We start from the raw sequence: 71,339 nt of genomic DNA, 5'->3' as shown, positions 1-71,339 counted from the left end.
TCCACTGCAACTCAAAGGGCAGCAGTGACCCCCCCCTCACCAGACATCCCCTCCCCCAACTGAAAGGAGTGGAAATGGACTCCCTGGCACAAGAAAGCCACCCTGATGCGGTGGCGCAGCGGGCAAGGCAGCAGATGGGCAGCACGCCAATACAGCACAATGTGTCACTGGGGGAAAGCATTCATCCTTTAATCTGACGCCGATGATCAGGTCTCCTAAGGGCGCTGCGGTGTCGAATGGAGAGGGGCACATTCCGGAACTTTCTGGTGTTGTTGGCGCGTCGCTGTGGCAACCTCAGGTGATTCCAGGCCTGGGGGGAGGGGGGGTGCCCCCCTCGAGTTACGCCATTAAATATTCAGCCCTGTACTCTTGCATAATTTACCCCCGTCAACACACACAGGGAAATGACTGAGCTAAAATAAGACAGACGGAAGACGAGGAGAGGTAGGGGTGTGTGTGTGTGTGTGTGCGTGTGTGTGGGTGGGTGTGTGTGTGCGCTTCATGACATGAGATCATATTGAGATGCTGTAGGCACCTGGCATGTTTTTGTAAGTGTGTTTATGTGTGTGTAAAAGGGCCCAATTCAGTGTGATGACAAGTTCGGAATGAGAGTGATCATGTTGCATCTCCTTGCCTTCCATCAGACTACTGTTTGTGTGAATCAGACAGAGGTGAAAATACAGTTAGTCTGTTTAGAGTCTTTGTGTGTGTGTGTGTGTGTGTGTGTGTGTGTGTGTGTGTGTGTGTGTGTATGACTTGTGTAAGAGAACCTTGGTGGATAGCAGCTGAAGCCAGCTCACGTTCCTCAAGTTCTTTGTGTAATGTGTATGTGTGCAGTGTGCGTGCAAGCGATCCATCCTCAGCATGAGAAGACCAGTGAAGTGCATTTATGCTAAACACTAACATGCTCCTCATCAGCTCCTCTGCGTGACTGGCCTCCAGGACCTCCGTCCTGAGAGCTAACAGAACAAGCATCATACTTTGATCATACTGATGAGCAGACAGGCTTTGGCCCGAGCTAGGAGCTAAGAGAGCATGCTCACTTTTGGAGATCTCTTCACGCCCTGATGGCAAGAGGCGATGGAAGCATGAACTAGTCTCACACTGAGAAAAAAAAACAGGCCATCAAATGTTGGAAAGTCTAAAAAAGGAAAAAAAAAAAAAAAAAAAAAGAGAGCACAGACCTCCGCCAAGCAAAAACATAACCGCCTCCTGAATCCAGACGGTGATACGGATCACTCCCAAAATGTAATGGTTTCTTCCTTGGGTCAATTCAGACCTTTCCTGATCGAAATTCATTCATAACTTTGGAAGTTATCTTGCTAACAAACAGACAGACAAACAAACCCTGATAATAAGGGGATAAACATAACCTCCTTGGCGAAGGTAATAAACCTCTCAGGACCGCACAAGGCAAAAGTGAAAACCCAGAGAGAAGAGCAGAGATCTGACTATGCTAGATGGCTCTAGCCTAGAGAGACTCACATCCACCGGGTTCCCTGCATACGGCACAGCTGAGTGTGAATTAAAGAGAGTGGTCATGTTTTATGATATTCTTGAGAATTCAATGGCAGACAATTCTCTTGTGCCCATGTGGGTGAATGTTGGTGTCTCTGTGCACTTTGTGTGTGTGTGTGTGTGTGTGTGTGTGTGTGTGTGTGTGTGTGTGTGTGTGTGGGACATCAAGGCGCTAGTGAGAAGAAGTGATATGACTTCCAAACATCTCCACCTCCCCCGACACAGCAGTTCTCTTACCCCGACCAGCCATCTAGCTAGGAGACAGAACTAAAACCAGCCAGTCAGATAATCACCAGCCAGTAACTCTTCACATTTGTCTAGGCATGGAGTGAGACACCTACAAGGAGGAGGATTCATCAGCTGGTCAACATCTTCAAGCAATTCCAGTGAGCTCAGGTGGCCATTGGACATACTACAAAGAGGAGGACATTTTGTCCATCAATACAAAACATTTCAGAACTGTCCAATTCATTACTGCTGCTATTTTCAGCTTTTAAAAGTTCATCATAACATCCATCAACTTGGGCAATGGGAGTCCATCCACTCATAGCAGAATCCTTTGTGAAGAAACATGGGGTATGAATGTTTTTAAACCTATAACCAAAGACTCTAGGGCAGAGCTCTATTCTAGAATCTTTGCTACAACTCTATCGGGTTCCTTTTGGCCAGCTGCACAGGGACACACTCACAGATCTCGCCCCTGGCCCTTGTTGGCTTGAGGGCAGGTAGCCAGCTTTCCTTGACCTCAGTCTCCGCTGTGGGATACACACTGCTCAACGACCTTATCTTACCAGCCGTCTGGCGCGCAGGCCCTGTTTAAGGTGACGTGGTTATGCCCTGCTTGTGTGTGTGTGTGTGTGTGTGTGTGTGTGTGTGTGTGTGTGTGTGTGTTTATGTGTGCGAGAGAGAGAATAAAAGGACACAAATGTGTGTGTGTGTGTGTGTGTGTGTGTGTGTGTGTGTGTGTGTGTGTGTGTGTGTGGGATCTTGCATAACAAATATGAATAACCTCTGCTGGGCCATAAATGTATACATCTGCATCTTCCAACATCTTGTCCGCGTGGTTGTATACATGCTGCTCACCGCATAACCAGTATTGAGTGCGCGTAAGTGTGTGTGTGCGTGAATATGTGTGTGCATGGGTGTGTGTGAATATGTGTGTGTTGGAGTGTGTGCATTCATAGGGCTCCTGTGCCCAAAAAACAGCAACAAAAGGAACCCCAGCGCTACAGTAGCTCTGATTCACGAGTTCTGCCTGGAACATGTGAGGGGCTGTGCGGGTACTAGAGTGCCTCTGCTGATGCCCCTGTGAGGGGCTGTGCGGGTACTAGAGTGCCTCTGCTGATGCCCCTGTGAGGGGCGGTGTGGGTAATAGAGTGCCTCTGCTGATGCCCCTGTGAGGGGTGATGTGGCTACTAGAGTGCCTCTGCTGATGCCCCTGTGAGGGGCGGTGTGGGTAATAGAGTGCCTCTGCTGATGCCCCTGTGGGGGCTGTGTGGGTACTAGAGTGCCTCTGCTGATGCCCCTGTGAGGGGCGGTGTGGGTACTAGAGTGCCTCTGCTGATGCCCCTGTGGGGGCTGTGTGGGTACTAGAGTGCCTCTGCTGATGCCCCTGTGAGGGGCGGTGTGGGTACTAGAGTGCCTCTGCTGATGCCCCTGTGAGGGGCGGTGTGGGTAATAGAGTGCCTCTGCTGATGCCCCTGTGGGGGCTGTGTGGGTACTAGAGTGCCTCTGCTGATGCCCCTGTGAGGGGCTGTGTGGGTACTAGAGTGCCTCTGCTGATACCCCTGTAAGGGGCTGTGCGGGTACTAGAGTGCCTCTGCTGATGCCCCTGTGAGGGGCGGTGTGGGTACTGGGTACCATATTCATGACGCCCACGCACTCGCTACCACACTTTCTTTTTCCTTCTTGCTCTCTCTCTCTCTATGTCTCTCTCTCTCTCTATGTCTCTCTCTCTGTGTGTCTCTCTCTGTGTCTCTCTCTCTGTGTCTCTCGCTCTGTGTCTCTCTCTCTGTGTCTCTCTCTCTCTGTGTCTCTCTCTGTCTCTCTCTCACCATCTCTCTCTCTCTCTCTCTCTCTCTCTCTGTCTCTGTCTCTCTCTCTCTCTCTCTCTCTGATTCTATGTCTCTCTTCCTGATGCAGACAGTCAGCTCCAAGCTTGGGCTTGGCAGTCCTTTCCAGAGCTGTTGAAGCTGCCTGTTACGTAATGGAGCGTGCGTGAGTGTGAGTGTGAGTGTGAGTGTGAGTGTGTGTGTGTGTGTGTGTGTGTGTGTGTGTGTGTGTGTGTGTGTGTGTGTTACTGCAAGCTGTAAGCACTCAGCACACCCCCTCCCCCTCTGCCCGGCAACACCAGAGCAGCAAGAGCAACACTCACACATTTCTCTGCATTACGACACAAGAGGAGGATACATACGGGTGTGCGCGCGCGCACACACACACACACACACACACACAGATATCGAGGTCTGCAAAACTTACTGTTGATATTTCCATATACTGTATGATAAGCAGATCAAGTTGGATGCCAGGCCTATTACACCCTTACACACACTAACCCTAGACAATAGCAATAGACTCTGTATCAGGCCGTCTCCACATATGACATGAGGCTGAACTCACACATATGGGCCACTCACATCAGATGGTGAGTCAATGCACACATGTCTGAGTCCTACCAGGACCACATGTACAGTACAGTAGACACGGGTGCATTGTTGTTTTGTTTTATCTTCAAATGCACACTTACACAAACTAGCACTAAACACTTCCCTGACATGAATGATTCTATGATCTTGACCTTGCATTACATTGTAAAGCAGTAACTGCAGTTTGATGCCAAAGTGAACGAGTGTAGTCTGGCCGGCTATACTGATCCTAGCAACTTATATAACACCATTGCATGGCTGGCACAAGGTTGATGTAAGAGCTCCATGTTTTCAAATTAAACTACCCTTTATTCATGCAGCCTCTAATTTGACAAGGTAACACAGCCCAGGGCCATAGCCCATGCTTGCATATAGTTCACGCTGAACGCCACAGTGAGCCATCTTAAAGCTATTAATGGGTAAACATTTCAAACGACTAAAGAACTGCAATGGGCTGGCTGCCTAGATTGAGGAATTAAAAACAATATGACTTATTTGTGAACGGATGCGCTCAGTCAAAGATGCATGATCCTGCTACTGCCAGAAGATCCCAGGTTTAAACCGTGCTGGAAGATTCAACCACAATTAAGATAATCCCTCTTAACTTTAGCCATGTGAGCACGTCATTCATGGTAATGACCTGGCTGAACCAACCAACTGTTCAAATGGCAACACTGTCACACGGATGTAAACAAAGTGATCAAAAGTAGCCACAAAAGCCAGTGTGTCCATATCGCTCTGATACTAAATACGCACATCGCTGGGATAACGGCACAGGCAGGCACAACATTTATCTTGGATATACCATGACCTTGATTGAATCTACTGTCTCACGGATAGCTAGTGTGCATAACTAAGACTAGAAGACAGGCTAACTTTGAGACTTATGAGCTGATGGAGGTATACCCTAGGCCTGTGATGAAGAAGCATGCAAATGCACACACGCCTACACTAACATATCTTCTCTTACTCATTCCATGCAATCCAACGATCTTTGATGTGCCATCTATGGATATATCCTCACGTTAGCAGCATGCTCAATAGCCAGATACCCAACCCACAAGACAGAGGCTACCCATGTGTATGAGACTAATTTCCGCGACTGCCTAATTGCGGGTTGGGGGAAGTTGGTCATCACATCTTGGTAAAGTCAGTGCTGCTTTGCCAACATAGGCCACCCATGCGTTCTCGAAGAAAACAAGTTTATAGGGTACTTTGCTCTCTCAGCCTGTGGCCTTACCTCCTCCAAAACGCCGACCGTGTTCCTGCAGCTCTGCAGCCGTGTGGTGAAACTGGATGTCGTAGGAGAGTTGTAATCCTCCGTCGTCTCGGCGAGAAACTCGGATACCGATATCTGATCCGGCATCCTGCAGTTAGGTGTTGTCCAAACAGAAAATATGGAAATTGTGCTCAAAGAATCGAAAGCATGAAAAGGGCTAAGTTATGGGTTGAATGGCGCGGTGGGCTATATAACGGTATGCCTAATCTTTAGACACGCAGCGAGGCAAGGCAGCAGTTGGCGAAAACAGTACGCTACACTCCGCCGTTTGTCGATTCTCTTGAAATACTTCACAAGTTCAACTCCTCGGGCTAAACGTTTCCCTTGAGGAAGGGATGACGGGCTCACCCTTCCCAAGCTTTTGGGTCCCTTAACTCTGACTTTGTTCAATCACGAGGTTTTAAATATTATCCAAACGGTTCCAATGCAAGCTGTAAAATGGAATAGCGGATGCCCTCATAACGTTTTCCAGGCGATGGCAAAGTCCGACACCTTGGTGTTATTTGGTGGAGAAAATATCTCTGCTATAGCCTATTTGCGATTATCTTTAGTATGTCACTGTTCTGATTTGAGCTCAGCTTTTGGCTCCCTCTATATCTCTTTAAAATACGCAGCGCTGTTTCTGACATTCGTTCACACTCTCCCTCTCTGTATCTCTATCACTCTGTGGAAACTCACCCACCCACAATGACGGAGACAAACAAGGAAGAACTCTGCGCATGCTTCGGATCTTGAGCATTTGCTAAAGCCAAAGAGCGGGCATTTGGTGGTGGTGGCAGCCTAACAGGGATTTGGGTATTCCACACTAGACCTAAATTAATGTATCCTTTCTATACCTATACTAGTCTACTGTAGGCCTATAAAATCAATGAATAATAACATTAAAGATAATTCGTCTAATAGCCTACCCTAGCTCTTGTTTTTATTATTATTATTATTATTATTATTAAGAGATAGCCTATAAGGAAAGGGCAAAAAAACCTAATAGACCATCATAATTATTGTTTCATAGGCTTAATGTCTATCACCATTTGTCTATCAAGTTATTTGTCCAGTTTGGTGTATTCGTCAACTGCTGAAACAGAAACGCTTTACGCAGTAGCCTATCAACTTACTGTGTAGACCTATTCTGCGATGTAACAAGTGCGTATCCTACAGGCAAAACTCTGAAATGCAGTCCCTGTTAATCCAAGACTACCATGTTTTCTAGATTTGTGAGGGTAGGCTATTGAAATATTCCATTAAAATCTAGTGTAGGCAGGGTAGGCTACTGTGCATAATTAGGCTATGTGTCGATATAGAACTGTAGGCTAATATCAAATGGTAAACAATGTGCCACGCTCATCTTTGTAACTGGACAACCAAGCTGCCTCTTACCGGTTCCATAAAGAATCTTTTGAGGAAAAACTTGACAGGCGGGAAGCCGAGGATCTCATGACAGACAGTCACTTTGTAACCTAAATGAAATAAATAAAATCACATGGTGTTATGTCAATTGAGCTGGCTCTGACGGAGAGACAGGATGGCACAAAGTGGTTGCGCCGCGCGTCACCTTCCTTTGAACAAAAAACACTTTAACTACGCAGGCAAACTTAGCACAATAATAACACAGGTCTGTCTCTTAGAAACTTGTGATGATTGTCGGCTATGCGTGAGGAAGGTTAAGGTCCCTAGTCCCCACTTCCAAATCATGTGTCTTCTAAACCTGAACATAGGCTGATCTAAATAGGCTACCTTTACAGTGACGCGTCAGATCACATGCTGTTACAAAAGATTACAAAATGTAGCTGAATGTGTTTGCCATTATTTTTGACTGACTCACCCCGACAGATGAAAGTCTTAGTCGAATGCTGTGTAGCCACAAATCCCAAAAAAACTGTAATCCAAGTGGTTTCCAGCGGTCCTCATGTTAACTTCATTTCGCCCGGATTTTCTAATCCAATGTGCAAGGTAAACTGACGATTTACAGCCTTTTGGAAAATGTGTTACATTCTCCAACTAGTCCCGTGAACAGATCCTCGACAAGGCTTTGAGGAGAGGGGAGACGGTAGTCTACCATGTGAGTAGAGAAAAAAAAAACTGGCCCGTTACAATGGGACAGGGTCTAAAAGCTGAGAGGACAGGAACTGAGGAAATCCAGAAGCCTTCAAACAGGAAATATGAGATTTGGGTAAACACTGCGAGCAAGTGGTGCTTCCTCGGGAGCCCCTGTGGCATGCGACCAACCCCAATCTTGAGAATGGAAGTGGAGGCGCTCCGAAAAGTTTGTATTTGCTTAAGGCTGTTGCTGCATGCCAACTTTTGGTTAATCTTCATGTCAAGATTAATTACATTTCTTCAAATGTTTTGAGGAAAATTCAAAGTACTCTATCAACATCTCATGTTTTCTGGGAAAAAGAATGTTAAAGAAAACCAGTCTGTAAATCAATGTAGCTTGTAGGCTACTGATTAAAACCCACCTTTTCCAAAATAGTTTATGGACTATGTATGCATATGCCTTGTACTACCAGTACACTAGCCTATAAAATGTATTCTTATTGCTATTATTAATTAGTTGCAGAATATTACATTCTGTATGACATGTAAGATCATCACTGAATGATGGTAGGTATGGGGGGTCCCAAAACGTTTACATATTCTGTACTTTTAGAATTTGTAGTGCTTTGTTCAGACACACACTCGACCCCCCCCCCCCCCCCCCCCCCCCTTTAAAAAAACGTAATTGCGTAATTCCTAGCCTCCCCTGTCCCCCTCCCCCTCAAGAATGCTTGGAATCTACCCCAACTGCAGGGTTCCCTGTTCATGACATCTCCAGTCAGGCTCATCTCTTTCTTTCGGCTGACATGCAGGAGAGCACAAGTTCCCATGCCACCCTCGGCTGTCGCTTGTTTCCAAAGGGTTTCCAATAACTTGTGTCTTGACATGTCTTTGAAAACCTGAAAGCAACGCTTTGCATATACAGTAGTTGTGAGTTACTGACTCAGAAATGTGTTGCCTTGCCTTGCCACAGAACTTTGACATAATGTACTTTTCTGTACATTATGTCATGAAAGCCAACCTCACTAAAACACCATAATACTAAGGTACTATCTTACCGTTTTATTGGCTGTCCTCAATTAGCAGTGACAAATTAGGAGTCATAAACCAGGCTCTCAGCCATCATACTGTATGTTCATTGACAGTCTGCTGCCAGACAGTGTCTTATTACGTTATTGATAATGTACAGTATATTCATGAAATACATTATCGTAATTCCTCAGGGACGTAGAGAAGTGAAAGAGAAATAAGCTATTGAGAGCTGGGCTTTTTCCATCCAATATCACTGACCAGCTCTTAAATATTGAAAAGCACTCATGAAAAGGGTCATGTTGCCAATCAGAGTGCTTTTGTATCGATTTCCTCCCCAGTGACTGAATGTCTCCAGTTGGCCTGGCAAATCATTGTGTATTTATAGCGAGGAGTTATGAATCACTGCTAAAAGCATTGGCCTTAACTGATCTTTCTTCCTGACTGGGTGGGGGCTACACACACACACAGACGTGTCCACTGTAAAAAGAGGATTGGATCTCAGGCTCAAAGTGCAATGCATAGCTATCAAATACCAATGAAAGATTGTTACAGTATTCTAACAGTGTTATTAACATATCGCCAATACAATAAACTTGGTAGCCTACTGCATGTATTTTTTTCGAGAAAAAGTAACACTATGTATGGCCCTTATTTGATGCCAATGGCCAGTGACAAAACCTGCAATGGCTGCAAGTGTTATAGAGTAGTAGGCTCTCTCACTCTTCACAGATGCAAGGGCAAACCATGATGAGACCATTTTAATTTGAGCAAATAGGTTAAGAAGACCAAAGATCTTACCAAGGAAATCAAGAATTCTCGCGAGAGCACCATTTGAATTTGCTCAGCGAGTCACTCTGGCAATCAGGAATGATGGTCATTACCCATGTCCTTGGAGCCGACCTGCACCAATCACATCGGTGTATCTGATATAGGCTGTTATTGATTTGGATTGGAATCCCAAATGCAGCACAAAAGTCAGGCATCTTTTGAACTGCTTATAGGATGCGATTAGAGTTTACTTGAACGTCAAATGACTGAACAAAGATGGCGGCGGCATTGGCCCATTCTGAGGCGTCATCTAGTTATGATATCTACATCCACTTATAACACAATAAACAGGAAAATTACCGTTGGTAGGTTCAACACCTTTTTATATGGTCAGTGTTCAACACAAGAATTTGACACAAGTGTCCATCTAGTGGTGACAGGGTGTCACAACAACATTCCTCCTGACTCATCTCACCTGCTCCAAGCTCAGAGGCCCACCTAGCTCAGGTGGGTGGCTGGGAGCGTACAGTATGTGCACATGAAGAGATGTCGCTTGAAAGAAATCATTATAAAAAAAACTAAAACAGACTGGAATTGCAAATTGTCAAGACATCCTTCTGGAGAAATGTCCTTTGGACTGATGGGACAAAACGTATTGGCAACAAGAAGCTTATCGGCAAGTCACATCAGCTCTATGTGTCAAAAAAAAAACACCATATCTATTTTTTAAAAAAAGATAGAGATAGAGAAAAAATGTTGAAAAATGATCTTTTGCAGTGTCTATACAGGGCACAATGAATTCTCAAGACTAGAAGGCTTCCTGGAGCAAAACATACATCCGAGTGTCAGGCAGCTCAGTATCAGTCGCAGGTACAGTAATGAGTCCTCCAACGCTCAATGGTGTTTTTTGCCCCCAACGGCACCTTCCAGGCAGCACAGCCTAAAAGGCACTACCTTTACCCTATTCCTTTCCTAACCCCTCAACCCTCATCCTACCCCTAAACCTAGGGGAGTAGTGCCTTGAAGGCAGCGCTGCCTAGAAGGCACCATTGAGGGCAAATAATACCAAAGACCTCCTCCAACAGGATAACGGCCCAAGACACACCCAAAAAACACATAGGAATTGCTAAGGAATAAACAGTGGACTATTCTGCCTTTCTTGAGTCCAGGCATATTACCATTGAATATCTCTAGGAGGAGCAAAAAAATGCAATCTGCAGAGGGCATCTTTCAAACTTGAGACGGCTGGAGCTGTTTGTTCAGGAAGAGTGGGCAAGATCACCTGTTGACAGATGCACAGTCACAGTCTCATTCAGAGTTAGAGTTTTTGTTGGGAAATATTACCTCTAAAGGTTGTGCAACACACTATTCAGTGAAGGGTACCACCATTTTTATCATTGTCCCATGCCATTTTAATTTGTTTTATTATTTAAAAAATTCTGTTGAATGGTGAGTCAAAATAGAGGTCTAATATGCATTAAGCATGTATGCCTTGTGGCACTGTCACGGGGAAATGACACGTCAATAAAGATTAACTAATTAAATTAATTAAATGTAAATAATAAAGATTCATTAATTAAATGTGTGAATGTAATAAACTGCAGGGTCCATCTATTTCTGGAAAAGTGTTCCATCAGATCCACAGCAGTTTTGATCCCACTGCTTGCATATGTCAGGACATACCCATCCTTTAGTCAGGCCATAACAAGACTCCATCTCTTCCAGGATTTGGGAAAAAAGCAGGACAACTTTACAGTAAAACAATTGCAAGGCGTCTGCTAAGCAACTATAACTATAACCATAACCATAACCATAACCATAACCATAGCCATAGCCATAGCCATAGCCATAGCCATAGCCATAGCCATAGCCATAACCATAACCATAACCATAACCATAACCATTACCATAACCATAACCATAACTATAACTATAACCATAACCATAACCATAACCATAACCATAACTATATCCATAGCCATAGCCATAGCCATAACCATAACTATAACCATAGCCATAGCCATAGCCATAGCCATAACCATAACCATAACTATAACTATAACCATAGCCATAGCCATACGCATAACCATAACCATAACCATAACCATAACCATAACCATAACCACATAATTGTGCTGACCATAATACCTCACACCAGTGGTTCTCAGACTCTTCACAATAATGAGTGCCATCTCAGAGAACAATTGCCTCTCCAAGTACCACCATCATGACTGACATTGAAATAGGGTAACGTAGGCCAATTTAACTACCTAGTTTACAGTGAAAGTACTGGTTTGCATCTTTTTTTTTTCAAGACTAAAAATAATTTCAATTCAATTTCAGTGATAGCAAGTTTAATGATTTATTATTATTATTATTATTATTATTATTATTAGTAGTAGTAGTAGTAGTAGTAGTAGTAGTAGGCCTACATTATTACATAGATTCAAACTGTAGTAGTTTGGGAACTGAATGAATCAATCACCCTTTCTCAAAATGAACAGATCCAGACCCAGTCAGGAAGCAGGGTCTCCTCTGACCTGCAGGAGGCATCCGATGCTCTCGGAGGGCACAGCGTAACCCTGGAGAATGGCACACACAGAGGGACATCAAAGAAGTAGCAAGCTCCCACACACACTGTCTTCATTTGCAGTTTGAACTTTATTTTGCAACGTTTCAGTCAGATGACCATCATCAGGCAATTCCATCTGGCTGAAATGAGCAAATAAAGTTCAAACTGCAAATGAAGACAGTGTGCAGGAGCTTGCCACTCCTTTGATGTTCTCCGACGCAGATGTGCGAAAGTACTCAGCGTTCTCACACACACATTCTCACACACGTTCTCACACACAGAGGGACAGAATGAATAATGATTAGAGGCATGTTGGGCCGCTTCTTTGATTGAACTTGGGAAAAGGTGCAAGGAGCCCACAGGGATCAAAGTACTGACATGATCTTCTATATTCACTGCAGTCCGATAGGCCTTGCAGGCCAGTCAAGTTCATCCATTCCACACCAAACTCATCCATGTCTTTATGGACCTTGCTTTGTGCACTGGTGCACAGTCAAGGAAGAACAGGAAGGGGCCATCCCCGAGCTGGGCTTGGCCTCTTCCAGTGAAAGGAACTCTGAATGCTTCAGCAATAACCAAGAGATCTTGGACAATTCCATGCTCCCAACTTTGTGGAACAATTTGGAATGTCTGTCTGTGTGCTTGTGTGTTGCACATCGGTCAAACCGTTCTTCCGATTGTTGAAAGTGTGCATTTGTTGTGAAAGGCCTGCATGTGCAAAGCATGTCTTATCGGTGAGGTACAGCACAGAAATGATATTGCAAAGGTGACTTTGCAAAGAGGAAAGTGTTCTTGCCCAAGGCTCTTGGGCCGCTACTGAAGATGTGCTCTGGGGCCCCTCTGACCAGGCAGCAAATTTACGAATCCTACTATGGCCACGCCAAGTCCCGCCCTATGACGCGCTATGCCGCCCTCTGATTGGCTGAGCTCAATGACACTCACGCTGTGCTGGGTTAGGATAGGGTTAGGGTTTGGGTTAGGGTTAGGGCGCCAATCAGAGGGCGGCATAGCGCGTCATAGGGCGGGACTTGGCGTGGCCATAGTAGGATTCGTAATATCGCGACCAGGCACAGGGGGGCAAGATGGAGACCCTGCCTGCACCCAGTAGAATAAAGTAGATGGGCTTGGTAGAACTGTATTATGAAAGATTCAATGCAAGCAGACAGAGGCAGATTTTAAAGAAAAGACATTTATTAGCTAACAACAGTTTCAAAACTACGGGCCCGAAGGCCAGTATGATGTACCACTTAAGGCATTGCGCCCTCTCTTGATTGTCTCAAGAAGAAAGCAAAAGGTCAAAAAGGCAGTTGCTTAGTTGCAAACAGTGCGTACATCCAAGTAAAGGTGCAGGAGCCAAAAAGTTAAGATCCAAAAAAAAAAAGTAAAAGGTCCGCACACTTGCTCTCACTTAGTTTACTTTATTTAAGACAAGTTACGTTTCGAGCCGCATGGCTCTTCTTCAGAGCCAAGTCTGAAGTCTACAGTCTGCGGCTCGAAACGTAGCTTGTCTTAAATAAAGTAAACTAAGTGAGAGCAAGTGTGCAAAAAGGCAGTTGCATCATCAAATGATCAAAAGGTCACAAGGGCAGTCGGTTGACTAGGTTTTGGTGTGCTCAAAGGCTGGGGTCGTTTAACCCATTTTAGATGGTGACAATTGTTGACAACTATACTCTTACAGCTGATAAAACAGATATCATTTCACTAAATCAGCAATTCATTACACTGATGGAAAGTTATTACGTTGGTGGGTGTTACACAACCCCTCAAGAATTTGGGAGGCCCAAAAGTATTTTTATGTCATGGGGCCCAAATTCTCCAGCAGCATCTGATCAATAATGAGCTTTTTTTTTAAATGTGACCACCTATTTTTGAATGTGATATCTTGACTGACAAAGTATGTGAGACAGCAAGGGTGTAGGGAATAGGTTATGGGCATCATTGCTGCTTGCCAGAGTGACTCACTGAGCAAATTCAAATTGTGCTCTTGCGAGAACTCTTTTTTAGATTTAAAGTCTAAATAGCCTGTAATTTATACTATTTGACAACAAGTTATGTTTGGGCCATGCTTAGATAATATCCATCTCAACATTAAATATCCATGCTATATAATATTAATATAACTTAATTTCCAGTGCAGGTTAGCTAAGTGCATCTCCACTGAATTTCAGCATAGCATTTCTACTGGTATGTACCTCATTGGTGGCCCCGTTACATCTTTATTGTATTAAACCATTAGCTTTCTCATTGGTCTTGACCTGTCAGAGGTAGCCTAGGACTATCTGCAACTATGTCACCTGAAGGTTTGTTGAGGCAAGGATAATTGTCTTGTTGGCTACTTTTTTACTTTTTTTCCAATTGTTTACACACAATTTTGAACATTTTTTTCCAAATAAACACAATTATCCAAACACCACATTACATTTGCATAATTCCTAGATTGTTTGCAAAATGACACACCTCAGTCAAAACATACACACTTCAGTCAAAACATATTTGCGAAAATGCTATTACTGTAGTTTTCATTTAACCAACACAGTCCTCAAGGATCAGACACTATTGCAGTTTCCCACCTCTTCAGGGTGGCCTATTTAAACCTGTGACGTTACTGTACCTTTTTTAGTTCCTTTTTTGGTTCCTTATTTATCTATTGCCTTTTTCTTTTATTATTTCCTTCTCTTTTTTATTCTCTTTTAAAACGTGTATCTAATGCCATGACTTTTACTCTGCTTATTTGTATTTTATTATGTATTGTAAGCACGTTGTGATTTTATCTGTGAAAAGCGCTATACAAACAAAACACTTACTTGCCTTGTACAGACAGGCATGAATAAAGATCAAGAAATATTTCCTAACTCTTTCAACTCTGGATGTTGACATTCTGAAAGGGTACATGTTGTGAAAGATCTGCAATGTCTTATCTGTGAGGTGCAGCAATGAAGCAAAGATATCTGAAAGAAGAATCTCTTTTGTGCTTTTGTGTATGTGTGCTTCTCTGTCTGTGAGTTTGTCGAGTGTGTGTGTGTGCCTGAGTGTGTGTGCCTGTACTGTATTTTTATATGTGTTTGTGCATGCACGTACACTAAATGTACACATATATTCATTAATTGTATGGTCCCCCAAGAACCAAATTACACACAACTTGGCATACATTCAGAGGGTGTCATAATGATCCTACACTTACTGTACCTACAATTTCGTGCAGTTTTGAACCTGTCAACCAAAAATATACCTGTGATTACAATGCCTCATTATAGACTATATGCAAGGTGGTGTAGTGGGGGTGGCGCTGGTCGGAGGGGGGCCCCAACTTCATAATCCAGCTTTGGGGGGCCCAGCTTGCAAAAGGTTGAGAACCCCTGGGAAAGACAAAGGAGAGATCTCATTTTGAACACTTGTTTCCCATGGAAATAAACAGTCCCAAGTTTTCAAGCTTCCAGCTTTTTAAAAGCAGTGAAGATCCAAAAATTACAGGATCAGAATAAGTTATTAACTGTCGGCAAGGTTAACTTTATAATAAGGAGAAATCTGCAATAAATACTGTTGTACTTTATGTCAAGTTACTGTCAGTGAAGTATTTGTTTGTATAGCAAATTCAAAAACATCAGAAGAGTAAAAGTTCTTTTCAGCCTTGGTCCTCCCATTACAGTGAGTGAAATCCGATGACCAAAATGATGACGAAAAAGACCCCTCCCAAATCCCCTTGATGAAATGACTTATAAGGACACACATACAAAGCACCTCTTCACTCCACAAGTGTGCAAGTGTGCTTTGCAGTTGTCTTTGGAGGTGAGTATCAGCTGTGCATCTCTCACATATTTATTTATTTAATTGATGTTGGTGATTGTGGGGAATTAAATATGAAGTCCATGATTCTAAACTCTGATTTGTCAAACTCAACGAATTGTTCCTTATCTATCTGTTTGTTCAGTATTTAAACTGAAAAAAAAACACGGTGTGTCTGGAGAGGAGATGGTTGGCTGTTGTTGAGATAATATTTATCAGGGTTAAATGTTTTTAATATGTCTCGTCCTTTCAAGAGACAGCAACTTGAAGAATGGTCCGCAAACTGGTTCTGGTAATTGCGGTGAGTTGGTATATTTTGTTGATCAAGTTGAATTTAGTGTTTTGATACAACAAAATACCAGAACTGATCGCTGTGACACCACCATTAGATATTATGCCAGCAGATATCTTTGCCATGACAACATGCATGCAGCAGCTGAGTGATCATTTCTGACAGAATCATTTGCATCACTTTCAAATTACTTTATTGTTTACATACTGTATTCAAATGTCAAGGTAATTTTAAGGTCAATTTGCAAATTATGACACATATTTTTATACACATTTTCACTTCTATGAATAGTGATCTGCAATATAAGTTAAATCTTTATTTTTCTCACAGCTCTTTCTCCTGGTGGGGGAACTTGCTGGGGAACTGTCAGATGAAGATGGCGTCATCCTGTCTGAACGTAACAACATCCCAGCAGGTGAGAGATTCAAAGATTGAATAAAAAGAATATTTAAGAATATATTAAGACATTTTATAGTTATGGTATGAATGCAATAAGTACAAATGCACTTTTATATAAATAAGTCATCCAGTTTGTATTTCAATCAAATGTGTATTTTGTTTCAGCCAATCCAAACTAACCATGTCAGAGCACTACATTACTAATGTGCAACAGTGCTTTTAAAATGAGTGAATCACGCTCTTATTCAAGAAAATGTCAGCTGATGTCTAAGAGTTTTTTCCATACAAATGAACAAGAGAAATAACTGAGGATGTGTAATAAAATGAAAACAACAATGGTGTAAAATCACTGATCTGTTTCGTAATGCAGAGGAGCTGGGACCTGGTGAAGCAATCGAGCGCAACAAGCGCGCACCTTGGACCGACTTTTTAAGAAACCGTTTAAGAAATTGAAGAGACGGTTCAAGAGCAGACCGAGTGGTGGAGATGAGGGGTGGTGGAGATGACAGCTGTGAACAGGAAGAGTATAGCACCCCTCATGTCACGGCATGCGTTGCTCAATGGTGTTTTTTGCCCCCAACAGCGCCTTCCAGGCAGCACAGCCTAAAAGGCACTACCTTTACCCTATTCCTAACCTTCACCCCCTCAACCCTCATCCTACCCCTAAACTGAGGGGAGTAGTGCCTTGAGGCCAGCGCTGCCTGTAAGGCACCATTGAGGGCAAATAATACCAAAGACCGCATGCGTTCCCTCCCTCACGCTCAAGCTGACTGAGAGGCTGCAAGGCTCCTCACCTCAACAAGGAGTGAGAGTCAGTCATATGAGCGCAATGCCACTTGGTCTCTCCTTTTTTGTGACGAAATAAATATCTTCTACAGCATTTACCTCTTAGTGCTCTCCTTTCATAATTTTCTTTAAAAACATACATTGCCCTTTCCCTTCACTTTCACGTTCTTGCATCTGTCTCTACTTTTGACCTCCTGCTCCTGTAGGTTACAGTTTTTTCCAATCGTTTACACACTAGAATTAAGATTATAAGACAGTTAACAAAACTTAACACTTAAGAAGCAAAACACCTGCGCAAACAGTAAGCACAAATTCAGCTTCACACTTTTTGCAAAACATTACACACCGTGAATGTCAAAACGTAAAACACATTTTCACACCTTATACACAGATAAAGATTGTAAGGTACTTCCTTCTCATTACAAAGCCCTGGCTTGCCAATGTCCACACTAATGAACAAATTGAATAATCACATCAACCAGGTGTGTAAGCACACATGTAAGCACACAAACTGCCCATATGAAAACATAAAAAACGTATACTGCCAGCATGTATTTTTCTTTACAAAACTTGTATGATTTACTCTTGAAAGTGGCCCCTTACTCGTTTTCCTCATACAACGTCATATATAGCCCTTACAGGTTACAATGTTTTATATGTTTCAGGTTACACAGATTACTGTAAGCAAGGATCTTTATAATGGTTTCACTGTCATATAAAAACCTGATAGATTTGTGTGTGTGTGTGTGTGTGTGTGTGTGTGTGTGTGTGTGTGTGTGTGTGTGTGTGTGTGTGTGTGTATGCGTGTGTGTGTGTGTTGCACATCTGTCGAACCGTTCCTCTGATTGATTTCAAACTTGGCAGTAGTCTTGCTACGGGCAAAAGTATAAGTGCAGTGCCAAGTTTTATGTTGTTTAAGTGATGCAAAAAATATTGATAAATACTAGATCACATAAAGTACCGTATTTTCCGGTCTTTCCGGGGTCCTTATATATACGTTCTCACACACAGAGGGACAGAATGAATAATGATTAGAGGCATGTTGGGCCGCTTCTTTGATTGAACTTGGGAAAAGGTGCAAGGAGCCCACAGGGATCAAAGTACTGACATGATCGTCTATATTCACTGCAGTCCGATAGGCCTTGCAGGCCAGTCAAGTTCATCCATTCCACACCAAACTCTGTCATCTATGTCTTTATGGACCTTGCTTTGTGCACTGGTGCACAGTCAAGGTGGAACAGGAAGGGGCCATCCCCGAGCTGGGCTTGGCCTCTTCCAGTGAAAGGAACTCTGAATGCTTCAGCAATCCAAGAGATCTTGGACAATTCCATGCTCCCAACTTTGTGGAACAATTTGGAGTGTCTGTCTGTGTGTTTGTGTGTTGCACATCGGTCAAACTGTTTTTCCGATTGTTGAAAGTGTACATTTGTTGTGAAAGGCCTGCATGTGCAAAGCATGTCTTATCTGTGAGGTACAGCACAGAAATGATATTGCAAAGGTGACTTTGCAAAGAGGAAAGTGTTCTTGCCCAAGGCTCTTGGGCCGCTACTGAAGATGTGCTCTGGAGCCCCTCTGACCTGGCACAGGGGGCAAGATGGTGACCCTGCCTGCACCCAGTAGAATAAAGTAGATGGGCTTGGGGTCAAGGCCTTGACAATGTTTGAAAATATACATAAACAGACATAGGTAATTAAAAGTTGTTTTATTGATAATATTGCTATTCTCCCTATTTTGTAATTGTTCACTGTTAATTTAATTTGTATTGTTATTTATTTGTATGTCGCTTTGGACAAAGGCGTCTGCTAAATCACCATAACCATAACCAAAAGTGTTTGAATTACAGTATTTGTATATGTTCTGTTAGGGAAGGCAATATAACTACTTTTTCAGCCATCACTGAAGCACAATTGATAAGCATTGACACATTCAAGCCTCTCTCTTTTTTAAAATGTTGTCTCTGAGTTACTGTAAAGCTATACAGTTATTGTGAACAATTTATAACAATTAACCTTGATCCATGTCTTAAACTATTGGGTCTTTGAATGTGAGGGAATTGGACCTGTGAAATCCTTGAAAAGTCATTGAACTTTAGGAAGGTGTGGGAACATTGGGTCAGATTACATCTCTTTCACAGTGTACATGGTTCAAACTGAGGTCAACATGCTGTAACAGACTCTATCTGAAGTACCACTTTCATCTGTTTTTCCTGTATAGAATAGAATAGAATAGAATATACAGTGCCTATAGAAAGTTATCATACCCTTTTGAAATAGTTACTTTTTTTGTCTTACAGCCTGAAATCAAAACCCATTTAAAAAAAAATCTTTTCCAGTTTTATTAACAAATTTAGCTGTACAACATCAAAATAATGAAAAAAAAGTAAACAGTTCTGAAAATTAATAAAAAATGAAAAACTAGAATAACAGGGTTGGAAAAGTCATCATACCCCTGACTTAATACTTTGTAAAGCTTCCTTTTGCTTTCATTACAGCCATCAATCTGTTTGGATATGTCTCTATTATAGCTTTGCACACCTAGATAGGGGAATATTTGCCCAATTTTCCGTACAGAAATGTTAAAATTTAGTCAAATTCTATAGGGAATGGCGATGGACTGCTCTCTTCAAGTCAATCCACATATTTTCTATAGGATTTAAGTCAGGGCTCTGACTTTGCCACTCAAGGATATTCACCATCCTATCCTTAAGCCACTGCTTTGTTCTTTTGGCAGTATGTTTAGGATTATTGTCGTGTTGGAAGGCGAATGACCTCCCCATCCTCAGCTGTCTAGGAGAGGGACGCAGGTTTTCCTTAAGAATGTGGGTGTACTTGGCAGCATCCATTTTCCCTTCTATCCTGACCAATTGCCCAGTTCCCGCTGAAAAGAAACATCCCCACAACATAATGTTGCCCCCACCATGCTTCACACTAGGTATGGTGTGTTTTGGGTGGTGTACTGTGTTGGTTTTCGCCAAACATTGCGCTTGGAGTTCAGTGCAAAAACACATCTGGAATATTCTGCTACCATGTGGAAAAAGCTTATATGGTCAGATGAGACTAAGATCGAACTTTTTGGAGACTAAGATTGAAGTTTTTGGACTGAGCTCCAGGCGCTAACCAAACACAGTATACACACCCAAACACACCCAAAACACACCATACCTACTTTGAAGCATGGTGGGGGCAACATTATGTTTTGGGGATGTTTCTCTTCAGCGGGGACTGGGCAATTGGTCAGGATAGAAGGGAAAACGGATGCTGCCAAGTACACCAAAATTCTTGAGGAAAACCTGCGTCCCTCTCCTAAACAGCTGAGGATGGGGAGGTCATTCGCCTTCCAACACGACAAAAATCCTAAACATACTGCCAAAAGAACAAAGCAGTGGCTTAAGGATAGGATGGTGAATATCCTTGAGTGGCAAAGTCAGAGCCCTGACTTAAATCCTATAGAAAATATGTGGATTGACTTGAAGAGAGCAGTCCATCGCCATTCCCTACAGAATTGGACTAAATTGTAACAATTCTGCACGGAAAATTGGGCAAATATTCCCCTGTCTAGGTGTGCAAAGCTATAATAGAGACATATCCAAACAGATTGATGGCTGTAATGAAAGCAAAAGGAAGCTTTACAAAGTATTAAGTCAGGGGTATGATGACTTTCCCAACCCTGTTATTCTAGTTTTTAATTTTTTATTAATTTTCAGAACTGTTGACTTTTGTTTCATTATTTTGATGTTGTACAGCTACATTTGTAAATAAAACTGGAAAAGATTTTTTTTAAAATGGGTTTTGATTTCAGGCTGTAAGACAAAAAAAGGAACTATTTCAAAAGGGTATGATAACTTTCTATAGGCACTGTATACTTTTTTGATCCCGTGAGGGAATAGTGAGATAGTACCGGTAAATTACTGTGAGATAGTACCAGTAAATTACTGTGAAAGTCATGCAATTAGTAGCCAGCAATTTACAGTAAATTCACAGTGAAACATTTTACAATACCATATTACCGTAACTGCCCCCATGAATTAACCTCATAGCTGAAGAAATTTAGCAAAATCAATGTATTATCTGCGGCTACTAGTCGGGAAATTACGGTAGAACATGATAAACATTTTAAGCTTTTTTAAAAGCAATTCTGACAACAATTCTAGGAAAAAAGTATTCTAATTAATGTGACGTTGTCAAGAGGAAAGGAGAAGTTGAGTGGACCTCCCATCTGATGCTGGCTACTTTATAAGTGCATGAGTGCACCAACCACCTCAGAGCCTATTTCTCCGGCATACTGAGCTGCAGGTATCTGGGTAAGATTTTTAATCTGACTAAAAGCTAACAAAAAGACAAACACATATGTGTTGTTGTTGAAGGTCATAAGTGATGTGTAACAAACAAATTCTACAATAATTCAGTCTTGATATATTTTCATTGTCTAATAAATACATTGATGATGTTTTTTAATTTATTATTTTTTTCATTCTAGAAAGAAATACCATTTTGAAGACCAGGAGTTATCCCAAAATAACAAGAAGTACATGTCAACAGGTAAGCCTAATTTGATGTTTATGAGTATGCTTATAACAACTACAAAATAAGATCCTCAGCTTACCTTCAGGTTAAAAACATATTCATACATTCACCAAAGACATCTTACCATCTTTTCTTTCCTAGGATGGTGAGGATGACAGCAATGCTCACCCTCACCTTGCTCAGTCTCTGCATGGGACCAGTCTCAACCATCAAAAGACTCAATCACATGTTAGATCTGACCAGCACCTCCTTTGGCCAGACGTTCCCCCACAATGGTCTCATGTTACTCTACTGGTTCACTTCACATACAGATTTTACCGACGAAGATGCCATTGTGCCTAAAGATTTTGATCCTACTATGGCTGACTACGGATGCACAGTCTATCGCAACAGTGAGGGAATTTTCCCAAGGATCCCACGTAAAGCTGAAGATGAGTCATACTATATCATTGGGAATCTCAAAAAGGCGGGAGCTAAATTTCCCACTTATGTTAACCAAGACTACTACAATGCTTACTGTGATCTAAAGGAAAGTCAGTACAGCACCACCCGAGATGGCACCAGCAAGAACCGAGACCGAATCATATTCCGACTGAAAACTCTGTCTAGTAGCTTCATTATAAAAGACGTCTACATCACACAGACCACTGCCACCGGTCTCCATTTGAGTCACACCCAGACCTATGAGGTCACTGTGCAACTTCTGAAGGAGATCTCAGACATCATGAAGCACAAAGCAGCCATTCTCTGTCCATCCATGAAGTCGAAGGAAGAGCAAGCTCACAGTATGTTTGAAGAGTCGAACCTCGCATGGTTCCTCACCCTTGCCGATTACGATGTCTCCCTCCGAGAGCTTTGTCTCCGCAGTGCCCACTGCTCTGACTACACCCATGAAGTCGGGGGGTGCAGAAACAGCCTTCACTGCGTCCCGGGCAGTAAGTATGGCGAAATTTGTGACTGGAGCCCGATAAGCCTTACGGTGGGCACCACAGATGAAGGTCAAGCTGTGCTGAACTGGGCCAACGTACCAGACACCAGAGTCGAAGAGGAGGGCTTGGTGGTGGCACTGTTTGAAAACGATCACAGCTCAGTCGCCCTCACCGAAAAAGCTGTCGACGGCCTCACCTTGGGCTCTTTCTCCACTGAGATCAATCTGGACGCGGGACTCCAGGTGAGGCTTCTGCTGAAGCCAAATGAAACACTCTGGAGAGGCCCAGAGCTTGATGATGCCAACGGCAAGACACCGGTGATTCTCAACGCTTATGGCAGTATACAGCTTTTCGCAAGAAACGGAACAGCCGGTGTACGATTCTACGTCAAAAAGTCCTACGACTGGAAGGTGAAATTTTCTGGTTGGTATATAGGTTATCATCTCACGGCTTCGTCTTCTTATTCAGCTTATGTGTATATGCAAAATTTTGTTCAAAAAGCAGATAATCAACTTCCAAAATTTGATGTTTATGAGTATGTTTATAACGACTACAAAATAAGATCCTCAGCTTTCCTTCAGGTTAAAAACAGTGTTGTGGGTGAAGTCAAAACCAAGCCTTGGAGTGAATAGATGAAGGCCAGAGGTAAAGCCAACACAAGGGATGCCATTGTCTTTCACCCTTGTTCTTCTTCAGTTATTACTAATACCTTTATTTTTTCTTTAAGTTTTTTTCTTCTAATCTCTCTTTTGAATGACAATCAAGTGAATGTTATACACAAAATATACTTTTTTTTCTGCAGGTTATAATGTAACCAACAATCAATAAAAGCAAGTCAAAAGTTAATTAATGTGTCCCCCTGCCTTTATTCACTGATATTGTCTAACTCTACATCTCAATTTACAGTAAGGAAGGTTTGCAAAGTTACACCTCCCATCTCAGGTGCAAGCATACATTTTGGTGTGCACATAGCCTACTTTACAGGGTCATTCATGTGTCAGCCATGTCAAATGATAGATATTTAGATATAAACACACCAATCTTTATGACCCTCCTGAAAGAACAAACGGATATTTTCTCTAAAAAATCAGCAGCCAAAATGGTCATAATGGTCAGGGAGATGAGATATTTACCTCTTTTACACTTTCCAACTTGAGCACTGTTGAATGTCAGCTCTGAAGATGACTCACAGAGACTTTAATTACAGTTTTTCACAGTTGCTCAAACACTAAACCCCATTCTCTGAATCAAATTCTCAAATGTCTGAACACATTTATTGAATTGCTCCCTTTTTTGGCAAAACCATAGACTACTTTCACCCATTTCACCCATTTTACCAAACTCATTAACCCTTTTTGCAAAACTGTGAACACATTGTGCATTCTGATGCACTTCTTAATTATATTGATAACCAAACAATGCAGAAGTTGAACACAATTAGTGCACAGTTGTCTCCATTTGAACACTACCACTCAAAATTGATAACACTTCTGTCTAATGATGTGACAACCAATATAAGTCAGTTCAGAGTTGACAGAGACGCAGGGGACAACAAGTATGTGTTACAGTAGAAGTGCGGTACAAGGAAGAGGAGGGTGCAGGTAGGAGGAAGAGGATGAAGAGAAAGACAGAGTCCCAAGAGTTGCAATACTGTAAATGATGATATTTGGGCAACAATCATTGACCATGTTCTGGTTCATGGAATGCCAATGAGAGAAGCAGGACTTCATGGTCCAACCCAACATCAGTGGTTTCTCTGTGGCGTCAATAATCCAAAGATTCAGACTACAGAAGAGAAATAGCGTAAATGTCCATTATCATACAGTACAGTAATCACTGAACATCCACTGTTACACACTACCCTTTGAGCTCAACTCTGAGAGAGTGAAAGAGCTGAGTTATCAGGATGTCCAATTAAGTCTAAATTTAGGCACAATACAATATTACAGTATTGCATACTTACAGTACTATCAGAGTCTGTGGCATCACAGTACAAATCATATTCAGTACAGTATCAGTCTGTCTTTCTGTTCACTTACAAAACTATTGATTTATATCTTCATATACAGTAGGCTAGAGGATATGAGTAGAGAGTGATAGAAGTCCTTATTCTTTATTTTCATTGTGATATTTTATTTTTCAAATTAGAATGAATACAATTCCTCCAGGAGCCATAAACCCTGCCCTGAAAACTGTGTCTTCCTTTGTTTGGTGTATTGTCTTATCACTGCTCTGCAGGAGTGTAATTTTGCCTGATGTGTTCAATGATTTGAGACCATTAGTTAGTTTTGAGCAAAGTTAAAAGTGTTTTGAGGTGATTGTTCAGTTTTGCAACAAGATTGAAGGGTTTCGAGAATGTAGTTTGAGAAATGAGTTTTGTGTTCACAGTTTTGAGAAAAAGGTAAAGAGTTCTGAAAAAGGTGTTCTAGCAATTGTGAAAAACTGTATTATCACACACACAGGCTGACTGTAAACATTATGAGACATCTTCATCATAACTTAAACCCCAGAAAGGGACCTTAACACATCCTTTGAAATTCTATGAAAGTTAAGAACTTTTGACAGGTGTGTGACAGATTGGTCAGGTGTCTATTATGTAATGACACTGTTTACTCACCAAAAGTAATTTAGTTTAACTTTTGCAAAATACCACAAACAGTTCTCTACATAACACACAAAAATCTATCAGGAAGTAACTTGATTTCCTTTTTCCAACACAACCTTTTGAAATGCCACACTTGTTCACCACTGCTTCACTCTCTTTCCCAACATGTACTCATCACTGAACACCATCAACGCATGACTTTGGTCAACACCATCCAATCATTGCTTTAGACCTTATCAGTAGACAAATGCAAAATGCCTCAAATCTCCAAATGAAGCACAACATTCAAAATGTCATGAACACATCTCAAAAGTAAACATTCACCAAACACTTCATAAACTCTTTGTCTGAGATTTCCGTGTCTAATGAAATATATTCAGTGTTTTGTAAATCAATATGTGTAGTGTTCTGCAAAAATGATGATGTGCTTATAGTTGTGCAAATCTAGCTGCGGTTTTGCTGATTTTAGTGTTCAAGCAATCATTAAAAAATAAATCTGTAATTCTAATGGTTCTGTGAGTTATGGTTTGTATATTTATGGTATTTGTTTATTTAAATTATTATTGATCATTGCTATTGTATCATTATTGTTATTATTGTAACATTATTGTTATTTTTTGTTATTATTTTTTTCTTACATAATGTATAGGCTTCACTGCTTTTACTTTACTGTTTACTGTTACAGTAATTTGAACTATTGCATGGTTCTACTTTGTGTCTGCTATATTTCATAAACATATTCACAAACACATAAACATAACTGCTAGTTCAGTGAGTTTCACGAATATCCTTTTCTATAATGTTCTATATCAGTGGTTCTCAAAGTGGGGTCCGTGACCCATAGCCAAGGGGTATGCGAAATAATTTGCTTGAAATGATAAAGTTAACATTTTAAAAAGATGATGCTCTTTTCACCCATAAAACAAGCAATTTGTGTCTATTTGGTCCTACCCACATTAACTTGGGATAGTGCACCGGCCACAACTTCAGAGAATACGAATGGTTAACTGTTACGGTTACAAGGGGGTCCTCGGAAAATGTTATCCCCTAAAAGGAGTCCTTGGAACCAAAAAATTTAGAACCCCTGTTCTATATGATATAGTATAGGCATTGCAGTATATCATACTGCAAAATGCATGGACTGCACTTCACTCTTTATATTGTGAGACTAATGAGACACTTCCAAATGAATGTATGTGTAATTACGTGTTTTATTCAGTGTTGAACATACCTATTTGATTGTACTTTGTGACTGATAATACTTCGTCCATGATAACACTCTGTGATAACACTCGGTTTTACACATCTCCACATGAACAAGATGTATTTTTTTAATTTTGCCACTTGGGGGAGGCATTGGAGAGGGTAGCTGTGTTTGTGTTTCTGTGTGTGTATGTGTGTGTGTGTGTGTGAGAGAGAGAGAGAGAGAGAGAGAGAGAGAGAGAGAGAGAGAGAGAGAGAGAGAGAGAGAGAGAGAATGAAGCATGCCTCGTTACCTCCTCTTCTCCACACTGAAAGGCACTTGTGAAGAAGAACCAGATTCCTCAGAGGTGACCCACAGCATAGGGTCAGATGGAGGGGTCAAGACCACACTGCAAAAACAAGCACCACCATCATCATCATCACTAAACTAAAATAGTGGGCCAAGGTTCAAAATGGAATACGCTGCATCTGGATTATACGCTCTACTTACTGGATAACCTCACGTTGAGGCAGGTAAGAGGGGAAGCTTTTTTCAATGTTCTGTGTAGGTATAATATTTACATATATATGTGACAGGTGAAAGATAGGTTATACTACTATTGTGCTATATTCATGTTTCAAGAGAGTGGTAAAGGACACAACTCAATTTGAATACAGAGAATATTTTCAGTGTATGTTAGTGATTTTTTTTTTTCAATTGCTAATACACTAAAATGATAAGCATAGGACAATTATTTAAACTGACAGACAGAGAGCAAAACCTCCTCTCAAGACATTTTCTGCTTTACAGACACTTTGCAATTCAAAATGGCATTTTTTTTAAATGCACTCAGCATGGTTTTCTGCAGAAGACACAGCAATCTGACATAAAGTCACATATTTGCCATTTCAAATCAATGCCTTTCAAAATGGCACTATGAGCTAATTGACCAATATACTGTAGGTGCCACCTAGCCAAACACCTCAACCGTTAATTTTGACCACTTCAATCAATAAGTAAGCACTATGAAAAGACCACAGGTGAGCACCTTTTTTACAACAACAATGGAAGACATTGCAGAGAGAGGAAGAGGAAGAGGAAGAGGGAGGGGGAGAATGAGAGGGGGAGGAAGAGTCCGATGTAAATATATCTGCTGTGTATATGTTGCACTGACTTGTATGATGAAAAATAATAAATACATAAATGTTTCAACAGCATGCATGTGTATCTGCAAATACGTCTGTGCGTGTGAAGAACTTTCTACAATTTGAATTATTTTAGTATTATCGCAAAGCATACTAAAGATGAGAGTGCTTTTCATTATACCCAACAGTGTGTTAAACAAAAATCTGTTAATATGAATAAAGAGCCAGGTGGTGTAAAAGTTGGATTTTGACAATGCTATATGTAGCTGTGGTTGCAGTGCTTCATTTTGCAGGATACATGAAGCATTTTGCACAAAATGTGCAAAATTATGTTTTAGCAATTGGAAAAAACTGTAATATCTCAATCTAAATGGGCTTTTCTTGCCTTTTGTAATGATACATAAATCATTATTTTGTGCATCCCTAATATCTGTCTTTGTCAATATTCTTTGTGACATGTCCTTTCTCCTCTTTAACAGACAATGTTGAAGGAAGACATTCTTCACCGTCACCATCCAATCCAGGACTGCACTGCACTACTGTGCATATACATTCATGACCAGTTCGGACCACTTGTGAAAGAGTTGTTGTGATCTAGTGTGTCAGACAGAGACTCTGTGTCTCCTTTACGATGATACTCCCCCTAGACTGTGCGATGTGTTTGTGGCCCATGCGTTCTGTTACCCTGTGCTTGTGTTGGTGTTTATTAGTGTTTGTGACCTCTCTGGACTCGGAGGGGAGGTGTCCTCTGCCCTGTCGCTGCGAGGGGACGCTTCGCTACTGTGACAAGGCAGGACTCGCCGCCGTTCCACAGGATCTCATTGGCTCTTCCGGCCTATCGCTGCGCTACAACCACTTGCTGTGCCTGCCGCAGGCGGCTCTGTCTCGGCTCAACACGCTGCAGTGGCTCTTCCTGGGACACAACCAGATCCAGAGCCTGGACGAGCGGGCGTTCCTGGGGCTGCGCCGACTCAAGGAGCTGGAGCTGAGCGTCAATCATCTCCGCCTGCTGCCCAACAGGACTTTCAGGCCGCTGCCGAATCTGCGGCTCCTCGACCTGTCCACCAATCAGGTGTCTGCGCTGAGCGCCAGCCAGTTTCGTGGCCTGAGGAAGTTGATGGTCTTGCGTTTGCGCCGGAACTGGCTCACGTCGCTGCCCGTTCGTGTCTTCCAGGACCTGCGCAAGCTTCGGGTTTTGGACCTCGGGGAGAACCGTCTGCAAACGCTGGCAAGGAATGCGTTTGTGGGGCTTCTTAGCCTGACGGAGCTGAGGCTTGACCGGAACAGACTCAACCGGGTCAACTTGGGCCTGTTCGCACGCCTCACCTCCCTGCGCTCACTGGACCTGAGCCAGAACAAGGCTGCTTGGCTGGGCAGAACCCTACACTGGCACTGGGCCTCGCTTGAACACCTGGACCTTTCTCGGAACCGGCTGGAGTGGGTGGAACCTACCGCGTTCCACGGGGTTCCACGCCTTAAGAGCCTCCTGCTGCATTCCAACCACCTACAGGTTCTTGACCTCAACATCCTGCAGAACTGGGTCTCGTTGGAGAACCTCACACTCTCAGGAAACCCATGGGACTGTGGACGGAACATATGCACCCTGGCAGCTTGGTTAGGCCATTACCGTGGACGACGAGACAATGGGCCTGTTTGCTCGATGCCCGAGGAAGCCGAGGGGGAGAATGTTCTAGATGCCGTGCATGCTTTCCAAACGTGTCAGCCTCATGTTTTGGACCTCAACACAGAGAGAAACATTACCGTTGACATAAACACCAACACAGAAATGGACATCACAGTTGAGACAGACACAGTGGTCATAGCAACGGAGCCTGAATGGTACATTGTCACAGAGACAACGGAACAAATTTATATGGAGGAGCACAAGGAAGAGGAGGATGAGGAGGACCAGTACAGTGCAGCGGAACCTTTTACAGTCACTCCTGATGCTCATCCACAAAAGAGACACCCCGCCATGGAAAGGACAATTATTGTTTCTACAGCAACTCTCTTATTTTTGACTGTTTTCATTCTGACATGGAAATGCTTGGTGTCAAGAGTCAAGCGAGAGCAACAGGCACACGCACAATCTAAGACAGATCAGCAAACAACAGTTCCTGTGCAGGCATACTACATTAACTACAATTCCCAGAATGCACCACGAGCATTTTTAAGCAGGAATGGCTACGGAACTTGCACATGCCACATGACCCAGAAATATTGTGAGTGTGTAGTCTGATTGAGTTTGACTTGTTTTCACCAAAGGTTCTCTTAAACTGTAATCTGACGCTAATAAACAGATTTTAAAAAGAAAGAAAATTGAGAAAATTTTAAAAATTTAAATTAAAAGTCATTCTATTACAAGTCCTCCCTTTATCAACATCTCCATCTGTGTCTTTTCTTCTTCTTTTCAAACATAAGCCCAATGGCAAGAATAAGTAGCCATCATTGTGCTAATATTAGCATAGAATTAATAATAAGGTGACATTCTCACCTCCATAACCTTTAGGTTAGATTGAGTCAGATTATGCCTTCTGACTTCTCACTGTGTTGAGGGCTTTTAAAAAGAAAGCCCTCAAACACGCGCACACACACACACACACACACACACACACACACACACACACACACACACACACACACACACACACACAGTGATTTGAGTGATATTGTGTGTGTGTGTGTGTGTGTGTGTGTGTGTGTGTGTGTGTGTGTGTGTGTGTGTGTGTGTTACTGGGATGGTGGAAGTTGTTAGCAGCTTTAAGTTGTTTAATTAGCAAACTGACCTTTAAGTCTCAGAACATCTCTGCTGCCCTATCACCCAGTCAGAATTGTTCTCTTGCCTGCATGCACATGCACACACACACAGAGGATAGCTGACCCCCCCCTTCTGTGTGTGTGTGTGGGGGGGGGGGGGGCATATGTGGTCAGTACAGTTCAAAGGAAAACCCATTGGATCAACATGATATGTATTACTAAAATAAAGTCTCTAACCCCAAGACACCCTTAGGCTTATGCTTCTGTTTAGTAGAACACATTATCTAGCTCATTAAATTATTCTCTGAGCCAGAGAAACAAACAATTAGACGTACAAGTCAACAGTAGCCTCACAATTCTTGCTTCATTGCATGTTTGTAGGGTACAATTTAAGTTCCTCACCTAAAATGGCAAAACGTGACTTTTAAGTGGGGCAAAACAAAACAAAACAAAACGGGGGAAAAAAAGCATTTCAACATGGACCTCTTGGCTCTGAACGGGGGCATGCTGATGTGAGGTTTATGTTAACAGGTCAAATGAGGTGAGATGTAATTTACTCTCTGTATGTAAATGGCAGACCCCCAACAGAGAGTGGAGGTCATGTCCAACCCGGTGGGTTGATGTCACATCATATTGCATTACACACTCTCTTACACATACACCTTAATGCAAGTGGGGAGCATTGTCCTTAACCCATGGACAGACTTTCAATCCTTGTGCAGTAAGAAATATGATTTAAGTTATCCCTATTTTGCCCTGAATTTAGACTACTACATCATTAGCTCCTCGCTTAGCCTACTTGATGGCTCACCCCCAAGGGCGTAACTTTGGGTCTACCATTGGGGGGGTTAAACTTGCGGCATATTTATCAATTTATTTATTTATTGAATAATTTTCTTGTGCAAAAGGTAACATGCTAATTTGCCGTTCCTTTATTAGAAATACATCATGATGATTTGGGCTAGGCTACTTAACGTAAATGCAGCTGTTCACTTGACTGTTTGTGCCATAATGCCACAGTAGTTGAATTCAGTGTGCTCACATGGACCGTCTTGTGTGTAGGCCTATGTATAAAGTGCGCGCCTGCACTAGCCTTATGAGCCCTAGGCTGTTTTAAGGGCATTTTCACTACCTCTAGTTAAAAGCATTTATCCTGGTCATTGTAAGTGCCATTCACATATGCTACATATTGTTTTTTTTGTTTTTTTTTTTTTCCCAGCACAGTCTAGGCTACCCAGATCTACCACATGTATTAATACTTGCATCGATTTGATTTAGATTTTTAAATAATACAAATTTAAAAAGCATACTATACAAATTCTTACATTTTGACATGTATCTCACCACAGCAAGCTGACAGCTCGACATGACTTGTATGGTTGTGTAGGCCTGACTGTCCTGAAAATTGCAATATAAGAACCATGGTGGAGGTATACTTTGGGGATGAGCAATTTACAGAAATATGTGGTGTGTGCCTTCCAGAAATAAATGGCAATTTTTATTTAGTGATGAGAAATGACTTTTTGACACTTTTCGTGCTCCATATTTGTGACACTAGCTGATCTGACCTGACTTGTTTGCGTGGTAGCACACATGACGTGCACAGATGATGATTCTCTATAATATTTTTTACTGCATTGCAATGAACAAAGTAAAGGCAAAAAAGTGTTTATTTGTCAAACAAATTTGGATGCAATATGAGTCTTGAATTGGATACCATACAGGAGTTTGCTAGGATCTCAAAACCGTATTATGAACGTGACTTGCCATAGAGAAACGGAAACACATGATAACGTTGGATTATGAACATAGGCTATTATGCCATACAAAAAACATGGGGTAAGTGGAGCTAAATGAAGTTATTAGGCTATGTTGCTGTCACTTCGTCTGTTTTATGACCTAGATGGTTGTATTTGGTATCTGTGGATAGCTCTAGCTCTCCTCTTTCATCTGACATGCGTGCCATATATTTCCGATGGCGGGTTTGCGTGTAATTCAAGTGAATGCAGAGCAATATAGACTGTAAATATGATATACTTTGATTTAACTTAATGATTTTATTTTAGTTTCATACTTGATCGTACAGACAAGTGTAGAGTCTCGTTGGAAAGCCCCGGTTCTGCTCTTTCGTGCAATATAGGTATCCACTCGCTGTGACTAATTATCCCGGAGCAATGTAACAGAGAAGAATGGGTGTGTTTTAGACGCACTTTGCGTCCGTCGGGCTCATAGGGCTAGCAGCCAACTCCAACAAATCATCAGCTAATTTAACAGCTAACTTAGCAATAGGGGTATACCTCCATTTGGTCAGGATTTTTCCTATTTTTGGTTGGTGTCAACCAACAATGAAAAAATGTTGTTTGGCTGCCTTTCAATGTCTTTTTCATCTTCCCACCTGAGTTGAGAGCTTTCTGCAACCATTCATCCCAGCGACTGCGCAAAATAGTAAACAAACTTTCGGTAGAGAACGCAGGTTGGGTAATAGGTAGCCTACCAAGTAGTCGGTGGGCAGGGGGGTACATTTCAGAATATTTAAAACATGATACTATCTTGCTGGAAAATTAAATGAATAAAGAAAACGAACAAAACACATTCATCCAGAATATTTCATATTCAGTGTAATCTGAATTATGTGATGATATTGAGGGGGTTATATTAGCTGGATATGATTTTTGAGGGGGTCATGACCCCTGTAACCCCCCCGCAAATTACGCCTATGCTCACCCCTAGTCTACCTGTGCATTAACACATGAGAATTAAGGTCTACAAATCTGAGGAGTTTTTGTGCCAAAAAAATATACTAGCCTACCCTAATATTGGCGCATATTGTGTAGCCTATATGTAGGCTATTGTATTTGATTCAGGATTCAAGTGTCAATCACCCTTGAACCTCACCTTGTTAATTCTCATTTGACGAAATGTGGTTTCCATGGACCCGATTGCCGTCCTCCCAGTGCTTCATGAATGACGTGATTTAAAGGTCATGGGACCGTTAACGGATTCGCGCGTTCATGTGTATGAAATGCGCAGCCTCCATGTGGCACCTGCACGCCGCGGAGGTGAGATGCAACCAGCCAGCTGTTGACGCAGATGCCGCGTGTAGTGGTGAATGCGCTGTGGGTCGTGTACCGAGAGAAATCATCATATCTGCTAGAGCTGAGGATGTGCCCGAGTGTAGTTGTGCCTGGAGGACGCGTGAGACAGAGTCGGCTTACTCAGTTTTTTTACTCAGGTCCAAACGATGAAGCTAGACGTCAAAACACTCGTTCTCCTTTAAGAAGGCTAATTCAGCGACGTCACTGCCAAAATATCACATTTTTTATAGCCTAGTCAAAAAGAGCTACTGACTTAACTAGTAAAAAGGTCTTAGGTCTTCTGCGAAAACAACCTACCCGCCAGACTAACCCATGCCTAAACAGATGAGAACCAAATGCATCACTGAGTCTAATAAGAAACTTCTCCTGCAGCATTTCTGGGAGAACCCAAAAGAGTTTATCACTGTCATTAAACTTTATTTTAACATTGTGGTGATCTCATGTGAGGTTATATGAGGTAGGCTAGGCCTACTCGTGCGACAAATAGTCTGTCCAGGCTACATTTCATAATCTTGTTCCACTTCCACCTCACGGAACCCGACGAAAAGAGCTTTAAAAAGACACAAAGCAAAGGCTAAGTGAAGACAGTAAACTGTAGCCTATGAAACTGTCAAACTAAGACTAAACTCGGGAACATTCTGCTTACGCATGCACAACTGCGATATGATAATATCATTAACATTAACAGCACGCTGTGGACCTATATATGCAAAAGCTTGGCTACTAAATATCTAATTTCAGTAGGCTTAAATGACAGTGTGCCGGCTGTGTTCCGGATTTAGCCTACTCTTGAGTGGCAAATTATCCCTTATCAAAAAGTCCTTTATAGGATTTCAATATCAACATGTATTCCTATAGGATTTATGAATCCTAGAATTGTCCAAAAAATGACCAAAAGCTCATTGGAATCCGATTGGACTTTTTGATCAGGGATGCCTGGTTTAGGCCGTTTCACCTGTCACAGCATAACAAAAATGCATAGCCTAGCCTGCTCTATAACCTGTACGGTTTAAAAAAAAAAAAAAAAGTGTCTGGCTAAATAAGCTATGTAGTTTTGTCGCCTCCTGTTGGACCGTGTGTACGTGAGGAGCGAGCGGTGGTGGGACTGCGATGACCTGCAGTTTCAGCCGCGTTCCAGTCGGGATTCAGCGCAGACACGTCCTGCTGTCTCAACAACAACGAGGGGGGAAAAAAAACTTCTGCCGACTCCGACATCATGAAACAAACATTCGGGTGAGAAAACTTGAGTAGCCTATTTAGAAAATGGGGTCTTTAAAAGTTAGTTGTGTAACTTTAAGAAACTTTCAGATTTGTGTACATTTTGAATATTAATTCAATACAGCTTTTACGTGGTGATTTTGTCAGTGCTGGGTCAAGAAGTCTACTGAATAGAAAAAAATAGTGTTAACACCATGACTGACAAAGAATTAGGGGTGACTGTTATCAGCCGAATCACTGGCTTGCCTCTGCATAGCAACAGCAGTGAGGAGCCTTCTACCTCCTGTCCCTACCTGGCACTGAATGCTTACAGCATGAGCGTGGCGTCTTTACTGGCCATGTTCATTTCACTTGCCGCTTTTGGGAACACGCTGGTCATCCTGTCGGTGCTGTGGAACCGCCGGCTCCAAACCGCCACCAACCTCTTCATCTGCAACCTGGCCGTGGCGGACCTGCTCCTCAGCGTGTGCGTGCTGCCGTTCTCGGCCACGCTGGAGGTGCTCGGCTGCTGGCCGTTCGGCCGGCCGCTGTGCGACGCGTGGGCGGCCCTGGACGTCCTGTGCTGCTCGGCGTCCATCCTGAGCCTGTGCGCCATCGCCGTGGACCGCTACGTGGGCGTGCGCCACTCGCTCCACTACCGCGCGCTGGTGACCCGGCGGCGGGCCGGACTCGTCCTGCTCGGCGTGTGGGCGGCGTGCGTGGCGCTGTCGGCGCCGCCGCTGCTGGGCTGGAAGGAGCCGCGCCCGCCGGACGCCAAGGTCTGCACCGTCACCCAGGAGCCCGGCTACGCGCTCTTCTCCTCGCTGCTCTCCTTCTACCTGCCCCTGGGCGTGGTGCTGGCCGTGTACGCGCAGGTGTACGTGGTGGCGCGCCGGACCACGCGATGCCTGGAGAGGGGCGTGAAGCGGGAGCGACGCCCGCCGGGCGGAGGAGGAGGGGAGGTGGTGCTGAGGATCCATCGGCGCGGGGCCGTGCTCGGGGAGGACATCTCCGGGGGGGCCGGGAGGATGAACGCCCGCATTCTGCAGCGCTTCGCCCGGGAGAAGAAGGCTGCAAAGACCCTGGCCATGGTGGTGGGGGTGTTCGTCCTCTGCTGGCTCCCTTTCTTCATTGTGCTACCACTGGGTACGTATGCAATTATACGCAACCGCAGCAACACCAACAAACAGGCACTCTGCTAATGAAATAGTCATGGTGTACTGTGGATGACATTGTTTGTCTGTAATTGTTTTCATGTGTACATGATGTATTATGTATTGAATGTGATACTGATATCACACACACACACACACACACACACAAAATCACGCACACACTCACAGACACACAGACACGCAGACACACAGACACACACACACACACACACACACACTTGTACTGGCATCTGGAAATCTTGTCCAATTTTCTCTGTCATCTTTGTTCTGTGTGTGTGTGTGTGCGTGCGTGTGTGTGTGCAGGTGCCATGTTCCCCATGTTAAAGCCGACCGAGACCATCTTTAAGGTGGTGTTCTGGCTCGGCTACTCCAACAGCTGCATCAACCCTTTCATCTACCCTTGCTCCAACCAGGAGTTCCGCCGAGCTTTCATGAAACTGTTACATTGGGTTCCACTGACCTCCAGGAAGGCCGACTGCACTTCCTCCCCTCTCGGTGGCCTCATCGGGGGCAATCACAAGGGCACAGACCATCACAGAGGCCACCAAAGATCCTTCATTACTGACAAGATAGAGCAACATAATGCATCTCTATGGAAGCAAAATCGAACAGTTCCTGTCTGCTTAAGGAAAGACGTCATAGTGGGATATCGATCGGCAAGCAGTTCAGTTCAAATGTAACGTCACTTTCTAGGTCTGCTTAAAGGGGGATGTCGCCCCCCCTCCCCTTTGTGAAAACAGAACACGGAAATGGTCGAACATTTGCGCCTCTCGCTCCGCTTTAACCCTCTCTGAGGCCACCCGTTGGAGTCTCTGGCTGTGTCTGAAACATCAGTACGCACGCTGGGCAGTGTGTATTTTCCGGAAGTTATGTCAGAATAGACTGTCCGAAAGTCAAGTGCTCTCACTAGTTGGGTACTTCTTTTGGCGTGATTTCCAAGCTTGCATCGATGCATCTTTTTTGCCCTCAGATATCCCATAATCCATTGCGCAGCGCAGGTCAAGCTCATGCAAATCGTCAACACACCCCCCTCCCCGAGTCAGGTGATGCCAACTAGTTAGTGCTGTCCAAATGTAGGTAGGGACGCATACTGAGGAGCAAGCTAACTAAGACGCTACTGGAAAGAAGGTACTATCCAGCGTGCACGCTTGACTTCTGGACACAGCCTCAGTGCCTCTCACTGGCCTCCGCCTCAACATTCACTGGTGGAGACTCTTCAGACGGGCATCCTTATGGCTGCAGGAAATGACACGCACGTTGACCAGTAAGGTCAGGCGGAGGTCACACAGGAACAGCACCCACCCCTAGTTCAACGGATGAAGGAGACCTCAATTTAGTTTCAATGGAATTTTTTAATGTGTCGACAAGCTGAGCAGCAACTTTATAAACTGACGCACTTAGAGGTCGTAACACAGAGAGTGCTGGATTGTATACAACTTGGGTCTGGTCTCAGATACTGTAATGGACTTTGTTCTTAATTGTACAAATGTGATTTGTGTTTGTAAAAATGAGGTCATTGTTTAAATGTCCATACTACAAGCATACTTTATTTACTCATTTACTTATAAAGGATTTTTAATTTATGAACGTAATTAACTGTACCTTAACTGGCCTTCTCTATAATACTTTAATTGCTGATCTGACTATAACATCATACAGAAGGACTGTAGTGTTCTTTCTGTTGAGTAAAGATTGGAGAAAATGAACTCTACAAACCTAGAGTAATGCATTGCCCCAAGCTGTGAAAGAAGCTGTAAATCCTGACTGTATGTAGGCACACAGACCTGTGTCTGTGTGTGTGTGTGTGTGTGTGTGTGTGTGTGTGTGTGTGTGTGTGTGTGTGTGTGTGTGTGTGTGTGTGTGTATGTGTGTGTAGGGGTAGGAGTGTGTTTGTGAGCACAGGCTCATCTCAGGGAGGATTTAGGGAGGATTTAAAGTTTTACGGAGATAATTGAGGCCAATTTCACACAGGGAAGAGTCTTGTACCAAGCCTGACAGAGAAGATATCAGTCACTTATACTTCCAAACACACACACACATACACACACACTTATGTACACACTAAGGTGCAAAGCACATATTCAAAACACATCCAGACAAGCCCAACGACCCAAAAAATAGAAGCCAATAATCAGCTTAGTCATTGAAACGAAGCACTTTTGATCTCATTTGATCTTTTACGCCCTCTATCTGTGTGTGTGTGTGTGTGTGTGTGTGTGTGTTTCTGAGTGTAGAAAGTGAAGGGAAAGTATTAAAAGGGATAATAGACAATACAAGTGCTCTCTTCCTTCTCTCTTCAGGTCGACGTGACCTATTTTTTCATCCGATGTCTGAGATACATCTCACACAGATCTGTCACACACACTCTCCATTACACTCGTGTGTGTTTAGTCTCCGCTCTAAACACACACAGACACACTCGGTGCCATTCTGTAAACTGCTGATTAGCACAGATAAAAATCAACAGGTTGATAAACACACAGGGAAAGGGAAATGTGAATCATCTGCTAGTGACAAAGGCGGGCAATCGGGCAATCGACTAGCTTCAAGAGGACAGGCACAGTGAGGATATGAGTATGTTTTTCCTTGTTTTTTAGATGTAACCTACAATAGTAGTGAATAGATTTTCATAACCCAGAATATCCACACACACACGCACACTCACAAACACACACACACCTTTGCACCTTTATTAGACATCTAGACTGATATTGACTAAGAAATAATACTGTTACATTTGTATTCCTGATGCACACCACGAAGAAACTAGCGCTATACGCTTCATATTGAAATTCCAAGAACACCTTGATCAGCAAGGAAGATTATACAAGCCTGACCCAGTGGCGACCCACTGTATGTCAGTTCAATATATGACATAAAAATGTGAAAAAAAGATCATGCTTCCTTTTCCACACGGTTTACAGGAAGAAATAATGTGAGCCAGTGCACTGTGCCAGTAATCAGTGTGGCGTCAGCTTATTCCATATGCTTACAAGAAAGACATGCATGAGGTCACTGTATGAATATGTGGACACAGTGTGATCTGTATTAATCAACCTTAACGCAAACAGAGTCCCAAACACAGACATAATGATTTCACACACATTTCATAAACCTCAATAATCTTTTAATCCTTGAGAAATGTGTTTACACATACCTGAAATGCAGAAATAGAGAATATGCTGTTTAGCTATTTATTTGTATGTCGCTTTGGACAGAGGCGTCTGCCAAATAGCGATAACCATGCCATAGCCATATGATCACTTTACTCCCTTATAGAAAAGGCTTTGATGTTGCTTCATCGTCCTGCAATGGTTCAAGTTACCAAACTTCTTAGACACATAAATGCACCTTAGCAAATATAAAGTGTTCATCACTATTATTTAAACATCGACTTGGACCAAAATATATTGTGTTTCCCCACTAAATTAAAACACCATACGGTAAAGAAAAACACAAACGGCGCCCAATTGCCTATTTACTACTCTGCCACAAGAAGCCAGTAAGGAAATTTTGAGTGCTTTTGATCACTCAGGAAATTTGTTTAAAGCAATGCTTGGTCCTTGGCAATGTAACGGAAAAGGAATGTAAACCCATCATGGAAATTAAACACCATTATTTATGGTGAGTAAAATTGCATTTGTAGCTACAAAGTTTGACAGCTTCATCTGATAACGCAAAGGGCCACCGGCAATTTGAGAATACACACATTGCAGTGTTACGCATGGAAACAGAGAGGACAATGATAGCTATGTAGACAAGATAAAGAGGACAAGTACAAATATAAATGAAAAGAACACCCTAACACATCTTTATTGAACTATTAGCAGGATTAACACCTCTGTAAAAAACATTTAGTGATTCTATCAGAGGGACAGTTTTTCTTAAGGATGGGCCGTTGCTCACATGCAATTTTATATCCTTCGCTTACTTTGTTGACACAGGTGAGTCATTCAGTTCACTTCCTGGCAGTCTGGTCAAGAATACACTTTACATTAATTCGGGCTGACTTCACTATATGGAGGACAAAAAATATCTATGTATTCGTATCTATTTAATAGAATTAGAAAAAATAATCAACCTTGGCTTTTTGAAAGACCCTAATGGTATCTTTCTTGTCTTTGCCATTATACTGCATAGCCTGGTTAACCAAAATATTCACAAAGTGAATAGTCTGATCACTCACAATTGGATCACGATTCCTTTCCAACACTCACTGTGATGAGCAAAATCATTAGTCCAGCTTACATTATTTAGGGATTTATAACAACTTCCTTTTCCTAGATTTTACAAACTGACACTGAACTGACACTGAACAACATGGGCAGTCAGGAAACAAAGCTTGTGGGCCTAATTTGCTGAAAATAAATGCACACAATCTTCTGACTGCAATTTTTTGTTTATGTTTGCAGGCATTGCTACACAGCTTTTGATTTTGAAACTATAATGTCATCCCCTCTCATCGCTGATTGGGCAGGTAATCTCCCAAACAAATTAACGTATATGGTGTTCCAGACTAGCATCTCCCTGAAAAGAAGATCTACTGTAGGTGGGTGTGGTCAGGCTAATATACATCAATCTCCCTGAATAACATAAAGTGACAGCTTGCTTAGAAATTATGACCATTTGGAGAAACAACATCTTCACAAGCAGACAAGTGAGACTTTTTACCAGCATAGCCTACTGTCAGTGTCGGCATCTGTGTGAGTTGACACGTTTTCAAGGCAACCAATCTTTGAGCTCTCCGAAATCCTCTGAGCTGATTAGATTTGCTTCCAAATCTGAATGAATGAATATTGATTTTGAAAAAATGAGGGTTATCCTTTCACCTCTAGCTCAGGGGGATATAGCCTGAAACATTTAAGTCAGTGCAAAAAATCCTGCAATGAGGTGCCAGTGGTGTGTAAACTCTTTTAATTTAGCATCTAATCACCAAAAACAAGACAAGACCTGCATGCATGCACTGTAGGCTACCTATTTACCATATTGAGGACTGAATGGCTGCAGCTAGACTACCATGTGAAACAGAATAGATAGTAAATGTCTGGGGTTGGACAGGTTTAGTTAGACCTATAATCAAACAGAATCTTTATTAACAAGGCTAATTTATGTCAGGCTTGAGCTGTATAGGCCTAGGCTGTGTAAACCCTTCCTGATCTCCCGGCGATTTGGATTTCACCCTGCAGCTCAGGCTCAGGCTGGAAACCTGCACATCTATCTCTCCTGCTTCCTGTCCTCGTTTGCTGGCTTATCCAAAATTGGTTGAAGGACTATCCAAAAGCGTACAGAGTCATTTGAACTATGCCCATTGATCACGCCTCTTGTGCAGTAGAAATAAAGCTCCCAGACTAAGCTATGTTCAATCTTAAAAGATTGAGTTTAGTATGGTGATAGCCAGACTAGTGAGCAGCACACTGATATACCATATGGTGCTGAGAAAACCTAGGAGGAGTAGCCTACCTACAGTAAGCACTGGTAGCCTACTCTGGTTTCAGACTAGCTCAGATGTATTGGTTTAGCCCTATGCACAACATTCTTTGAGATTGTTGCTTCACTGAATCGGTGAAGTTGAGCATCACCTGGTGGTCACAAAGGGAGCAAGTTATTGCAGGTTGGTAAAAGGCTGCCTACAAGACATAAAAAGCATAAATTATATATTTTATTCATTTGAATTTGAAAACATATTATTACATAAGCATATCTACAGATGTTGCTTGGTGGTAAAAGGTAAAACAGTGATGAATTTCTATCAGAAAGAAGTAGCCTAGCCTAGGCTGAACGCAATTGCTGCAGATTGAACATGCAGTATAATAAATTACACAAACAAACAAAAACTTCAATCCGACACCGTTGTCTTTTATTCGGCCTGCAGTAGCCTAGAAACAGCCTTGCGACCCTGTGTGACATAAGAATCACATGTCCTGTCGTCAAAAATCCAGGGCTTGTCATTGGACGGTACGTAAAAAGTAAATTGTGTATAAGGAAGTTCTCCAGCTTTCAAACCACGAGTGAGAAGCACTGTTGTATTTTTAGACTTAACCAGTTAAACCAATAGATCAAGAGAGTGTGGCACTGCTGAGTTGGGGCAGGGCTGCAGGACGGCGTGACTGAATGGCCGAAGGTTCTGTTACTGGTAAAGTTGCCTCTAGTTTTAGTTGGTCCTCGGCTAAGTTACTTAGCTTGCTAGCTAACGTAGCCTGCTAGTTCATTGGTTTAGTCACCACCCCAGCTAGCCATATTGACAGCTGATATGTTACTTTTGGACAGTTTGTCAGATGCGTAACCTCATAGGATCCGTGTGTACAGTACAATCACCCATTAATTGGCGTTTATAAACAAGTTAAAGTCACATATTTGCTCGCCAGCTTGAAGGAAGTTTAGGATAGCAAAGTTAGCTAAGTTAGCTGTCTGTTAAACAATAAACAGTGTGAATTTGCAGGTTGTCCCATGCTTTTAGTTCACTAACGGCATGATAGATACATGATAGATAAACCTACGTTAAATTAACTGTTATCGAATCCACGGCTTCCACTATATTAAGTGAAATGATATGGTCAAGTTTTCTCAACAAAGTCTAAATCTAACCAGGCTATCTAATGTTACGAAGTTGTAGTTTGGCCTTAGTAACACCGACACCGTATTGTACCGGTGTGTTGGTTGTTAACAACTATACTGTCTTGTAGAAGATGTCATAATGTGTTCACTAAGTTGTATCAGTAGCTGGAAAATGTGCGTGCTGTGGCCATCCGGGGACATAAACATTGGTTCCGTTCTTTATGTGCAGACTCTCTGGAACTTAATCCAGACACACCGGAGTTTGTTCCACGTGCTGCACAGATCCAGCATCGGTCCAAGAGAGGTCGGCCACGTTCAGACGTCGTGCGGAATCGAAGCGATCATCATACAGGCCAGCACTTTCAACAAGCCTTCTCCTTTAACGCTAATCATGAAGGTGGAAAGCCTCCTGTACAAGAACACTGGGCAAGACCTTCGGATAGCCATCACTCTCCCCATGGTGATGACAGCAGGAGAGGGAGAGGAAGACCAGGCAGAGGCAGAGGTGGAGGAGGAGGAGGAGGCAGAGGAAATGGAAATGGAAATGGAAATGGATATGGATATGTAGGTGAGAGTGAAGGCAACCACTCTGGTCGAGGACGTGCAAGGGGCCAAAATCCAAGATGGCACAAGCCAGGGAATGGTAGAGGACACTTCAATCGGAATCAGGGTGACATCCCAGCCTCTATGCCAGAAATGCCTCCTAATGTTCAGTCTGGCATAGAAGAACCACGCTGGCAGAAGCCTTCAGTGGTCCCCAACAACACAGGCATGAGAAGCGAGGAGCTCCGCGACACACGTCCCAAAAAGCCACGGAAGTTCAACCAAGAACCCAGGAGAGGTCGTGCAGAGAGAGGTGCGAGAGGACCCCACCCAAGAGAACGGACTGAGAACCAGGAGAACTGCGACTCTGGAAGGAGCTGGTCCCCGGCGGAGCCTCCAGAACCGAGACCCAACTCGGACGAAGATTCCGAGTCTCGGAACCACAAGAGCTGGAGAGCGCCCAACAGGAACCCGCCAGGCGAGAGCAGGAGGAAGCCGGCAGACCTCCGCCACTCCAGGGACAACTGGAGGGAGCATAACCCAGTGGACAGGGAGACTCGGAGAGAAGACAAAGGCCCGCGACTGGCCTCACCCCCCAGGAGCCCCCTCCCTAACGCAGAGGAGCCCAGCTGGAGGTCTGGAGCCGGGAGAGGGCAGGGCAGGCGAACACCACTGCAGGACAGGGGCCAGAGGCACACCGGGGGGCCCAACCCGAGAGCTGGTCACAGGAGGCGTATGGATCACGTGCCCAAGAGCAAAGAGACTCAGACAGGTGAGAGAGTAAAAATGAGTGACCACAAATATGATGTACAGACAGTAAGTCAGTAAGTTAAGTTAGCATTTATTTAGAGAGCATATTTACACAGTTCACCAAAGTGCTGTACATAGTGTGACAAAAAGGTAAAGAAATGAAATAGAATAAAATAAGTATCACTTACAGAATATTTAGTGTGTGTTACATCAGATTATTCTTTATGCGCTTTTTAATGCATGATTGTTTTCAGTGTTCAGGCCTATTCACACTAGAAACAATAACTAACTAGGCCTATAATGATAACTGTAACCATAACAATGTGTGCTTTTTGTCATGACGACGGGACATCTAGACATTTCGCTGTTTTTGCTCCCTTTGGTCAGGCTGTCTGATCGAGCAGCTGACGGAGGAGAAGTACGAGTGCATGGTGTGCTGCGAGGTGATCCGCGTCATGGCCCCCGTCTGGAGCTGCCAGAACTGCTTCCACGTCTTCCACCTCAACTGCATCAAGAAGTGGGCGCGCTCGCCAGCCTCGCAGGGTGACGGTAAATCCACAAAGCAACGCATCAGTCCTGGCTGGTAGGGAATCAGTTGGGGTGATGATTCAGCAATGCCATGTCTACCTGGGCAGCCGTGGTGTACTGGTTAGGGCTTCGGGCTTGTAACTGGAGGGTTGCCGGTTGGATCCCCGACCAGTCCACCATGGCTGAAGTGCCTTTGAGCAAGGCACCTAACCCCTCACTGCTCCCCGAGCGCTGTTGGTTGGGCAGGCAGCTCACTGCTCTGGGTTAGTGTGTGATTCACCTCACTGTGTGTGTTCACTAATTCTGTTAAATTGGGTTAAATGCAGAGAAACTAATTTCCCTCACAGGATCACAAAAGTATATATTCTATTCTATTCTATTCTATTCTTGTCAGATTGAAAGAGAAAAAAAAAAAGATCCAAATGGTGGTTAACAAGTGGCTTATACTTTGAAGCTGCTTAATTTCTTCAGCTATGAGGTTAATACACGGGGGTAGTTAATGTGGTATGAATATGGTTTTGTTTCTTTTAGCTGTCCTGCTGCTTATACATTGTGCAGCTAATACACAGGGAACTAGAAAAGCACTCAGAGAGCGCAGACCTCCACCAAGCGAAAACATAACTGCCTCCGGGATCCAGACGGTGATACTGATCACTCCCAAAATTGAATTGAATTGTTTCTTCGTTGGGTCATTTAATACCTTCCCTAAAAATGTAATCGAAATCCATCCATAACTATTTTCTTGCAAACAAATAAACAAACAAACCAACAAACAGACAAACAAACCCAGATGAAAACATAACCTCCTTGGCGAAGGTAAATATTACTGTATAGATTCCGTAACTGTGCTATTCATTATTCCACAGATGGAAGTGAGGGATGGAGATGTCCCGCATGCCAGCACGTGGCGTTCCGAGCTCCGAACTCCTACACATGCTTCTGTGGTGAGAACTCCCTGCTCCCGTTACAGGAACTTCATGGCTTTGCATGAGTGAGGCGTTACGCATATGCTTATGTGTCAATGCGATATAATGTTTTTGTTTAGAGCATAAATTCAGCATCAACAAAAAAAAACGAAAATCCAGGTCTTGGAGTAGTAATGAAATGTATTAAAAAAAATTGTGCCCAATTTGTTTGTAAGACCAATGTTTTCCTTCAAAATGACAACCCTATTTCTTATATGGACAGTGTCTTAGCTATAGTTAAAATGACGTTTCTTATGCCTTGATAGAAAGATTTTGCCTTTTAGGTGTTTTTTTTTTTTACTTTAGGCGCAAGTTAAGACGAAAACATATGTGTAGATTAAGTTCTGGCAGATTTCATAAGCCAGGTCATCGCTTCCCTGTTGACAGGCAAAGTGACCAACCCGGAATGGCAGCGCAGCGAGATCCCGCACAGCTGTGGGGACATGTGTGGAAAGAAGAGGAGTGGAGCAAACTGCAATCACCCGTGCAACATGTAAGCCCCTCCGAACAGGGCTGCACTGTATCAGAACAGCAACTCCCAGAGTGAGGTTGAGACATGCGTGTCTCATTGTCACAGCATTACTGTCCCACTGTTACTACTTATAGACTGAGACATCAGAGTTTTCTTATTTTGTCAGTCACAGACAAGATAAGAAATAGATATACCGGTAATCCATTCTATTGATGTGAATGTGATTTTGTGACTGGTTGTATGCACTAATGCATACCTGAGCTTCCCTTTGCCTTGACTGACTTCTCTCCTCACTTCAGCTTCACATCATATTCTGTTTCCATAGCAACATTAAGATTGCATTTTCGCTAATCTATAGAAAATATAAATGGCAGAAAAAGCGCACTAGCTAGCTGTGTGCTATAGTTATACCATAGCTACTACACCGCTCTTAACCTCTGTCTGTCTCGTTAACAGCCTCTGCCATCCAGGACCCTGTCCACAGTGTCCAGCTGTTGTGTCCAAATCCTGCACATGTGGGAAAACCAGGTAACAACCACATTACTGCAAGGCTTATTAAGTAAGGGATATCGGTAGTTGAGGTGTCCCGTTATATTGAATTAATGGACAAGGCGGATGCAAAGAGTTTCATCCAGCAAGACACCGCAAAGGCTGTTATCCCGGTTATCATCCAGTTGCCACTGTAGGCAACAGTCATGCCTTTGTAGCACGCAAAGGAGACGAGCAGTTCAGTTTACAAAGAAACCAACAACAGATTGTTGTACTACTCTCTTTGGTGCTGACAGTGATAACGGCGGGGGGCAGTTAGATTGTTTAAAGTTGATTCCACTGTTGCTTAGTCTGCTCCCAGGCTCAGTCATCGTGTACCATTCAATGAGCATTGATACAAAGACGGTTTATAAAGCAATCTTTGATTGATATACAACGATGATTAAACTTTATATTTCTTTGCCCAGAGTGATAAGGCTGGTTATTATGCCCCATGCCAACGTGTTTCTGGTGCTGAAGGTCATTTCATGTGATGATTTAATGATCCACCCGAGATTTCGTTCTAAGACGTTGGTTGGCCGGTGTGTTTGTTTGCATGTATGTAGTCAACAGGTGCGTTGTAGCCAGACGGTGGCCATTCGCTGCGAGGAGGTGTGCGGGGCCGCGCTGAACTGCACTGAGCACACCTGCGCCCAGGTGTGTCACAGCGGGCCGTGCCAACCCTGTCAGCTCAGGGTCCAGCAAGGTGAGACAATAGAATACGCCCACTGTCCGGAAACCTTCGCACTCCAATTCATTCCTTCCCGCCATCACCACCCATGTATCCCCTAGCTCGGTGAGGGTCAGTTGTGAGGTCTGTATTTCAGCTGGCCTGCATCTGAGTAGTGTGCTAGTGAATGAATTTGGCAGTTTTGTAGACTAGTAGAAATAGCAGTAGGGCAATTCCACAGATTTTGTTTTTTATTATTATTTTTTGTCATGCCCATAGCACCCATAAAATGTGGTGTCATGGTATGAAGTGAATTATTCACATGAAACTTGAGTATTTGCTGTTTTTGGCTGAAGAATGCACATGAGAAAAATGCTCATAAAAGATAATGTTATCGTTAACATCATACAAATACCAAGGCATTTCATTGGCGTTATGGACATTACAAAAAGTCCATTTGTGGAATTTCCCAGTATTTAGCTCTAACACGAGTGTGTTTCATGTGTTTGTTTGGTAAAAACTGCAGATAAAAAGCATTAAAGTGTAACTGTGGCGAAAATTGGCCAAACAGTGTTTTTATGAATGTTATCACATCAAATAAGCTGTGGAGACAGTATTTTTCATTGCTCTGTAGCTCTGCTCTCCACGGCTTATATGATGTATTTTCATTCAGAAAAACACTCTTTGGTCAATTTTTCGCCGGAGTTAATGCTTTAATAAATAGGTTTGTTGTTGTTTGTTTCCTGTGGCGTTTCCTACTCTTCTTCACTCCCCATCGTTGCTCTCTGCCTATGTGTACAGTGTGCTACTGTGGCGTTGTGTTGAGAGAGGTTCCCTGCGGCACCGATAAGGAACACTTTGACGGTTCTGGACACTTCTCCTGTCAGAAGCCCTGTGGACAGTGAGTAACCCACCCCCCAAATGAAATAAATCCATACCCACATAAAACCCTGTAACCCATTCTTTTAACTATTAAACTATTCTTTTCTACTCATTTCCTCTCTATCTCCTTCCAGCCACTCATGAAATCCCTGTAGATTGAGTCAAACTTGAACTCACACATAACACACATTTGGCGCAGTGCCCCACATCTGAGGTGCATTCAAATTCGCAAGCATAGGCGAACGTTTGCAAACGTTTGTGAACAGTATTCCGTTAGCCTTGAGTTTTCGGCAAACGTTTGCAAACAGTCTGAGGGAGTAGTTCTCTGTGAACGTACAGTGGAAGTGGACACGAGTTTGATGAAGGCAACAATACAATTACAGTTAGAATGGAATGTCAGCACCAAATCATTCAAATTTTAACTGAAAAGAAAACATGTTCACCACGAGCATTCACCCCTGTTTGCCAATTGACTCTTTTTGCACTATGGAAATTGCACTGATAACAAAGTATTTATATATTACCTCTTTTCCTGTTACTGTATCTTATTATTTTCTTGTTATTTTATTTATATGTGTACCCTGCCATTCTATGGAACAAGCCTTAAGCTTTCTGTTTCTGCACCTTACTGTTGTCATGTCCTGTCTGCCCTGATGGTGTCATGTTCGGTCTTGTCTGGATGTATGTCTACACATGGGATAGCGAGGAACGTAATTTTGATTCCTTTGTATGTATAACCCATGTGAAGTATTGACAATTGACAAAAAAATGTGAACGCGCCCTGAATGCTTCTCCGTTCTTCTGTGGGCAGGATGCTGGACTGCGAGAGGCACCGGTGCCAGCAGACGTGCCACACGGGGCCGTGCCAGTCCTGCCCGCTCTCGCCCCGCCTGGTGCGCACCTGCCCCTGTGGCCAGACGGCGCTCAGCAAGCTGCTGGAGCTGGGCTACGCCGAGAGACGCTGCTGTGAGGACCCCGTCCCTTCCTGTGGCAAGACCTGCGGCAAGCCCCTGCCCTGCGGCTCCACCGGTGAGACTGTGTGTGTGTGTGTGTGTGTGTGAGTGTGTAAGACCTGCGGCAAGCCCCTGCCCTGTGGCTCCACCGGTGAGACTGTGTGTGTGTGTGTAAGACCTGCGGCAAGCCCCTACCCTGTGGCTCCACCGGTGAGAGTGTGTGTGTGTGTGTGTGTGTGTGTGTGCGTGTGTGTGTGTGTGTTAAGACCTGCGGCAAACCCCTGCCCTGTGGCTCCACCGGTGAGACTGTGTGTGTGTGCGGGTGTCACTGACAGGGTGGAAAGGAAGGAAGGTGTAGAGCTCAAGCTGTTTCCTTTAATACTGGGAAAGGCTCTTATTTGATCTGAATGTTCTGTGAGGGACATTATTATGTGTTTGAGAAGTGTGACCAGGACAGAGACCATGCATTATACACACACATGTCACTGGCCACTTTTTTTTAGGTAGAGCTTTATTAGGTACACCTGGCTAGCACCTGTTTGGACCTCTTTTAGTCTTCAGAAGTTCCCTAATACTTGGTGGCTTAGATCCACCACGGTGCTTGAAACATTCCTCAGAGATTTCAGTCCATATTGACTAAAAATGATCCTGTTTGAGACCGGAGGCACTGGGCTTCCTTCTTCTTGGCGTGTCGGATCATCATCTGAGCCGCGGGTCGATCTGATTGGCGGGAGACGCGGGGCGATGTGATTGTGTGTGTGTGTGATATACAGTTGGCTTGGCAAATGTTGCCATGCTCCTCCTCCTCATTGTTAGTGATTGTGTGTGTGTGGCTCTCTCTCTCTCTCTTCAGACATCATTCACATGTGTGAGAAGCTGTGCCACGAGGGCGCGTGTGGGCCTTGCTCCCTCACCTCCACCATCAAATGCCGCTGCGGCTCCAAGACCAAGGTGGGTCTCTCTCCTCCGTGCCGCACCGCACCGCACCGCACCTCACCGCACCCTGCCCCCACCATGCTCCCCTAGTCCCAAGGTGCTTCTCAACATGTCTCCTCGATCCTCGATGCTCGAGGGGCGTTCCCACTGATCCATAACTAACACTGGATAGACTATCCCATTGTTTTCACCCCATCATTCTTCATGTAGATCAGTGAGGATCGAGGAGCGAGGTAGGACGTATAAAAGCCCATATGAGAGGCACCCCCAGTGTGCCCATGGCCGGCCCCATCACCTTACTGGTGGAGCAGCTGTAGCCTAGTCAAGTTCAATTTAATTCAAGTTCAAGTTAAACTCAAAGTGCTTAACACTCCTAACAGTAAGCATTCAGTTGCAACAAGTCTCTCGGTCATCTTTGACTTGATCGCGATATCAGGCTCCTCTAATTCATCAGCTCACAAACGTTTCATTCTGTGGTCTCCTGGTTCTGTTCTCAGGAGGTCCCCTGCTCAAGTATCCAAACAGAAGGTGTGTGTTCTTTTTTCTTTTTTTTATCATTTTCTATGTACTATCCCATCAAAAAAACACAATTTCTGTTTATTGTTTTCGTGATTTTAAGTGAATGGTTGTCTCGTGCTGCTTTCTTTCAGATGATATGAGTTTTGCCTGTGATAAGAAGTGCAACAAGAAGCGGTCCTGTGGCAGACACAAGTGTGGGGAGTTGTGCTGTGTGGTGAGTGGCTACGCATGACTTGCTTGTCACCACTACTGGAGTGGAAAGTGGATGTGCTTTACAATTAGAGTCAATTAGTCTTTGTCTTTGACAAGTGAATGCCATGGGTTAAATTCCTTGATGAACATTGCGTGTCTTTACAGAACTTGTATGTTTTGCAACATTTACAAATAGATAGCAAGCACTGTAACTTTGCCTCATCGAAGCTATACAATCTATTGGGCTTCTCCTTCCTGACTGGCCCCCTTTGGTCCTCCATTCCAAATGGGTATCAGGGGCAGCATTATGGCCTCTGTTGATAAGTCAAGTTTCCACACTCTCAAGCTGAGTGGTCTCCGTATATTTCACACAGCACACACAAAGGAGACATTCCAACACTAAATGAAAGCATATGCCCAAGAGGAAATTGTTATGGTGACGGTATCAGTGGTAAATCTTATGTCAGTTGAAACCCTGAAGTTTATTATTGCCGCAGTCTTTGGATTTTGTTTATTTCTTGACTGAATGTGGTTTTGTGTTTTGTATTTGTGTGTGTGTGTGTGTGTGTGTGTGTGTGTGCGCGCAGGACATAGAACATAAGTGTTCTCTGATCTGCGGCTATAAACTCAACTGTGGTCTGCATCGCTGCCAGGAGCCCTGTCACCGTGGCAACTGCCAACCCTGCTGGCAAACTAGTGAGTTCCACCGCCCAGTCCAGCGCGGCTCAACTACCGCTGCCCAACACGAGAAAACTGTGTGTGGTGATGCAGTATATTTTTATGTTCATCCTTGCGTGTGTGTGTGTGTCTCTGTGTGTTTGTGTGTGTCTGTGCCAGGTTTCGATGAGCTGACGTGCCATTGCGGAGAGACGGTCCTGTACCCGCCCATCCCCTGTGGCACCAAGCCACCTGAGTGCAAGAACCCCTGTGCCCGACGTCATGACTGCGACCATCCAGGTACCTGATGATCACACTACTCTCTCATCTGATGCCAACAAGCTTCAGAAATGTTACTTATGGCCAAAGTTGACACAGTGATAATTGTTAATTTGTGTATACAGTGATTTATAGTGACTTTGTATTCATACATTGACATTCTGCGTCCTTCTGCATTCAGTTTCACTGAAAAAAAGAACAATCTGTACAGAATCAAGTGTATTGAATATTGTGATTATTTTTTGAAAAGCCTTTTACTCTTTATTTATTTATTTTTCTCCTTCAGTTTTCCACAACTGCCACAGCGATGAGAAGTGTCCCCCCTGCACCTACCTCATGAAGAAGTGGTGTATGGGCATGCACGAGGTCAGGCTCCGAGTGTGGTTCCCCGCTCATTGCGTGCACATCCTGTTACATTTGTTGTGTAGTCTGTTTGGGATCATACTTTTTTTTTGTCACTCTGTCTCCTTTCTGTAGCTGTGTTTCCATCATTTGTTCATGTTCTCGGCCTGTTTTTCTCTTTACACTTGTCTCCGTTATTGTTCTAGGTCTATTGTTCTCTTTCCACTGTCTTTCTCTGCTGTTGTTCTAGCTATCTCTCTCTCTCTCTCTCTCTCTCTCTCTCTCTCTCTCTCTCTCTCTCTCTCTCTCTCTCAATCGATCGGTCTGACTTGTGTGCCCTCCTCACTCATGTCATAATAACTCTTTGTCCTCACCCTCTCTCTCTCTCTCTCTCTCTCTCTCTCTCTCCTCTCAGCAAAGGAGCAACATCCCGTGCCACCTGCAGGAGATCTCCTGTGGTCTTACCTGCAACAAGCAGCTGCCCTGCGGATCCCACCACTGCAAGCGCATTTGCCACCGCGGCGAGTGCCACGCGGAGGGCGAGGCGTGCCGCCAGCCCTGCGTCATCCCCCGGCCCGAGTGCCAGCACCCCTGCACCGTGCCCTGCCACCATGGCAAGCCCTGCCCGCGCAACACCTGCACCACCAAGGTCTGTCGTGACACCGGTGCTCTCTGATCGTCTAGATAGATAGATAGATAGATAGATAGATAGATAGATAAAGATAAATTCAAGTCTATAACTGCTTTCAGACATGTCCTCCCTTTGGGTGACTCAGATATGATGGTAACTTGCGGACATTATGCGGTCATATTTGTGAACGACAATGGACACACATGAACAGAATCTCCGTGTGGTTGACCAGGTTGAACGTGCACATGAACAGAATCTCTGCATGTTCTTCGCTTCAGTTCAGTTCGGAGTTCCAAATGTCTGGCTATGTTGTACAGATATACAGTACGGTACAGTACAGTACTATGTCCGAAAGCGGTTTATGATGGTTTACTATGGTTTATGGTTATTAAAGGAGCGTGGCAACTTTTTTGGAGGTTGGGGGTTAGTGAGTTTATGACCGCTTCAGGAAGCGGGGGGGGGGGGTAGCTATCTTACAGCCATGCTTTAGAACCTAAGAGTTGATGTCTTGGCTATGGGAAGTCAGGACTGGTTGTGAGATGGTGATTTTCACATGTTGCATTGACCTGCAGGTGACGGTGCAGTGCGACTGCGGGCGAAAGAAGGAGGTCGTCTCATGCACAGAGGCATCAAGCTCTTACCAGAGGTCAGGGGTCAACCGCTGACCTGAGAGTGTTTTCCACTCTTCAACTCTTCTTCTCATCATTTGGACTAGCTCTGTTTTCAGTGCTTCCTCGTCTATGCTATTGTGTTAAGACGTGTGTGTGTGTGTGTGTGTGTGTGTGTGTGTGTGTGTGTGTGTGTGTGTGTGTGTGTGTGTGTGTGTGTGTGTGTGTGTGTGTGTGTGTGTGTGTGTGTGTGTGTGTGTGTGTGTGTGTGTGTGTGTGTGTGTGTGTGTGTGTGTGTGTGTGTGTGTGTGTGTGTGTGTGTGTGTGTGTCTCTCTGTCTGTGTCTGCACTATAGGCATGCTGCTATTGCAATGGCAAGCAAGTTGTCAGACATGCAGCTGGGAGAATCCGTGGATATTGGGCAGCTCATCCCCAAGAAAGAGACCAAACAGGCCAGGTACCAGACCCCACCTTTCTAGTCTTGCTACACCCAAACACAGATTAATAAACCGATTGCGTACAGATATTACAGCGATACCTAGTGAGAAATAAGAACTTTTAAGGCTCAGGCTAGGTCAGGCTTTGTAACCAAAAAATACATCGAAAGTCATGTACGAGCTACTGTATCTGTCCGCCACCTAGCACCTGCAAAGCTGTAAGCCATCAATCACCTGCGAAGCACAGCCTTGATTGCAGCCCAAGTTGGTGGAGTTCAGTTGTCACTGTCTTTTGTAGGAAATGTGACTGGCTGTAGCAGGGTTACACAAACCTACCGTACATACCTCCACTATTGTACATTCACCACAATAGGTTTCCATGGTGTAGTAGCGGAGTAGAGCAGAGCTATGACCAACGCAAGACTAAGGGTGCCTCTCAACATCTCCTCGATCTTCGATGCTCGGTCCTGCAGGCTCGTTCCCACTGATCTATTACTGACACTGGATAGACTATCCCATTGTTGCCGCCCCATCATTCTTTATGTAGATCAGTGGGGACGAGGACCGAGGAAGGAAGGGAGGGAGGATGTATAAAAGACGAATGAGAGGCACCCATAATGAGTGAAATGAAGGCCTTGAGGGTGTGAGTGAATTCTCGTGTGTGTTGTGTGTGTGTGTGTCTCTCAGGTTGGAGTGTGACGAGGAGTGTGCCACGCAGGAAAGAAACAAGTAAGTTTTATGGGTTTAGTCTGTTGCTACTATGTTTGTCACGTTGTGTGTGTGAATTCCTCTGGGTGAATTTGTGTGTGAGTATGAGTGTGTTGCTGTATTAGATCAAAGGCTGATGAGTTTGTTGTTCTCATCTCTGTTTACAGGCGATTGGCTGAAGCCTTGCAAATCGACCAATCGGTTGATCCTTTTAACACTAGATCCACTTCAAAGTACAGCGACTCTCTCAAGGACGACGCCAGGTGATTTCCTAGTTTATCTATCTCCGCTCTGTGTCTGGAGTCCTGGAGCATATGTGAAGAGATTATCAGTGCTGATTTATAGCACGTCATCAGTTAACACACAAACACCACATTTATAACTGTCATTTTGTCTGTCTGTTACACAGAAAAGAATTCAAGTTTGTCAGTGAAGTTGAACGGGAAATCAAAAACCTAGTTGAACTGGCAAGCAAGGTAAGGGCACGGGGCACAATTCTTTATTTGTGATGTGATCTGCGAAAAACCCATCACGTGGTGCACTCGAAAATCCTTGATTATTTAAAAAAAAAAATGTTGCTTTGTTTAAACCTTCCCTGGTGAAATTTGACCAGTTTAAGATTCTGATATCATCCTAGCAACATTCTTGACACTGTTCCCTGGCAAAATCCTGGATACCATCCTTCCAAAATCTTGGATGTTGCTAGGATGGGGTCAGAATAAAAAGTGTATAAAATTGAACCATGTGATGGGTTTTCCCAGATAGCATCACGCATATTGTGAAATGTTAAACCACTGAGTTCATTGAATACTGATGATGTGATGGTCCATCGGCAGTGGGGCGGGTGGGATTGAGGGATGTTGTCATATTCTGAAGTGTTGAAACACTGAGTTTGTGGAATTCTGACAATCTGACGGCCTGCAGGGAAAACAGCCAAAGCGGAGCCACTGTTTCCCGCCCATGAGCCGGGACCACCGCCGCATCGTTCACGAGCTAGCCGAGGTGTATGTCGTGGAGAGCGTCAGCTACGACAGCGAACCCAAACGCAACGTGGTCATCACTGCCATCAGGTGGGAACCTCTGCAACACACTTCAAGTACACTACTCACAAAACGTTAGGGATATCTGCCTTTCAGGTGAAATGTAATGTTTTAGTACAGAAAGTACTGAAACATTGAGCTGTTGGACATGCACATTCAAAACTTTTCAAAGGTCACATTAAGTTCACCTGTAAAGGTTATAGTGGATTTTAGTTTCATTCTGAAACTTCTGTGACTCACAGACTTTCTGAGAGTAGTGCATGTGGACTCTTTTGCCGTATATATTACTTAATGATGCTACTAGTGGAATTTGTGATTGAAATGAAGTCAGTCATTTTCAGTTTGTTTTGATGTCATTGCTGATTACTTCCTCTGTGCCAGTCATGTAGCATCTTAGTTTAACCTTAATACGTTCTGAAGTTCTTGTTCGTGCTGATGATGTGTCATTTGCTGCACGACGGTGTCTTTGCCATGTTTTCCTCCACTCGGCTTTTAATTTGGGGATTGTCGTCTGTCGTAGGGGGAAGTCCGCCTGCCCGAACTCCACCCTGACCGCGTTGATCGAGAGGGAGACCAGCGGAAGGGCCCCTCCCCCCATCGCCCACTTCAAGCAGCACGGCAGCAAGTAAGAGGACACTCAGCACTCACTCACTCACTCACTCAGTCTGACTCAGACGGGACGCACACGCGCAGTCGTGTTACTCAACCATTCGTTGTGGGATTGGAGTATTAAAACATAGTTTAGAAGAATGGAGATGTTTAGTGTCTCAGTGGGTGCTTTTTTTTAATAACTTCATAATTTCCCACAGGTGGTGGAATAAATCAGTATGCTCCTTTAAAAACTGTGTGTGTGTGTGTGTGTGTGTGTGTGTGTGTGTGTGTGTGTGTGTGTGTGATAGGAATGAGACGAGCATTAGCTGGCTCAAACCAACGAAAGAAGAGCCTTCCATCGATTACTTTGATGTCCAGGACTGACAGGAAGCCAGAACTGGCCAGCCAAAGCGACGGCTACTCAGAAGAAACCAGGAGAGGCACCGTGCACCAATCCACCAGTCCTCCCACCGCCTGCTCTGTTCACCGCTACGATAACGGCACACCAGCAGATGCTATTCTCCCTAATCCTCTCATCACCTTTTGTATTAGGAACTCCGTCAGAGAACTAACCTGTGTGATTCGTTGATTGACTGACTCCTATTATTTCTGAATTTAGTGAAAGTGTGTGCTCTTGAGATGTCTAGGTCTGACATGGATGCCGGTAGAGGTTTTTAATCCACTCTTTCATTTTTTGACTGAAAAGTTTGTCAGTTGAGAATGCAAGGGAATTCATGCCGGTCCTTCATCAGTTTGGTGCAGTGTAGTGGAAACTTAATCAAATGACCATCCCCCTCAGAATCCCCTCAGTAAATAATCAGTCATCGCAGAAAGGCTACATTTCATTAACTTAACACAAAGCCTCTTGCTTTGTTTTCACTCCGTAAACGAAGAAAGTCTCAAGAGGGACCTTGTTATTAAGCTCTTGAATGTTGCCGCATGTCTAATTATTATGCAATTACCCGTGGAGGGCTCCTCTGGTGAGTAATCAAAGGTTTTGCCAAGAGTGACCACTAGGTGGTGGTAAGGAGATGCAACGAGTGTTCCCTTCTGCAAATGAGTTACATCTGTAAACTACATATAAAAGCAATTGTCGAAAGTGTATATGTGTTCGTCTGCATTTCTTGTATAGTCTCAAACAGCATGTTATAGTAGTTATCAGGAAATCTGCACTAGCTATTTAGTGTACTGGTGCCTTAATATGCCTTTCTCTAGGCCTACTTGTGGTAAATACTTCAAGTGATTTAAGAAATATGCTTAAGAATGAACCCCCCCACGCAGTATGCCCACTTAGAAAGCATCACCCCCTCAGTATACCCACTTAACTAGGCAAGGATAGGTATTAACATTGTTGATGATACAGTATACCCTCTATAACTACCTAGGCCTAGGGCCTCTCTCAACATCTCTCCTCGATCCTCGAGGCTCGGTCCTCCAGACTCGTTCCCACTGACCTATAACTAGCACGGGATAGACTATCCCATTGTTGCCTCCCCATCATTCTTTATCTAGATCAGTGAGGACGAGGACCGAGGAAGGAAGGGAGGACCAATAAAAGACGAATGAGCGGCACCCTTTACAAAGACAGATAGGAGGTGGATAGATAGATTAGTTAATTCATCCTCAAAACAAAATGATGTGGGCTACCATTGATTTACCCTGATATGTTCTATAAAGCTAAATGTGAACACTAGTGGGTTCCAGTCATTTTCATGGAACAATGAAGGACTATTCCATCTCAAACGTCATCTAGCTCGCTGCCCGTCTAAACCAGAACTACTAAGCCATGGTGATTACTGCTTATTTTGCCTGTGATATATCTTTAAACACCTTGTGGAAATGTTCAAAAGGGTTTTAAAAGTTTATTTTTGAACAGTGGGTATATTTAGATAGATGTCGGTACTTTTAAAAAGAGTTATCAGGTGTAAAGCTACAAAACTTGAGTTTAGTGCTTAAAAACACCAGCAGCTTCTCTAAACACCTGCATTTGCCAGAGTGCTTTTTTTTATGACTGACCTACTCCCAGTCCCAAACACCCAAAAAGCATCTCGTCCCACACTTTGCACACAGCCCCTAACTCAATTTTATTTCTTTAGCCTATCATCTTCTTGTCCCATGTAAAAGGAGTCACCCGATATCTGTGTAGGGTTGTTGTGTTATTTACTTCTAGCTTATTGCTGCTAATATTTACTTGAGGTTTCCGTCACTGATCTGGTATTGTCCCATTTAAATTTTGGGGGGATGGAAAACTACAAAATGGAGAGTCATTTGATGACGCTCCCTCTTGAACCTTAATTTCATTTTAACCCGTCTCCAGCGGTGCTTGCGCCTGCGCCTCGCTTCCAACCGCACTTGGTTTCGCCAGACCCGGCACCATCCCTCACGCTCTGCCTCTCCTGAGCCGCTAGCCGTTCGTTTATCACTGCGTGAGAGAAGCGGGAGTGAGGAAGAACCGTTGCGAGGAATCTGCGAGGAACTTCATTGCCAGAGCAACGGGCAGACACCCCTCTGTTCGAATTATTCTTGCTGTCGAGTCGAGACACAACAGACTGCATTGCACCGATGGAGAGAAAGGTAGGAGTTATGCGACAGTAGCATCTCTTTGCGTCAGCGGCAAGATAGTTATTTGTGTTCTTGACATTTTCGCCTCCACGATGCGAATTATTTTGTAGGCTACGCTTCATTCACACTCCACGCTGCGCTGCCCAGCCCACTTCGGTTGCCCCTAGGTGCATTTGCGCGTCAGCTCGCAGGGCAGTGTTTTATAAGCCGTGTCTAGTTTTGGTGCCGGTTTTACTCAACGGCAAAAGCTCTAGAAACTGTAGCACACTCGTATGATGAGTATTTTTTACGACTCTTTCGCGTGCCTAAATAGGTCTTCAGTTCATTTCACCCTTTGACAATAACTCAAATGAATTTAACATAAGTGTGTAAAGGTGAGGAAATAATGACGTTATAGCCTAGTGCTATGTATGCCTGAGAGAGGAATTCTGTGCTATGCTGTGCTCTGCATAATTACAGTACATACAGTAGTCGCACTCTCACCCGCCCAAACCGCCCCTCCTCCTGCCCTTCCTCCATCCCTCCATCCCTCCCTCCATCCAAGCACTCAGACATTGCGGGCACGGGTGGCTTGTTAACCTTGACTGCGAGAGATAGACCCTTGAAGAGTAATAACAGGAACATGAGGCGTAGACAGTAGGCAACCCCCCTTCCCCTCCTCCTCTCCTCCAGAGCCCGACACTTACCGCTCTCGCTGCTCGTGTCTGTTGCGCACGGTGTGACGAGACTGGAAATGCGTAGACAGCTTTTGACTGTCTGGACAGTCTAATTGCCAAGGGAGCACAAGGTAGAAACAGGTGAACCCTGGCCGCTGCTTCAGAGGGAAAAGTGGGATTGTTCCTCAAAAATTATTATAACATCAATTTATAAAGTGTGATCCTATTCACACTCAAATATTTTATTTCACCTAAAGCTATTTTTATATTAGTCCGGGTTATTCAATAGACCTGCCTCTTCCACCCTTTTAACTCTACTTGGATGGAACTACCTGTAAATCACTGCCCTAAATTATGTCATATAGCCTACTTATATTAGGCCCACTCCATCACAACCAGCATCAGGACCGAGAGAAGAGACAATAAGGAGGTTGTTAGAAAATGTTGACTGGGTTTTTCCGTGTGACACCCATGCACACTCATATTACTTTCACCGTCCCAGTGTCAGGGTGTTTCCTCCTGTTATCACGATCTCTCCAATCATTGAGGGCGACTGTCATGAAGTCATTAATTAGATTTCCTTGAAATGGGTTATTATAGGCTTATAGGAGGAGAGCATATTGATTGATTATGTAATTATACTGGGTAAGGGAATTACAGATTGAAATCAGCAAGCCATATTGTGTCGTCCCACCCATCCTGAGGTGGACAGAGGATATGTCCACCTCATCTCCACCGATACTCAGGAGAACTCTCTTTAATTGCCAGTGGTGGCCAGGAGGAGGGAGAGAGAGGGAGTTGTGGTTTTTCCCCCAGAGGCCTTTAGGTCCGAGTTTGCACCCCGACACTCTGGTGTGTCCAGAGGCAAGGACGTGTGGAATGCTCCGTAATGGATGCACCTCTTCTGCATGGATGCATGGGAGGAACTCCAGGCCCGGGGGGGGGGGTCTGGCTCGGAAACTCCGGGCCAGACTTCATTATCTGATATAGCACTCACTGTCCTGTCCTGTCCGCCACCCTCCGCCACCAACTCTTCATTAGCTCAGCTCGGTTTCAGCTCGGTGCCATATCGGCTCAAAAAAAGGTACGTCTTAAAATAGGACGGCTCCATAATGTCATGTCGCATAAAGGGATTGAGGTCTGAACACCACTTACCTTCCACGAGAGCTATATCTGAGTCATGTGCCTAGCCTAAGAGAGCAAGTGAGCGAGTTTCCACTGGTTATAAATGTAACACACACACACACACACACACACACACGGCACGCACACACAATACTCACACACAGGGAAATCCATCACCAGTGTCGTGCAAACTCACGCAAGACCTTGTTTTCATTAAATGCTACTCATAGTAGTTCAGTCGACCCAGCCAGGTTTCCAAAAAATGTCTGAAATGTTTGTGTGAGGTCACTGTTTATTTTAAGTAGAGAAAAAGGCCATATACCCTACTACTTCTCTAATCCATTTGAACGCACTCGAACCAAAAGCAAAATGTACCCGAGATTCATTTATGATCTGTATGCATGCCATTCCATTCCATCTTGTGCTTCGATTCTGAGCAGACTTAGGAAAACATTTGATTTCCATGCAATAACCCGGTTGGAATGCTGAGCCTCCACACTATCCCATACACAAGAGGGGGGAAAGGCAAGCTCCGCTGCCTCGCAATATACGTGTGCAAATAAAGCCAATGTTTGGCCCCCTTGTCAAAATCCAATCTAGCTGGCACAGTGAGCACTTCCCCTACATTCCCATCTTCATTCTTTTCTAGAGAGAGGCTTGCGGAAGGTCGTATTGATTTCAGAGTAACGGTTGGGTAACAGGTCTACAGTATGTGTAATGATAAAGGATCACCTAAATGTGCCCTGTCCCAGTATACAGTATATATTTCCTCTAGCGAGACCATCAATGTATGCTTTGGAGTGTCTAAAAATAAAAGCAGGATCTGTGGTGTCAATGTCCATTTAACAGTTATAGACAGTTACAGTATGGGGTTTTGGCCTTTTGAAATATTTTCAGGTCGCCCCGCTGCAAATCCAGCAGGTCCCAGGAGTCCCGTGCAGAGTGGGGAGACTCGGGAGAGGGAGTTCTCAGTGCCCCTGAACAGTGCCTCCCTTGTGTCTGGAATCACTTTATTCTCTGGGCAATTATTTCCTTTGTCAGTGTGGCTTGGCGAGCACCCATCCCCTCAGCACTAATTCCCATTCTATCAGGGGGCACAGTCCCGAACCGAGAACAAGCGGTCCGCGACGGCAGCGGCAGCAGCGGCGGCGGCGGGCGTTTGTCACCTCTGGGCACAGGTGTGGAGCAGTACCCCCCCTCCCCCTCCGGGGAGGGAAGCTGGTGTTCCCAGCTGAAGAGAATAGTCTCTCGGGGGGCCCTGGCCACCTGAAAGGGATCATGGCGGCTCGCTTCACTGCCCCTCAATCCCGTCTGTTAGTGGCAGCAGCGGTGGCGACGGCCGAGAAAGAATGAAAGAAAAAGAGAGAGAGAGAGAGAAGGAGGGAAAGACAGAAGAAAGAGAGAGAGAAAGAGTCCCATTAGTATTCAAGGACCCAGTACTTCTCCCTGTCACACCTCGAGAGCTTCAGAGAGCAGGGGCTCTTTCAGCCGCTGTGAGAGCAGAGAAAGACTCACACAGAGTGAGAGAGAGAGAAAAGAGAGAGAGAAATAATACACACATTCTCTCGTCTTCTCTGCTCTCTCCTTTCCACAGTCTTACCTTTTATTACATTTCTCAGATAAAGACCCCTGTCCATGAATGGTGAAAGGGACGGAGGCTGAATGTGATAAATGGTTCCTTTTGGCACTCCTCCAGGACCCTTTCCTTGTGTGTGTGTGTGTGTGTGTGTGTGTGTGTGTGTGTGTTACTTTGTGAATGTGTGTGTGTGTGTGTGTGTGTGTGAGCCTGGCTTGAGCAAGTGCTCAGCAGTAGCATAGTCACGTAGTGCTTTTGATCTACCCTTAGTAACAAGGTCTCGCAGCAGGAGATCCTTGCTTTGACCTAGCAGGTAAATGTGGTACATTGTGTTCAGGACAAAGGTCGTTTGAATCTATGCTTTATTTGCAACGTGCATCCTGCATCTGTCTTTGAAGAAGTCCGTTAAGGGCTTTTTAATTGATGCCACCCAAATGCAGCCCTCCGATTTGGACTTATTAGATCTGCCCTAGCTCTAGGCCTTTGTGTTCAAGACTCCAGCGAGCATTAGACAATGGGGAGCACTTCCTTTTTTGGCTGGCCAGGAATGCAGAGTCCGCGTGAAAGAAACGCTCGGCTTTGTTACTCAGGAAACTTCGTATGGGACAGACATTGGGTCGGGCCAAGCATGGAGTGTTGTGGACTGTTTATTAGTGTAAACACTATAATATCTGAGGCTCAGATTGTGGAGCCAGTCCCTGCTGTTGTCATGAATGATGATAGCTGGAGATGCCCTAAGGGCCATATGACTTATCTGACTGTCCTGACACCGATCCAGTCGAGTCAGAAGTGCCATTATATGTTCCTCCCCTCCCACGCACCCTGCTCCCTGCTACACCTGCAGGCTCTAAAGAACAATGACATTTTTATTGGTAAGAACAAAGTAGTTCTTCATGGGATGCTATGCAAACTGGAATATTGCTGTTTCACATGCGATAGAACTACTGCAGAGAGACATGAGATTTCAGACAGTATGTGTTCATACAATACTGTTATGAACCTGTGGAGGTGTTCAGGACAAAATCAAGACGTGGTGCCTTTTCATGCTCTCAAATCTGTTTTGCCTGGTTTTTTTTTTTATGAACATGTAAATATGCCTTGCTTGGAGTTTCCAGCCAGCTATAGGCTACCCTGTTGAAGTTCTCAGGAAACAAGCAGCCCGGCTCCCTGTAAATAGGCGGGTAGGAGGTAATTTAGCCTTCACCACCAGTGCAGATTTATTTCAAAGTGATTTGTGTAATTCTACAGCATAACTACAGATGGCAATGACCCAATTTGCTGTGTAATTACACGCGCTCCCTTTGAAAAGCTGTTATCTTTGCGAAAGGGAAACGCAAAGGCCTCAATTCACCCCTTAGCGCCACACAGTATTCATTTAGCAATTTTCACTGGCCTTCGTCATTTCTTTCCCATCCTTTCTCTTTTTCAGAAAAAAAAGCCAAAAAGCTTTCCTTTGATAACCAGCCTCATTGTGCAGCGACGGGGTTTCCAGTCAGCATTCCGTTTTTCTGAGCTCTTTGAATGCTATATTGCTCATTCTTTTCTCTCTCTCTCTCTCTCTCTCTCTCTCTCTTTCTCTCTCTCTCTCTCTCTCTCTCTCTCTCTCTCTCTCTCTAGTCTCTCGCTCTCTCGTTCCCGCACGGCTGTCTAGTACGGTCAGACTCAAGTCGTCTGCAGTGGAAGGGCACTGTCTGGCTGTACGCAAGCTGACCCATTTTACAGGCGGAGGCTCGATATCCCTGCATGCCCTCCTGTGTGCAGCCTACCGCCGCAGACCGAGAGCAGCGTTGCTAAGGGGCTTGTTATCGGTAATCCATACATGAGTGCGGTTTTAAAGGCAAATAACATGGGGTCCAGCGCTCTCTCTCTCTCTCTCTCTCTCATCCCTTTCTCTTTCTCTCTCTCTTTCTGTGCTTCTGTGGGTCTGTCAGAGACGTGCATGTGAGGCTCTGAGTGAGTGAAAATGTACGTGCATCTATATATGGGCAATACTTTGTGAAGCCGTGCGTGGATTTATGTGGCCTATAGCAAAAGGCTTTAACTAAGAGAAGAGATTAAAGCCATGTGAATATACAGTACTTATAATGTGGCCTAAGCCCAGATGGTTGATGAATGAATAGGGCTAATATGTAGCCTAGCGGTAGTTGCCTCACAGCCCCTAGACATGACCGCAGTATAGGACAAGCACACCCTGTGCTGTGAAATCATATGAGTCGCTTGCATAAGGGTCTTCTAATGCTCTCCAGCAATGGGATCAGTGCTTAACTGAATTGAAGCACAGAGCAACTCATAGTTCCCCTCTCCAACCCCCACCCTTCAGTACAGTACATGCACAGAGTCACAACATCCCCAAATGCAAACATGATGGGCTGCTTCCTTAGTTTCATGCCTCGGCCTCAGGAAGAGTGAACTTTCCATTCAATTAAGTCCACGGACATGCTAAAGCATAGCCAGCTAGAAACCAACAAATGTTAAACAACTACTTTTACTACTAGGCCTACCACTGTATTACCCAACTACTAGTCAAGTCAAGTCAAGGTGACCCTGTTTTGATGTCACAAAAAAACGTTGGCGACCCCAGTCTCTGTTGTTTGTAGACTTAAATACACCGCTCTCACGCACACACACATACATACTCATATACACATAAATAGCCAATAACAAATACCCCCCCACCTAATAAATACTCAACAAGTACAACCACACACACACACACACACACACACACACACACACACACACACACCCATATAACAAACATCAAACAAAAAAAAAAAATCTCTGTTGTAACATCCAACTCGAGAGTAATTTCCCCCAAAGTTCCCTCCAGTTCTACTTTGTTTGGAACATTGATGGGGCATGATTGCGTCAATCGAACATCTCATGCGTGCTGTTTATTTTAGTTTATTTTTACTTAGCCAGATTGTAATGAAGGATCCGATAAGTTGCTTAACTTGGATATCATGGGTTTTTTTTATATTTTTTATTAATGTATATTTTAATGTAATGTACCCATCAATTGTAAGCTCAAACAACCCCATTTCAATTTATAGAAAACCCACAACCCCAATTTTCCGACCCCAAGGTTCGGAAATTATGCTCTCTATACTGTGTTTTCAATTTCTCTCTGTTGCTGATGTAATCACCAAAACAATAGAGTTTTCATTTTGTGTCACAAATCTGATGACTGACATTTTGATTTCATCATCACAGCTTTGATATTCTTTCCAACTTTTTCCTTTGGCTTTCATTCCCCCTTTTTCCACAAGGTTTGGTCTGTAATCCCCTTTTTATTATGCTTTTAGAAAAAGGCGAAAATCATTTGATAACCAAAGCTTACATGATGCTATTTTTCAAGTATGCAGTTAAGTGACCACTAGTGGCTAAGGAACAGTGATAGGCCATTTCCACTGACAGAACCGACTCCATTCTGATTCATGCTCCAGATGTTGAACCATTCAGAGCATTTCTGGAACCTGAGAAGTTGGTTCCAAGGTAGAACCAAATGTAGTTGCTAAGTTAAAGGTGTAGTCCGGATTTTATGCAATTTTAAGCCCATAGCTTTCTGTCACATTCAGCAACCATCACCTCACAACTGCTAAAACAACAGTCTCTATAGGCAGTCCAAGCTCTGAAAACTGGAAACAAAACAAACAAAAACAAAACTTTGCCTGGCATTTCTCAAATAATGCTAAAGCTAGTAGTGAGTTTACCTCTGTGTTTTGTATGGTCCATGATTAAAATATGACGTGTTTGCCGTTTCTAATAACTGTAAAGGTAAACACTCACATACACGACTTCCTGCGAATTCCGGACTGGACTTCACCTTTAAGTTAAACGTTAAATGAAATGTTTCCTGTGAACCAGAATGAGCGTGTCATTCCACAACACTTGATGACGCATCCTTGGTTCTGTTCAACACTGTTCTTACTCTTCTGTTTTTTTTTTATTCTTTTATGTTTTATTTATTTGAGTGTTGTACTTTGAGAGCAAAGTTAACCGGAGTCAAATTTCTTTTTTGTTTACGCAAACCTGGCCAATAAAGCTGATTCTGATTCTGGTCCTGATTCTGATGCAGGCTGGTTCACTAGATACACAAATCTGGACAGAGCTAGTTTTCTGTTGATCAAACAGCATCCTGAATAAACTGTCTGTCCTCTCCTGCCCTGGTTCTGTCTGTTGCTCTCTGCTTGGCCACAACTGTGACACATCATGCACCAGAGAGGGAAAGATGGAGGGATGACAGCTAACTACAGTACCACTTACATCTATCTGTGATATGGAAAACGGCTCTGTGCTTTTTTGCATGTATAATCAGGAATATATTGATAGTGGTGTATGGTCGGTGTCAGATCATTTAGCGTTGATTTATTCAGTGCTGAGGTTGTTGAGTAAATACCAATCAGATACAGCAGAATCTGGTCATATCTGCAGCGTGGTCTGGACTGTTTCCATGACTCAGCACTTCTCAATATATCGACCGCTGATCTGACCCTGAGAATGACCGCTCTGAGAGTGATGATAGCGCCCAGAGCCTGAGTCTGATTGGTCCATCCATGCGCTTGGATGCAGTGCGTCCACCGTGTGCAGTAAATGCTAACCACCCCTATCCCTCTGTGGGCATATTCATGTCTCATCAGTCGGTGAGCTAGAATTGAATTCTGACCAGCAAACTCTGTTAGTCTGCAACTTAAACAACGTCGCAGTGGATAAATCAACACCAGGCACGAACAGGAGCGTGTTCCAGTTCGAGTGCCGCAAAACTCAAAACACAGATATCGGTTACTGCATATTCAAGTCCCTAAGAAAGAATTTCACTTCAGGTTGGAGCGGATGAATATTTGCAAGTATTTTACAGTTGATATAAAAGTTAGTGGACCTTGGCGCTAAGTGTGGGTGGTCTCGGTTTTCCTGGCGAGAATGGACTCGTTCTCTTTTGGCAGTCAGTGAATGTAAGCCTCCGAGGTGTGTTTGTTGCCAGTCTATGGTGCATTTGGGCTAATTGTGAGGCAGGGCAGGCTCTCTGCACCCCAGCAATGCTTTCTCTGGGAGACACACACACACACAATAACAAGACAGAGAGCTCGAGAGAGAGTGAGAGAGAGAGAGAGAGAGCTTCAAAGGTGAAGAGTATATGTGAGAGAAAAGAAGTGTGTGAATAGAGTGTGTGTGTGAACGGTTTGGAACATGGAGTCAGAAATAGAGTCCAAATCTTGGAGCGAGCGAGTTTGTGAGAGAGTTTTGAGAGTCAGAGTGGCAGTGAATAACTGAGAGAGAAAGCGAAAGAGAGAGAAAGCGAGAGAGAGAAAGTAGCAGAGACAGACAGAGCAACAAAGAGCGCTGCCAAGAAGCTGGAGCAGGAAGCCAGTGGATAAAGATGCTTTGTGCGCCCCAGCCGGGGCCCGGCTCATAAGCCCGTAATTGCCGTGGCGCTCCTGTCACTCGGGCCGCAGCTCTCTGGGGAGGACGGGATGTAATCGTGCCACCCAGTTAAAGCCCTGACACTTCTCTGCACCTGGGAAACGTCTGCGGGATTGTATCAGGCACCACGAGGAAAAGACGAGCGTTTTTTTTCCACGGACATTGTGCCGTAAATGTCTCTGATCGTTGCTTTTGATTTATGATTCGCAGATGTTGCTGGTGGGTACACTGGTACACAGGTTCTAATAAATCTGTTGATGACTATTTTCTTTGACACTGACTAAGTAGTAGTAGTGTAGTACATTTAGGTCTTGTTTTGTTTCTTGAGGGAGCTAATTGAATCACAATTGTGAGTAATTCAGACCCGGCTTCATTAGAGGAAATCACAAAGTCAGCATTCAGACACTCAGCGCAGACTGCATATGAACTGAGGTGCACCGCGCCACGCAACAGACAAAGCTATAAGCTTTCCCTTCATCTCATTGGCCCCTTGTTGCCATGGCGACACAGATTGTACGTACAGCTCATCATTGGTTCCTCTCGAATACAACTGTTGTGTAGAAAGAAAAAAAATCACACACACAGCAGCAGCACCTAAGAGTTGGGAGAGTAAGAAATGGGATCGGGGGCTCGGTTTTGGACAGGCTGTGGCGGGCTGGAGCCCTCAGTGTAGTCAGACAGAGAGAGAAAAATGTGTAGCAGCCTGCCACAACCTGAGGGACAGCCAGTGAGGCCACAAACACCAACAATGGTGTATATTTGTTGTTATTATTATTAGAATTGTTGTTTTACTTTTATGTCTTCTATGTCTACTTGTATGTCCTCTAATGCATTAATTCCACAATTCTGTTAAACATCTATTTATTTTCCCTTAACCTCTTTATGTGTAGCCTACATGTAATTGAGTAATTGAGCTTTGGCAATATTGTTCTTGAAACTTTCATGCCAATAAAGCTTTATGGAATTGAATTGAATTGAATTGAATGGAGGGAGGAGAGAAGGCCTCTGGGTTTGAGGGAGCGTGTGTGTGTGTGTGTGTGTGTGTGTGTGTGTGTGTGTGTGTGTGGCTGGCGTACTGTACTGAGCACCGTTACTCCTGCTGCGTTTCCTGTGCAGACCACACCAACATCCCTCCCTGCCACGCCAATAATGACTTATTGCATATTCTACACCTGATGTGGGTGGCATTCGTTTGTGCACAAACGTGTGTGTTTGTGTGTGTGTGTGTGTGTGTGTGACAGAGGGAGAGAGAGAGAGAGAGAGAGCACATTGGACTTCGTTTTTCCAAAACTGTCAGGTTTGATTACGTCGTGCAACCCCCCCCCCTCCCCCCATTTTTCTGTCTCTTTTTCTAACTCCCTCTCTTTCTCACAAACACATGCATTAATACAGATGCACACACACACACACAGGCCACATGCACACTCTGTGTGTTGGTAGCTTTAGGCCATCGTTGGACAGACATGGTGGTGCACACACAGCACTGTGCACGACTACCCCTCCACTCTCCTCCACCGCCAGAGAGAGGGCCGCCGGCGGGGTCTGGCTGCTGCAAAACTCTGCAGTTTACATCGGCTCTCATTTCCATATAATTCCATTGGCAAGCCTTGCATCAGCTCTTAAAGGAACAGTGAACCCTTTAATCCCGACCGAATCCGGCCACTCTGCAGGTCTTTTGTTCGTGCCTGACGTTGATTTATCCACTGTGACGTTGTTTAAGTTGCAGACTAATAGAGTTTGTTGGCCAGAATTCAGTTCTGGCTCACCGACTGCTGCAGTACGAGTCATTTTGTCCATTTTTTTCTCACAGAAAGGGTTAGAATTATGTTTGTATGTTGCCAACATGCCTTTCGGGGGCCAAAATTAAACTATATTACTCACACCACCTCAACTGTTGGCGCAGTCATGTTTCAATCAGTTTGTTTAATGTGTATCATTAAAATAATCAGAGTGTACATCACTGTAAGTACCTTTCATGGAAGCTAAATATTTTAAAGGCAATTAAATGCAATGTGATACTTTTCATTTTTCAGTCAGGATTGTCCCCCTAGCTTCTTTGTAGCAGCCATTTTGTTTGTGGAATACTGTGGGCTATATCACCATTTTATATGCTGCTGCTGCTGCTGCTGTGGCTGCTCTGCTCTGCTCTGCTCTACTCTACTCTACTCCACTCCACTCCTCTCCTCTCCCTCTCAGATTGAATTGCCTAGTGGAGCGCTGTTGTGTTGCGTCGTGTTGTGTAAGAGCACCGGAGTCAGGCAGCCAGAGGAGAATCCCTCACTGCGGGGGATCTCAAATCAGGTTTCCCTAAAAAAATAAATAACTCACCAAGACGGAGGAAGAAAAAAAAAACACATGTCTGTCCTTGGGGGGGCCGGGAGGGGGGGGGGGGGGGCGGGACTCCTGCACGCCAGCTCAACTCAGTGCTTATTAAGAGCCTTGTGCTAATTAAGGAAACCAATCTGCCCCTAAATGAGTTGGGCAAGGGCTGTGTGTGTGTGTGTGTGTGTGTGTGTGTGTGTGTGAGAGCCGGGAAGGCGGGCGATCCATCATACTTCATCGGCGGTTGTTTTCTAGGAGGAAATGACATTTGAGGATTTTCGATTCTCTGCCTGTTGGCGACCGTGTGTGACCGGCTGGAAAGATAGGGGCGGAAAAGGCTGAATAGAGTGCATTGAGACACACACACACACACACTCTCTCTCTCACACACACACACACATCACAGACCTCACAGATGCTCCCTTGTGGTCAGAAGGGGAAAGTCAGCAAGGACTGTGAGCCCATCATGACTTGCTAAATAAACATTTATCTTGTGCTTTTATCTGGAGCAAACTGTGGCACAGTTGATGTATGTTTTGTTGTGACTGTATTCCTCGAAGGTGATGCATCATTGCTGATGTTGTGATAAGGCCAAGCCACTGGGTAAGGAGATATTGAGATCTGCAAGTCAAGTAGATGTGCATATCGAAGTCACTCTAGCATTTGAGCCAGTATCGTGAAGCTGAACAAGCGAGATAAATACTGTATCAGCCCAGCAATTCAAAGTAAACGTTCTAACTGTATATAACTAATATATTTTCTACATTTTGAAGCATGAACAGTGTCATTGTTGTGGAAGCATTGGACCTGACATTTTCTACCACACCTCTGTCTGTAGTGTTGAAGTGTTCGGTTTCTGCCACACCACTGTCTCCAGTGCTGTCTGTCTGTCTGTAGTTGTGAAGTGTTCAGTTTCTACACCTCTGTCTGTAGTTTTGAAGTGTTCAATTTCTACACCTCTGTCTGTAGTTTTGAGGTGTTCAGTTTCTGCTACACCACTGTCAGTAGTGTTAAGTGTTCTGTTTCTACACCTCTGTCTGTAGTTGTGAAGTGTTCAGTTTCTACACCACTGTCTGTAGTGTAAAGTGTTCAGTTTCTGCTACACCACTGTCAGTAGTGTTAAGTGCTCAGTTTCTACACCTGTGTCTGTAGTGTTGAAGTGTTCAGGTTCTACACCAGTGTGTCTGTAATGTTGAAGTGTTCAGTTTCTACACCTGTGTGTGTGTAGGGTTAATTGTTCAGTTTCTACTACACCACTGTCTGTAGTGCTGTCTGTCTGTCTGTAGTATTAAGTGTTCAGGTTCACCAGTGTGTGTGTAGTGTTGAAGTGTTCAGTTTCTACTACACCAGTGTGTGTGTGTGTAGTGTTGAAGTGTTCAGGTTCTACACCACTGTCTGTAGTGTTGAAGTGTTCAGTTTCTACTACACCTGTGTGTGTGTAGGGTTAATTGTTCAGTTTCTACTACACCACTGTCTGTAGTGCTGTCTGTCTGTCTGTAGTATTAAGTGTTCAGGTTCTACACCAGTGTGTGTGTAGTGTTGAAGTGCTCAGTTTCTGCCACACCAGTGTGTCTGTAGTGTTGAAGTGTTCAGGTTCTACACCACTGTCTGTAGTGTTGAAGTGTTCGGTTTTGCCACACCAGTGTGTGTGTAGTGTTGAAGTGTTCAGTTTCTACAGCACTGTCTGTAGTGTTAAGTGTTCAGTTACTACAGCACTGTCTGTAGTGCTGTCTGTCTGTCTGTAGTGTTAAGTGTTCAGTTTCTGATACACCAGTGTGTGTGTAGTGTTGAAGTGTTCAGTTTCTACTACACCAGTGTGTGTGTGTGTGTGTAGTGTTAAGTGTTCGGTTTCTACACCGCTGTCTGTAGTGTTAAGTGTTCAGTTTCTACAGCGCTGTCTGTAGTGCTGTCTGTCTGTCTGTAGTGTTAAGTGTTCAGTTTCTGCTACACCAGTGTGTGTGTAGTGTTGAAGTGTTCAGTTTCTGCTACACCAGTGTGTGTAAGTGTTCGGTTTCTACACCGCTGTCTGTAGTGCTTAAGCTCAGCCAGTGCACACACAGCACCAGACAGTCCGTCTCTGCTCTGATTGGCGTAAATCAGATAGTCTGGACAGGAATCAATGAGACGCCAATCAATGAGCTTCCTCTACTGGCTAGACGGAGTACTGCTGT

General features: G+C 43.9%; 4 protein-coding genes and 1 long non-coding RNA gene across 5 annotated transcripts in view; 4 read left to right on the top strand and 1 right to left on the bottom strand.

Annotated features, from left to right (window-relative positions):
* Window positions 1-7,393, bottom strand: part of asap1b (ArfGAP with SH3 domain, ankyrin repeat and PH domain 1b) — an 87,435-nt gene extending 80,042 nt beyond the window's left edge. The window contains exons 1-3 of the mRNA XM_062521248.1: window positions 7,265-7,393; window positions 6,820-6,899; window positions 5,404-5,530 (exon numbers count right to left, since the gene is read on the bottom strand). Of these exons, the coding sequence (XP_062377232.1) occupies window positions 5,404-5,530; window positions 6,820-6,878 (186 nt within the window). The 5' untranslated portion in view covers window positions 6,879-6,899; window positions 7,265-7,393. The remainder of the gene's footprint in view (window positions 1-5,403; window positions 5,531-6,819; window positions 6,900-7,264) is intronic.
* Window positions 7,394-15,591: 8,198 nt separating this feature from the next.
* Window positions 15,592-17,209, top strand: LOC134066094 (uncharacterized). Its single transcript, XR_009936372.1, has 4 exons — window positions 15,592-15,637; window positions 15,889-15,935; window positions 16,257-16,341; window positions 16,696-17,209. It is a non-coding gene; the product is annotated as an uncharacterized LOC134066094 (long non-coding RNA).
* Window positions 17,210-21,382: 4,173 nt separating this feature from the next.
* On the top strand, window positions 21,383-30,015 carry LOC134066533 (uncharacterized). Its single transcript, XM_062521894.1, has 5 exons — window positions 21,383-21,411; window positions 21,588-21,649; window positions 21,776-23,163; window positions 28,207-29,407; window positions 30,006-30,015. The coding sequence occupies exons 3-5, from the start codon at window positions 21,777-21,779 to the stop codon at window positions 30,013-30,015; spliced, it is 2,598 nt and encodes an 865-aa protein (XP_062377878.1). The 5' UTR covers window positions 21,383-21,411; window positions 21,588-21,649; window position 21,776.
* A 4,745-nt stretch (window positions 30,016-34,760) lies between these two features.
* LOC134066532 (alpha-1D adrenergic receptor-like) lies at window positions 34,761-38,030 on the top strand. Its single transcript, XM_062521893.1, has 3 exons — window positions 34,761-35,691; window positions 36,024-36,159; window positions 38,021-38,030. The coding sequence occupies exons 1-3, from the start codon at window positions 34,761-34,763 to the stop codon at window positions 38,028-38,030; spliced, it is 1,077 nt and encodes a 358-aa protein (XP_062377877.1).
* Window positions 38,031-41,689: 3,659 nt separating this feature from the next.
* Window positions 41,690-56,608, top strand: nfx1 (nuclear transcription factor, X-box binding 1). The gene is made up of 24 exons (XM_062521106.1): window positions 41,690-41,853; window positions 42,505-43,590; window positions 43,956-44,117; window positions 44,963-45,040; window positions 45,449-45,554; window positions 45,990-46,061; window positions 46,628-46,767; window positions 47,533-47,632; window positions 48,425-48,642; window positions 49,420-49,517; window positions 50,000-50,030; window positions 50,153-50,235; window positions 50,801-50,909; window positions 51,051-51,170; window positions 51,436-51,515; window positions 51,907-52,140; window positions 52,695-52,768; window positions 53,086-53,187; window positions 53,855-53,896; window positions 54,043-54,138; window positions 54,285-54,351; window positions 54,800-54,945; window positions 55,436-55,540; window positions 55,815-56,608. Exons 1-24 carry the CDS (start codon window positions 41,832-41,834, stop codon window positions 55,888-55,890), a joined length of 3,447 nt encoding a protein of 1,148 aa, XP_062377090.1. The 5' UTR covers window positions 41,690-41,831; the 3' UTR covers window positions 55,891-56,608.
* The last annotated feature ends 14,731 nt before the right edge of the window (window positions 56,609-71,339 follow it).

This window comes from Sardina pilchardus, chromosome 19, assembly GCF_963854185.1.
Source record: "Sardina pilchardus chromosome 19, fSarPil1.1, whole genome shotgun sequence".
Taxonomy (NCBI): Eukaryota; Metazoa; Chordata; class Actinopteri; order Clupeiformes; family Clupeidae; genus Sardina; species Sardina pilchardus.
This window is presented reverse-complemented; position numbering and strand designations above follow the sequence as displayed.

What these genes read in the sequence shown, in the direction of transcription:
- nfx1 (XM_062521106.1), top strand. Translation starts at nt 41,832, where the DNA reads ATGGCCGAAGGTTCTGTTACTG. An exon ending in GTGGGGAGTTGTGCTGTGTG is followed by an intron (nt 50,236 to 50,800) that starts GTGAGTGGCTAC and finishes GTGTGCGCGCAG; the next exon opens with GACATAGAACATAAGTGTTC. An exon ending in GCAACACCTGCACCACCAAG is followed by an intron (nt 52,141 to 52,694) that starts GTCTGTCGTGAC and finishes ATTGACCTGCAG; the next exon opens with GTGACGGTGCAGTGCGACTG.
- LOC134066533 (XM_062521894.1), top strand. Translation starts at nt 21,777, where the DNA reads ATGGTGAGGATGACAGCAATGCTCACCCTCACCTTGCTCAGTCTCTGC. An exon ending in GGTTAAAAACAGTGTTGTGG is followed by an intron (nt 23,164 to 28,206) that starts GTGAAGTCAAAA and finishes GGTGTTTATTAG; the next exon opens with TGTTTGTGACCTCTCTGGAC.
- LOC134066532 (XM_062521893.1), top strand. Translation starts at nt 34,761, where the DNA reads ATGACTGACAAAGAATTAGGGGTGACTGTTATCAGCCGAATCACTGGC. An exon ending in CTTCATTGTGCTACCACTGG is followed by an intron (nt 35,692 to 36,023) that starts GTACGTATGCAA and finishes GTGTGTGTGCAG; the next exon opens with GTGCCATGTTCCCCATGTTA.